We start from the raw sequence: 72,089 nt of genomic DNA on the forward strand, positions 1-72,089 counted from the left end.
AGAGACAGTAGATCTAGCTGGTATGTCATAATATAATAGAGACAGTAGTTCTTGCTGGTCTATCATAATACAATAGATACAGGAGATCTGGATGGTCTGTCATAATATAATAAAGACAGTAGATCTAGCTGGCCTGTCATAATATAATAGAGCCAGTAGATCTAGCTGGCCTGTCATAATACAATAGAGACAGTAGATCTAGCTGGTCTGTCATAATATAATAGAGACAGTAGATCTAGATCTAGCTGGTCTGTCATAATACAAAAGAGACAGTAGATCTAACTGGTCTAACATAATATAATAGAAACAGTAGATCTAGCTGGTCTGTCATAATATAATAGAGAGTGTAGATCTAGCTGGTCCTTCATAATATAAATGAGACACTAGATCTAGCTGGTCTGTCATAATATAATAGAGACAGTAGATCTAGCTGGTCTGTCATAATATAATAGAGACAGTAGATCTAGCTGGTCTGTCATAATATAATAAAAATAGTAGATCTAGCTGGTATGTCATAATATAATAGAGCCAGTAGATCTAGCTGGTCTGTCATAATACTATAGAGCCAGTAGATCTAGCTGGTCTGTCATAATATAATAGAGACAGCTGATCTAGCTGGTCTGTCATAATATAATAGAGACAGCAGATCTAGCTGGTCTGTCATAACATAATAGAGACAGTAGATGTAGCTGGTATGTCATAATATAATAGAGCCAGTAAATCTAGCTGGTCTGTCATAATATAATAGAGACAGTAGATCTAGCTGGTCTGTCATAATATAATAAAAATAGTAGATCTAGCTGGTATGTCATAATATAATAGAGACAGTAGATCTAGCTGGTCTGTCATAAAACAATAGAGACAATAGATCTAACTGGTCTGTCATAATATAATAGAGACAGTAGATCTAGCTGGTCTGTCATAATATAATAGAGACAGCAGATCTAGCTGGTCTGTCATAATATAATAGAGACAGTAGATCTAGCTGGTCTGTCATATTATAATAGAGACAGAAGATCTATCTGGTCTGTCATAATATAATAGAGACAATAGATCTATCTGGTCTGTCATTTTATAATAGAGACAGTAGATCTATTTGGTCTGTCATAATATAATAGAGATGGTAGATGTAGCTAGTCTGTCATTCTATAATAGAGACAGTAGATCTATCTGGTCTGTCATAATATAGAGACAGTAGATCTAGTTGGTCTATCATAATATAATAGAGACAGTAGATCTAGCTGTTTTGTCATAATATAAATGAGACAGTAGATCTAGCTGGTCTGTCATAATTTAATAAAGACAGTAGATCTAGCTGGTCTGTCATAATATAATAGAGACAGTAGATATATCTGGTCTGTCATAATATAATAGAGACAGTAGATCTAGCTGGTATGTCATAATATAATAGAGACAGTAGTTCTTGCTGGTCTATCATAATACAATAGATACAGGAGATCTGGATGGTCTGTCATAATATAATAAAGACAGTAGATCTAGCTGGCCTGTCATAATATAATAGAGCCAGTAGATCTAGCTGGCCTGTCATAATACAATAGAGACAGTAGATCTAGCTGGTCTGTCATAATATAATAGAGACAGTAGATCTAGATCTAGCTGGTCTGTCATAATACAAAAGAGACAGTAGATCTAACTGGTCTAACATAATATAATAGAAACAGTAGATCTAGCTGGTCTGTCATAATATAATAGAGAGTGTAGATCTAGCTGGTCCTTCATAATATAAATGAGACACTAGATCTAGCTGGTCTGTCATAATATAATAGAGACAGTAGATCTAGCTGGTCTGTCATAATATAATAGAGACAGTAGATCTAGCTGGTCTGTCATAATATAATAAAAATAGTAGATCTAGCTGGTATGTCATAATATAATAGAGCCAGTAGATCTAGCTGGTCTTTCATAATATAATAGAGACAGCAGATCTAGCTGGTCTGTCATATTATAATAGAGACAGTATATCTAGCTGGTATGTCATAATATAATAGAGAGTGTAGATCTAACTGGTCTGTCATAATATAAATGAGACAGTAACTCTATATGGTCTGTCATAATATAAATGAGACAGTAGATCTAGCTGGTCTGTCATAATATAATAGGGACATTCAATATAGCTGGTCTATCATAATATAAATGAGACAGTAGATCTAGCTGGTCTAACATAATATAATAGCAACAGTAGATCTAGCTGGTCTGTCACAATACAAAAGAGACAGTAGATCTAACTGGTCTAACATAATATAATAGAAACAGTAGATCTAGCTGGTCTGTCATAATATAATAGAGACATAGAGACAGTACATCTAGCTGGTCTGTCATAATATAATAGATACAGTAGATCTGGCTGCTCTGTCATAACATAATAGAGACAGAATTTCTATCTGGTCTGTCATAATATAATAGAGACGGTAGATCTAGCTTGTCTGTCATAATATAATAGAGACAGTATATCTAGCTGGTCTGTCATATTCTAATAGAGACAGCAGATCTAGCTGGTCTGTCATAATATAATAGAGACAGCAGATCTAGCTGGTCTGTCATAATATAATAGAGACAGTAGATCTAGCTGGTATGTCATAATATGATAGAGCCAGTAAATCTAGCTGGTCTGTCATAATATAATAGAGACATTAGATATAGCTGGTCTGTCATAATATAAATGAGACATTAGATCTAGCTGGTCTGTCATGATATAATAGAGACATTAGATATAGCTGGTCTGTCATAATATAATAAAGACAGTAGATCTAGCTGGTCTGTCATAGTATAATAGAGACAGCAGATCTAGCTGGTCTGTCATATTATAATAGAGACAGTATATCTAGCTGGCATGTCATAATATAAATGAGACAGTAACTCTATATGGTCTGTCATAATATAAATGAGACAGTAGATCTAGCTGGTCTGTCATAATATAATAGGGACATTCGACATAGCTGGTCTATCATAATATAAATGAGACAGTAGATCTAGCTGGTCTAACATAATATAATAGAAACAGTAGATCTAGCTGGTCTGTCACAAAACAAAAGAGACAGTAGATCTAACTGGTCTAACATAATATAATAGAAACAGTAGATCTAGCTGGTCTGTCATAATATAATAGAGACATAGAGACAGTACATCTAGCTGGTCTGTCATAATATAATAGAGACAGTAGATCTAGATGGTCTGTCATAATATAAATGAGACAGTATATATAGCTGGTCTGTCATAATATAATAAAGACAGTAGATCTAGCTGGTCTGTCATAATATAAATGAGACAGTAGATCTAGCTGGTCTGTCATAATATAATAGAGACAGCAGATCTGTCTGGTCTGTCATAATATAATAGAGACAGTAGATTGAGCTGGTCTATCATAATATAAATGAGACAGTAGATCTAGCTGGTCTGTCATAATATAATAAAGACAGTAGATCTAGCTGGTCTGTCATAATATAATAAAGACAGTAGATATAGCTGGTCTGTCATAATATAATAAAGACAGTAGATCTAGCTGGTCTGTCATAATTTAATAAAGACAGTAGATCTAGCTGTTCTGTCATAATACAATAGAGACAGTAGATCTAGCTGGTCTGTCATAATACAATAGAGACAGTAGATCTAGCTGGTCTGTCATAATATAATAGAGACAGTAGATCTAGCTGGTCTGTCATAATAGAATAGAGACATTAGATCTAACTGGTCTACCATAATATAATAGAGACAGTAGATCTAGCTGGTCTGTCATAATAGAATAGAGACATTAGATCTAACTGGTCTGTCATAATATAAATGAGACAGTAGATCTAGCTGGTCTGTCATAATTTAATAAAGACAGTATATCTAGCTGGTCTGTCATAATATAATAGAGACAGTAGATCTATCTGGTATGTCAAAATATAATAGAGGCAGTAGGTCTAGCTGATCTGTCATAATACAATAGAGACAGTAGATTGAGCTGGTCTGTCATAATATAAATGAGACAGTAGATCTAGCTGGTCTGTCATAATATAATAGAGACAGTAGATGTAGCTGGTCTGTCATGATATAATAAAGACAGTAGATCTAGCTGGTCTGTCTTAATATAAATGAGACAGTAGATTTATCTGGTCTGTCATAATGTAATAGAGACATTAGATATAGCTGGTCTGTCATAATATAATAAAGACAGTAGATCTAGCTGGTCTTTCATAATATAATAGAGACAGCAGATCTAGCTGGTCTGTCATATTATAATAGAGACAGTATATCTAGCTGGTATGTCATAATATAATAGAGAGTGTAGATCTAACTGGTCTGTCATAATATAAATGAGACAGTAACTCTATATGGTCTGTCATAATATAAATGAGACAGTAGATCTAGCTGGTCTGTCATAATATAATAGGGACATTCGATATAGCTGGTCTATCATAATATAAATGAGACAGTAGATCTAGCTGGTCTAACATAATATAATAGCAACAGTAGATCTAGCTGGTCTGTCACAATACAAAAGAGACAGTAGATCTAACTGGTCTAACATAATATAATAGAAACAGTAGATCTAGCTGGTCTGTCATAATATAATAGAGACATAGAGACAGTACATCTAGCTGGTCTGTCATAATATAATAGATACAGTAGATCTGGCTGCTCTGTCATAACATAATAGAGACAGAATATCTATCTGGTCTGTCATAATATAATAGAGACGGTAGATCTAGCTTGTCTGTCATAATATAATAGAGACAGTATATCTAGCTGGTCTGTCATATTCTAATAGAGACAGCAGATCTAGCTGGTCTGTCATAATATAATAGAGACAGCAGATCTAGCTGGTCTGTCATAATATAATAGAGACAGTAGATCTAGCTGGTATGTCATAATATGATAGAGCCAGTAAATCTAGCTGGTCTGTCATAATATAATAGAGACATTAGATATAGCTGGTCTGTCATAATATAAATGAGACAGTAGATCTAGCTGGTCTGTCATAATATAATAGAGACATTAGATATAGCTGGTCTGTCATAATATAATAAAGACAGTAGATCTAGCTGGTCTGTCATAGTATAATAGAGACAGCAGATCTAGCTGGTCTGTCATATTATAATAGAGACAGTATATCTAGCTGGCATGTCATAATATAAATGAGACAGTAACTCTATATGGTCTGTCATAATATAAATGAGACAGTAGATCTAGCTGGTCTGTCATAATATAATAGGGACATTCGACATAGCTGGTCTATCATAATATAAATGAGACAGTAGATCTAGCTGGTCTAACATAATATAATAGAAACAGTAGATCTAGCTGGTCTGTCACAATACAAAAGAGACAGTAGATCTAACTGGTCTAACATAATATAATAGAAACAGTAGATCTAGCTGGTCTGTCATAATATAATAGAGACAGTAGATCTAGATGGTCTGTCATAATATAAATGAGACAGTATATATAGCTGGTCTGTCATAATATAATAAAGACAGTAGATCTAGCTGGTCTGTCATAATATAAATGAGACAGTAGATCTAGCTGGTCTGTCATAATATAATAGAGACAGCAGATCTGTCTGGTCTGTCATAATATAATAGAGACAGTAGATTGAGCTGGTCTATCATAATATAAATGAGACAGTAGATCTAGCTGGTCTGTCATAATATAATAAAGACAGTAGATATAGCTGGTCTGTCATAATATAATAAAGACAGTAGATCTAGCTGGTCTGTCATAATTTAATAAAGACAGTAGATCTAGCTGTTCTGTCATAATACAATAGAGACAGTAGATCTAGCTGGTCTGTCATAATACAATAGAGACAGTAGATCTAGCTGGTCTGTCATAATATAATAGAGACAGTAGATCTAGCTGGTCTGTCATAATAGAATAGAGACATTAGATCTAACTGGTCTACCATAATATAATAGAGACAGTAGATCTAGCTGGTCTGTCATAATAGAATAGAGACATTAGATCTAACTGGTCTGTCATAATATAAATGAGACAGTAGATCTAGCTGGTCTGTCATAATTTAATAAAGACAGTATATCTAGCTGGTCTGTCATAATATAATAGAGACAGTAGATCTATCTGGTATGTCAAAATATAATAGAGGCAGTAGGTCTAGCTGATCTGTCATAATACAATAGAGACAGTAGATTGAGCTGGTCTGTCATAATATAAATGAGACAGTAGATCTAGCTGGTCTGTCATAATATAATAGAGACAGTAGATGTAGCTGGTCTGTCATGATATAATAAAGACAGTAGATCTAGCTGGTCTGTCTTAATATAAATGAGACAGTAGATTTATCTGGTCTGTCATAATGTAATAGAGACATTAGATATAGCTGGTCTGTCATAATATAATAAAGACAGTAGATCTAGCTGGTCTTTCATAATATAATAGAGACAGCAGATCTAGCTGGTCTGTCATATTATAATAGAGACAGTATATCTAGCTGGTATGTCATAATATAATAGAGAGTGTAGATCTAACTGGTCTGTCATAATATAAATGAGACAGTAACTCTATATGGTCTGTCATAATATAAATGAGACAGTAGATCTAGCTGGTCTGTCATAATATAATAGAGACAGTAGATGTAGCTGGTCTGTCATGATATAATAAAGACAGTAGATCTAGCTGGTCTGTCTTAATATAAATGAGACAGTAGATCTAGCTGGTCTGTCATAATATAATAGAGACAGCAGATCTGGCTGGTCTGTCATAATATAATAGAGACAGTAGATTGAGCTGGTCTATCATAATATAAATGAGACAGTAGATCTAGCTGGTCTGTCATAATATAATAGAGACAGTAGATATAGCTGGTCTGTCATAATATAATAAAGACAGTAGTTCTTGCTGGTCTATCATAATACAATAGATACAGGAGATCTGGATGGTCTGTCATAATATAATACAGACAGTAGATCTAGCTGGTCTGTCATAATATAATAGAGACAGTAGATCTAGATCTAGCTGGTCTGTCATAATACAAGAGACAGTAGATCTAACTGGTCTAACATAATATAATAGAAACAGTAGATCTAGCTGGTCTGTCATAAGATAATAGAGAGTGTAGATCTAGCTGGTCCTTCATAATATAAATTAGACACTAGATCTAGCTGGTCTGTCATAATATAATAGAGACAGTAGATCTAGCTGGTCTGTCATAATATAATAGAGACAGTAGATCTAGCTGGTCTGTCATAATATAATAGAGACAGTAGATCTGTCTGGTCTGTCATAATATAATAAAAACAGTAGATCTAGCTGGTATGTCATAATATAATAGAGCCTGTAGATCTAGCTGGTCTGTCATAATACTATAGAGACACTAGATCTAGCTGGTCTGTCATAATGTAATAGAGACAGTAGATCTAGATCTAGCTGGTCTGTCATAATACAAAAGAGACAGTAGATCTAACTGGTCTAACATAATATAATAGAAACAGTAGATCTAGCTGGTCTGTCATAATTCAATAGAGACAGTAGATGCGGATGCTCTGTCATAATATAATAGATACAGTAGATCTGGCTGGTCTGTCATAATATAATAGAGACATAGAGACAGTACATCTAGCTGGTCTGTCATAATATAATAGATACAGTAGATGTGGCTGCTCTATCATAATATAATAGATACAGTAGATCTGGCTGGTCTGTCATAATATAATAGAGACAGTAGATCTAGCTGGTCTGTCATAAAACAATAGAGACAATAGATCTAACTGGTCTGTCATAATATAATAGAGACAGTAGATCTAGCTGGTCTGTCATAATATAATAGAGACAGCAGATCTAGCTGGTCTGTCATAATATAATAGAGACAGTAGATCTAGCTGGTCTGTCATATTATAATAGAGACAGAAGATCTATCTGGTCTGTCATAATATAATAGAGACAATAGATCTATCTGGTCTGTCATTTTATAATAGAGACAGTAGATCTATTTGGTCTGTCATAATATAATAGAGACAGTAGATGTAGCTGGTCTGTCATTCTATAATAGAGACAGTAGATCTATCTGGTCTGTCATAATATAGAGACAGTAGATCTAGTTGGTCTATCATAATATAATAGAGACAGTAGATCTAGCTGTTTTGTCATAATATAAATGAGACAGTAGATCTAGCTGGTCTGTCATAATTTAATAAAGACAGTAGATCTAGCTGGTCTGTCATAATATAATAGAGACAGTAGATATATCTGGTCTGTCATAATATAATAGAGACAGTAGATCTAGCTGGTATGTCATAATATAATAGAGACAGTAGTTCTTGCTGGTCTATCATAATACAATAGATACAGGAGATCTGGATGGTCTGTCATAATATAATAAAGACAGTAGATCTAGCTGGCCTGTCATAATATAATAGAGCCAGTAGATCTAGCTGGCCTGTCATAATACAATAGAGACAGTAGATCTAGCTGGTCTGTCATAATATAATAGAGACAGTAGATCTAGATCTAGCTGGTCTGTCATAATACAAAAGAGACAGTAGATCTAACTGGTCTAACATAATATAATAGAAACAGTAGATCTAGCTGGTCTGTCATAATATAATAGAGAGTGTAGATCTAGCTGGTCCTTCATAATATAAATGAGACACTAGATCTAGCTGGTCTGTCATAATATAATAGAGACAGTAGATCTAGCTGGTCTGTCATAATATAATAGAGACAGTAGATCTAGCTGGTCTGTCATAATATAATAAAAATAGTAGATCTAGCTGGTATGTCATAATATAATAGAGCCAGTAGATCTAGCTGGTCTGTCATAATACTATAGAGCCAGTAGATCTAGCTGGTCTGTCATAATATAATAGAGACAGCTGATCTAGCTGGTCTGTCATAATATAATAGAGACAGCAGATCTAGCTGGTCTGTCATAATACTATAGAGACACTAGATCTAGCTGGTCTGTCATAATGTAATAGAGACAGTAGATCTAGATCTAGCTGGTCTGTCATAATACAAAAGAGACAGTAGATCTAACTGGTCTAACATAATATAATAGAAACAGTAGATCTAGCTGGTCTGTCATAATTCAATAGAGACAGTAGATGCGGATGCTCTGTCATAATATAATAGATACAGTAGATCTGGCTGGTCTGTCATAATATAATAGAGACATAGAGACAGTACATCTAGCTGGTCTGTCATAATATAATAGATACAGTAGATGTGGCTGCTCTATCATAATATAATAGATACAGTAGATCTGGCTGGTCTGTCATAATATAATAGAGACAGTAGATCTAGCTGGTCTGTCATAAAACAATAGAGACAATAGATCTAACTGGTCTGTCATAATATAATAGAGACAGTAGATCTAGCTGGTCTGTCATAATATAATAGAGACAGCAGATCTAGCTGGTCTGTCATAATATAATAGAGACAGTAGATCTAGCTGGTCTGTCATATTATAATAGAGACAGAAGATCTATCTGGTCTGTCATAATATAATAGAGACAATAGATCTATCTGGTCTGTCATTTTATAATAGAGACAGTAGATCTATTTGGTCTGTCATAATATAATAGAGACAGTAGATGTAGCTGGTCTGTCATTCTATAATAGAGACAGTAGATCTATCTGGTCTGTCATAATATAGAGACAGTAGATCTAGTTGGTCTATCATAATATAATAGAGACAGTAGATCTAGCTGTTTTGTCATAATATAAATGAGACAGTAGATCTAGCTGGTCTGTCATAATTTAATAAAGACAGTAGATCTAGCTGGTCTGTCATAATATAATAGAGACAGTAGATATATCTGGTCTGTCATAATATAATAGAGACAGTAGATCTAGCTGGTATGTCATAATATAATAGAGACAGTAGTTCTTGCTGGTCTATCATAATACAATAGATACAGGAGATCTGGATGGTCTGTCATAATATAATAAAGACAGTAGATCTAGCTGGCCTGTCATAATATAATAGAGCCAGTAGATCTAGCTGGCCTGTCATAATACAATAGAGACAGTAGATCTAGCTGGTCTGTCATAATATAATAGAGACAGTAGATCTAGATCTAGCTGGTCTGTCATAATACAAAAGAGACAGTAGATCTAACTGGTCTAACATAATATAATAGAAACAGTAGATCTAGCTGGTCTGTCATAATATAATAGAGAGTGTAGATCTAGCTGGTCCTTCATAATATAAATGAGACACTAGATCTAGCTGGTCTGTCATAATATAATAGAGACAGTAGATCTAGCTGGTCTGTCATAATATAATAGAGACAGTAGATCTAGCTGGTCTGTCATAATATAATAAAAATAGTAGATCTAGCTGGTATGTCATAATATAATAGAGCCAGTAGATCTAGCTGGTCTGTCATAATACTATAGAGCCAGTAGATCTAGCTGGTCTGTCATAATATAATAGAGACAGCTGATCTAGCTGGTCTGTCATAATATAATAGAGACAGCAGATCTAGCTGGTCTGTCATAACATAATAGAGACAGTAGATCTAGCTGGTATGTCATAATATAATAGAGCCAGTAAATCTAGCTGGTCTGTCATAATATAATAGAGACAGTAGATCTAGCTGGTCTGTCATAATATAATAAAAATAGTAGATCTAGCTGGTATGTCATAATATAATAGAGACAGTAGATCTAGCTGGTCTGTCATAAAACAATAGAGACAATAGATCTAACTGGTCTGTCATAATATAATAGAGACAGTAGATCTAGCTGGTCTGTCATAATATAATAGAGACAGCAGATCTAGCTGGTCTGTCATAATATAATAGAGACAGTAGATCTAGCTGGTCTGTCATATTATAATAGAGACAGAAGATCTATCTGGTCTGTCATAATATAATAGAGACAATAGATCTATCTGGTCTGTCATTTTATAATAGAGACAGTAGATCTATTTGGTCTGTCATAATATAATAGAGACAGTAGATGTAGCTGGTCTGTCATTCTATAATAGAGACAGTAGATCTATCTGGTCTGTCATAATATAGAGACAGTAGATCTAGTTGGTCTATCATAATATAATAGAGACAGTAGATCTAGCTGTTTTGTCATAATATAAATGAGACAGTAGATCTAGCTGGTCTGTCATAATTTAATAAAGACAGTAGATCTAGCTGGTCTGTCATAATATAATAGAGACAGTAGATATATCTGGTCTGTCATAATATAATAGAGACAGTAGATCTAGCTGGTATGTCATAATATAATAGAGACAGTAGTTCTTGCTGGTCTATCATAATACAATAGATACAGGAGATCTGGATGGTCTGTCATAATATAATAAAGACAGTAGATCTAGCTGGCCTGTCATAATATAATAGAGCCAGTAGATCTAGCTGGCCTGTCATAATACAATAGAGACAGTAGATCTAGCTGGTCTGTCATAATATAATAGAGACAGTAGATCTAGATCTAGCTGGTCTGTCATAATACAAAAGAGACAGTAGATCTAACTGGTCTAACATAATATAATAGAAACAGTAGATCTAGCTGGTCTGTCATAATATAATAGAGAGTGTAGATCTAGCTGGTCCTTCATAATATAAATGAGACACTAGATCTAGCTGGTCTGTCATAATATAATAGAGACAGTAGATCTAGCTGGTCTGTCATAATATAATAGAGACAGTAGATCTAGCTGGTCTGTCATAATATAATAAAAATAGTAGATCTAGCTGGTATGTCATAATATAATAGAGCCAGTAGATCTAGCTGGTCTGTCATAATACTATAGAGCCAGTAGATCTAGCTGGTCTGTCATAATATAATAGAGACAGCTGATCTAGCTGGTCTGTCATAATATAATAGAGACAGCAGATCTAGCTGGTCTGTCATAACATAATAGAGACAGTAGATCTAGCTGGTATGTCATAATATAATAGAGCCAGTAAATCTAGCTGGTCTGTCATAATATAATAGAGACAGTAGATCTAGCTGGTCTGTCATAAAACAATAGAGACAATAGATCTAACTAGTCTGTCATAATATAATAGAGACAGTAGATCTATCTGGTCTGTCATAATATAATAGAGACAGTAGATCTATCTGGTCTGTCATAATGTAATAGAGACACTAGATCTAGCTGTTCTGTCATTATAAAAATGAGACAGTAGATCTAGCTGGTCTGTCATAATTTAATAAATACAGTAGATCTAGCTGGTCTGTCATAATATAATAGAGACAGTAGTTCTATCTGATCTGTCATAATATAATAGAGACAGTAGATCTAGCTGGTATGTCATAATATTATAGAGACAGTAGGTCTAGCTGGTCTGTCATAATACAATATAGACAGTAGATCTAGCTGGTCTGTCATAATGTAATAGAGACATTAGATATAGCTGGTATGTCAAAATATAATAGAGGCAGTAGGTCTAGCTGATCTGTCATAATACAATAGAGACAGTAGATTGAGCTGGTCTGTCATAATATAAATGAGACAGTAGATCTAGCTGGTCTGTCATAATATAATAGAGACAGTAGATGTAGCTGGTCTGTCATGATATAATAAAGACAGTAGATCTGGCTGGTCTGTCATAATATAATAGAGACAGTAGATTGAGCTGGTCTGTCATAATATAATAGAGACAGCAGATCTGGCTGGTCTGTCATAATATAATAGAGACAGTAGATTGAGCTGGTCTATCATAATATAAATGAGACAGTAGATCTAGCTGGTCTGTCATAATATAATAGAGACAGTAGATATAGCTGGTCTGTCATAATATAATAAAGACAGTAGTTCTTGCTGGTCTATCATAATACAATAGATACAGGAGATCTGGATGGTCTGTCATAATATAATACAGACAGTAGATCTAGCTGGTCTGTCATAATATAATAGAGACAGTAGATCTAGATCTAGCTGGTCTGTCATAATACAAGAGACAGTAGATCTAACTGGTCTAACATAATATAATAGAAACAGTAGATCTAGCTGGTCTGTCATAATATAATAGAGAGTGTAGATCTAGCTGGTCCTTCATAATATAAATTAGACACTAGATCTAGCTGGTCTGTCATAATATAATAGAGACAGTAGATCTAGCTGGTCTGTCATAATATAATAGAGACAGTAGATCTAGCTGGTCTGTCATAATATAATAGAGACAGTAGATCTGTCTGGTCTGTCATGATATAATAAAAACAGTAGATCTAGCTGGTATGTCATAATATAATAGAACCTGTAGATCTAGCTGGTCTGTCATAATACTATAGAGACACTAGATCTAGCTGGTCTGTCATAATGTAATAGAGACAGTAGATCTAGATCTAGCTGGTCTGTCATAATACAAAAGAGACAGTAGATCTAACTGGTCTAACATAATATAATAGAAACAGTAGATCTAGCTGGTCTGTCATAATTCAATAGAGACAGTAGATGCGGATGCTCTGTCATAATATAATAGATACAGTAGATCTGGCTGGTCTGTCATAATATAATAGAGACATAGAGACAGTACATCTAGCTGGTCTGTCATAATATAATAGATACAGTAGATGTGGCTGCTCTATCATAATATAATAGATACAGTAGATCTGGCTGGTCTGTCATAATATAATAGAGACAGTAGATCTAGCTGGTCTGTCATAAAACAATAGAGACAATAGATCTAACTGGTCTGTCATAATATAATAGAGACAGTAGATCTAGCTGGTCTGTCATAATATAATAGAGACAGCAGATCTAGCTGGTCTGTCATAATATAATAGAGACAGTAGATCTAGCTGGTCTGTCATATTATAATAGAGACAGAAGATCTATCTGGTCTGTCATAATATAATAGAGACAATAGATCTATCTGGTCTGTCATTTTATAATAGAGACAGTAGATCTATTTGGTCTGTCATAATATAATAGAGACAGTAGATGTAGCTGGTCTGTCATTCTATAATAGAGACAGTAGATCTATCTGGTCTGTCATAATATAGAGACAGTAGATCTAGTTGGTCTATCATAATATAATAGAGACAGTAGATCTAGCTGTTTTGTCATAATATAAATGAGACAGTAGATCTAGCTGGTCTGTCATAATTTAATAAAGACAGTAGATCTAGCTGGTCTGTCATAATATAATAGAGACAGTAGATATATCTGGTCTGTCATAATATAATAGAGACAGTAGATCTAGCTGGTATGTCATAATATAATAGAGACAGTAGTTCTTGCTGGTCTATCATAATACAATAGATACAGGAGATCTGGATGGTCTGTCATAATATAATAAAGACAGTAGATCTAGCTGGCCTGTCATAATATAATAGAGCCAGTAGATCTAGCTGGCCTGTCATAATACAATAGAGACAGTAGATCTAGCTGGTCTGTCATAATATAATAGAGACAGTAGATCTAGATCTAGCTGGTCTGTCATAATACAAAAGAGACAGTAGATCTAACTGGTCTAACATAATATAATAGAAACAGTAGATCTAGCTGGTCTGTCATAATATAATAGAGAGTGTAGATCTAGCTGGTCCTTCATAATATAAATGAGACACTAGATCTAGCTGGTCTGTCATAATATAATAGAGACAGTAGATCTAGCTGGTCTGTCATAATATAATAAAAATAGTAGATCTAGCTGGTATGTCATAATATAATAGAGACAGTAGATCTAGCTGGTCTGTCATAAAACAATAGAGACAATAGATCTAACTGGTCTGTCATAATATAATAGAGACAGTAGATCTAGCTGGTCTGTCATAATATAATAGAGACAGCAGATCTAGCTGGTCTGTCATAATATAATAGAGACAGTAGATCTAGCTGGTCTGTCATATTATAATAGAGACAGAAGATCTATCTGGTCTGTCATAATATAATAGAGACAATAGATCTATCTGGTCTGTCATTTTATAATAGAGACAGTAGATCTATTTGGTCTGTCATAATATAATAGAGACAGTAGATGTAGCTGGTCTGTCATTCTATAATAGAGACAGTAGATCTATCTGGTCTGTCATAATATAGAGACAGTAGATCTAGTTGGTCTATCATAATATAATAGAGACAGTAGATCTAGCTGTTTTGTCATAATATAAATGAGACAGTAGATCTAGCTGGTCTGTCATAATTTAATAAAGACAGTAGATCTAGCTGGTCTGTCATAATATAATAGAGACAGTAGATATATCTGGTCTGTCATAATATAATAGAGACAGTAGATCTAGCTGGTATGTCATAATATAATAGAGACAGTAGTTCTTGCTGGTCTATCATAATACAATAGATACAGGAGATCTGGATGGTCTGTCATAATATAATAAAGACAGTAGATCTAGCTGGCCTGTCATAATATAATAGAGCCAGTAGATCTAGCTGGCCTGTCATAATACAATAGAGACAGTAGATCTAGCTGGTCTGTCATAATATAATAGAGACAGTAGATCTAGATCTAGCTGGTCTGTCATAATACAAAAGAGACAGTAGATCTAACTGGTCTAACATAATATAATAGAAACAGTAGATCTAGCTGGTCTGTCATAATATAATAGAGAGTGTAGATCTAGCTGGTCCTTCATAATATAAATGAGACACTAGATCTAGCTGGTCTGTCATAATATAATAGAGACAGTAGATCTAGCTGGTCTGTCATAATATAATAGAGACAGTAGATCTAGCTGGTCTGTCATAATATAATAAAAATAGTAGATCTAGCTGGTATGTCATAATATAATAGAGCCAGTAGATCTAGCTGGTCTGTCATAATACTATAGAGCCAGTAGATCTAGCTGGTCTGTCATAATATAATAGAGACAGCTGATCTAGCTGGTCTGTCATAATATAATAGAGACAGCAGATCTAGCTGGTCTGTCATAACATAATAGAGACAGTAGATCTAGCTGGTATGTCATAATATAATAGAGCCAGTAAATCTAGCTGGTCTGTCATAATATAATAGAGACAGTAGATCTAGCTGGTCTGTCATAAAACAATAGAGACAATAGATCTAACTAGTCTGTCATAATATAATAGAGACAGTAGATCTATCTGGTCTGTCATAATATAATAGAGACAGTAGATCTATCTGGTCTGTCATAATGTAATAGAGACACTAGATCTAGCTGTTCTGTCATTATAAAAATGAGACAGTAGATCTAGCTGGTCTGTCATAATTTAATAAATACAGTAGATCTAGCTGGTCTGTCATAATATAATAGAGACAGTAGTTCTATCTGATCTGTCATAATATAATAGAGACAGTAGATCTAGCTGGTATGTCATAATATTATAGAGACAGTAGGTCTAGCTGGTCTGTCATAATACAATATAGACAGTAGATCTAGCTGGTCTGTCATAATGTAATAGAGACATTAGATATAGCTGGTATGTCAAAATATAATAGAGGCAGTAGGTCTAGCTGATCTGTCATAATACAATAGAGACAGTAGATTGAGCTGGTCTGTCATAATATAAATGAGACAGTAGATCTAGCTGGTCTGTCATAATATAATAGAGACAGTAGATGTAGCTGGTCTGTCATGATATAATAAAGACAGTAGATCTGGCTGGTCTGTCATAATATAATAGAGACAGTAGATTGAGCTGGTCTGTCATAATATAATAGAGACAGCAGATCTGGCTGGTCTGTCATAATATAATAGAGACAGTAGATTGAGCTGGTCTATCATAATATAAATGAGACAGTAGATCTAGCTGGTCTGTCATAATATAATAGAGACAGTAGATATAGCTGGTCTGTCATAATATAATAAAGACAGTAGTTCTTGCTGGTCTATCATAATACAATAGATACAGGAGATCTGGATGGTCTGTCATAATATAATACAGACAGTAGATCTAGCTGGTCTGTCATAATATAATAGAGACAGTAGATCTAGATCTAGCTGGTCTGTCATAATACAAGAGACAGTAGATCTAACTGGTCTAACATAATATAATAGAAACAGTAGATCTAGCTGGTCTGTCATAATATAATAGAGAGTGTAGATCTAGCTGGTCCTTCATAATATAAATTAGACACTAGATCTAGCTGGTCTGTCATAATATAATAGAGACAGTAGATCTAGCTGGTCTGTCATAATATAATAGAGACAGTAGATCTAGCTGGTCTGTCATAATATAATAGAGACAGTAGATCTGTCTGGTCTGTCATGATATAATAAAAACAGTAGATCTAGCTGGTATGTCATAATATAATAGAACCTGTAGATCTAGCTGGTCTGTCATAATACTATAGAGACACTAGATCTAGCTGGTCTGTCATAATGTAATAGAGACAGTAGATCTAGATCTAGCTGGTCTGTCATAATACAAAAGAGACAGTAGATCTAACTGGTCTAACATAATATAATAGAAACAGTAGATCTAGCTGGTCTGTCATAATTCAATAGAGACAGTAGATGCGGATGCTCTGTCATAATATAATAGATACAGTAGATCTGGCTGGTCTGTCATAATATAATAGAGACATAGAGACAGTACATCTAGCTGGTCTGTCATAATATAATAGATACAGTAGATGTGGCTGCTCTATCATAATATAATAGATACAGTAGATCTGGCTGGTCTGTCATAATATAATAGAGACAGTAGATCTAGCTGGTCTGTCATAAAACAATAGAGACAATAGATCTAACTGGTCTGTCATAATATAATAGAGACAGTAGATCTAGCTGGTCTGTCATAATATAATAGAGACAGCAGATCTAGCTGGTCTGTCATAATATAATAGAGACAGTAGATCTAGCTGGTCTGTCATATTATAATAGAGACAGAAGATCTATCTGGTCTGTCATAATATAATAGAGACAATAGATCTATCTGGTCTGTCATTTTATAATAGAGACAGTAGATCTATTTGGTCTGTCATAATATAATAGAGACAGTAGATGTAGCTGGTCTGTCATTCTATAATAGAGACAGTAGATCTATCTGGTCTGTCATAATATAGAGACAGTAGATCTAGTTGGTCTATCATAATATAATAGAGACAGTAGATCTAGCTGTTTTGTCATAATATAAATGAGACAGTAGATCTAGCTGGTCTGTCATAATTTAATAAAGACAGTAGATCTAGCTGGTCTGTCATAATATAATAGAGACAGTAGATATATCTGGTCTGTCATAATATAATAGAGACAGTAGATCTAGCTGGTATGTCATAATATAATAGAGACAGTAGTTCTTGCTGGTCTATCATAATACAATAGATACAGGAGATCTGGATGGTCTGTCATAATATAATAAAGACAGTAGATCTAGCTGGCCTGTCATAATATAATAGAGCCAGTAGATCTAGCTGGCCTGTCATAATACAATAGAGACAGTAGATCTAGCTGGTCTGTCATAATATAATAGAGACAGTAGATCTAGATCTAGCTGGTCTGTCATAATACAAAAGAGACAGTAGATCTAACTGGTCTAACATAATATAATAGAAACAGTAGATCTAGCTGGTCTGTCATAATATAATAGAGAGTGTAGATCTAGCTGGTCCTTCATAATATAAATGAGACACTAGATCTAGCTGGTCTGTCATAATATAATAGAGACAGTAGATCTAGCTGGTCTGTCATAATATAATAGAGACAGTAGATCTAGCTGGTCTGTCATAATATAATAAAAATAGTAGATCTAGCTGGTATGTCATAATATAATAGAGCCAGTAGATCTAGCTGGTCTGTCATAATACTATAGAGCCAGTAGATCTAGCTGGTCTGTCATAATATAATAGAGACAGCTGATCTAGCTGGTCTGTCATAATATAATAGAGACAGCAGATCTAGCTGGTCTGTCATAACATAATAGAGACAGTAGATCTAGCTGGTATGTCATAATATAATAGAGCCAGTAAATCTAGCTGGTCTGTCATAATATAATAGAGACAGTAGATCTAGCTGGTCTGTCATAAAACAATAGAGACAATAGATCTAACTAGTCTGTCATAATATAATAGAGACAGTAGATCTATCTGGTCTGTCATAATATAATAGAGACAGTAGATCTATCTGGTCTGTCATAATGTAATAGAGACACTAGATCTAGCTGTTCTGTCATTATAAAAATGAGACAGTAGATCTAGCTGGTCTGTCATAATTTAATAAATACAGTAGATCTAGCTGGTCTGTCATAATATAATAGAGACAGTAGTTCTATCTGATCTGTCATAATATAATAGAGACAGTAGATCTAGCTGGTATGTCATAATATTATAGAGACAGTAGGTCTAGCTGGTCTGTCATAATACAATATAGACAGTAGATCTAGCTGGTCTGTCATAATGTAATAGAGACATTAGATATAGCTGGTATGTCAAAATATAATAGAGGCAGTAGGTCTAGCTGATCTGTCATAATACAATAGAGACAGTAGATTGAGCTGGTCTGTCATAATATAAATGAGACAGTAGATCTAGCTGGTCTGTCATAATATAATAGAGACAGTAGATGTAGCTGGTCTGTCATGATATAATAAAGACAGTAGATCTGGCTGGTCTGTCATAATATAATAGAGACAGTAGATTGAGCTGGTCTGTCATAATATAATAGAGACAGCAGATCTGGCTGGTCTGTCATAATATAATAGAGACAGTAGATTGAGCTGGTCTATCATAATATAAATGAGACAGTAGATCTAGCTGGTCTGTCATAATATAATAGAGACAGTAGATATAGCTGGTCTGTCATAATATAATAAAGACAGTAGTTCTTGCTGGTCTATCATAATACAATAGATACAGGAGATCTGGATGGTCTGTCATAATATAATACAGACAGTAGATCTAGCTGGTCTGTCATAATATAATAGAGACAGTAGATCTAGATCTAGCTGGTCTGTCATAATACAAGAGACAGTAGATCTAACTGGTCTAACATAATATAATAGAAACAGTAGATCTAGCTGGTCTGTCATAATATAATAGAGAGTGTAGATCTAGCTGGTCCTTCATAATATAAATTAGACACTAGATCTAGCTGGTCTGTCATAATATAATAGAGACAGTAGATCTAGCTGGTCTGTCATAATATAATAGAGACAGTAGATCTAGCTGGTCTGTCATAATATAATAGAGACAGTAGATCTGTCTGGTCTGTCATGATATAATAAAAACAGTAGATCTAGCTGGTATGTCATAATATAATAGAACCTGTAGATCTAGCTGGTCTGTCATAATACTATAGAGACACTAGATCTAGCTGGTCTGTCATAATGTAATAGAGACAGTAGATCTAGATCTAGCTGGTCTGTCATAATACAAAAGAGACAGTAGATCTAACTGGTCTAACATAATATAATAGAAACAGTAGATCTAGCTGGTCTGTCATAATTCAATAGAGACAGTAGATGCGGATGCTCTGTCATAATATAATAGATACAGTAGATCTGGCTGGTCTGTCATAATATAATAGAGACATAGAGACAGTACATCTAGCTGGTCTGTCATAATATAATAGATACAGTAGATGTGGCTGCTCTATCATAATATAATAGATACAGTAGATCTGGCTGGTCTGTCATAATATAATAGAGACAGTAGATCTAGCTGGTCTGTCATAAAACAATAGAGACAATAGATCTAACTGGTCTGTCATAATATAATAGAGACAGTAGATCTAGCTGGTCTGTCATAATATAATAGAGACAGCAGATCTAGCTGGTCTGTCATAATATAATAGAGACAGTAGATCTAGCTGGTCTGTCATATTATAATAGAGACAGAAGATCTATCTGGTCTGTCATAATATAATAGAGACAATAGATCTATCTGGTCTGTCATTTTATAATAGAGACAGTAGATCTATTTGGTCTGTCATAATATAATAGAGACAGTAGATGTAGCTGGTCTGTCATTCTATAATAGAGACAGTAGATCTATCTGGTCTGTCATAATATAGAGACAGTAGATCTAGTTGGTCTATCATAATATAATAGAGACAGTAGATCTAGCTGTTTTGTCATAATATAAATGAGACAGTAGATCTAGCTGGTCTGTCATAATTTAATAAAGACAGTAGATCTAGCTGGTCTGTCATAATATAATAGAGACAGTAGATATATCTGGTCTGTCATAATATAATAGAGACAGTAGATCTAGCTGGTATGTCATAATATAATAGAGACAGTAGTTCTTGCTGGTCTATCATAATACAATAGATACAGGAGATCTGGATGGTCTGTCATAATATAATAAAGACAGTAGATCTAGCTGGCCTGTCATAATATAATAGAGCCAGTAGATCTAGCTGGCCTGTCATAATACAATAGAGACAGTAGATCTAGCTGGTCTGTCATAATATAATAGAGACAGTAGATCTAGATCTAGCTGGTCTGTCATAATACAAAAGAGACAGTAGATCTAACTGGTCTAACATAATATAATAGAAACAGTAGATCTAGCTGGTCTGTCATAATATAATAGAGAGTGTAGATCTAGCTGGTCCTTCATAATATAAATGAGACACTAGATCTAGCTGGTCTGTCATAATATAATAGAGACAGTAGATCTAGCTGGTCTGTCATAATATAATAGAGACAGTAGATCTAGCTGGTCTGTCATAATATAATAAAAATAGTAGATCTAGCTGGTATGTCATAATATAATAGAGCCAGTAGATCTAGCTGGTCTGTCATAATACTATAGAGCCAGTAGATCTAGCTGGTCTGTCATAATATAATAGAGACAGTAGATCTAGATCTAGCTGGTCTGTCATAATACAAAAGAGACAGTAGACCTAACTGGTCTAACATAATATAATAGAAACAGTAGATCTAGCTGGTCTGTTATAATTCAATAGAGACAGTAGATGTGGATGCTCTGTCATAATATAATAGATACAGTAGATCTGGCTGGTCTGTCATAATATAATAGAGACAGAATATCTATCTGGTCTGTCATAATATAATAGAGACATAGAGACAGTACATCTAGCTGGTCTGTCATAATATAATAGATACAGTAGATGTGGCTGCTCTGTCATAATATAATAGATACAGTAGATCTGGCTGGTCTGTCATAATATAATAGAGACAGTAGATCTAGCTGGTCTGTCATAAAATAATAGAGACAATAGATCTAACTGGTCTATCATAATATAATAGAGACAGTAGATCTAGCTGGTCTGTCATAATATAACAGAGACAGCAGATCTAGCTGGTCTGTCATAATATAATAGAGACAGTAGATCTAGCTGGTCTGTCATATTATAATAGAGACAGAAGATCTATCTGGTCTGTCATAATATAATAGAGACAATAGATCTATCTGGTCTGTCATTTTATAATAGAGACAGTAGATCTATTTGGTCTGTCATAATATAATAGAGAAAGTAGATGTAGCTGGTCTGTCATTCTATAATAGAGACAGTAGTTCTATCTGGTCTGTCATAATATAGAGACAGTAGATCTAGTTGGTCTAAGATAATATAATTGAGACAGTAGATCTAGCTGGTTTGTCATAATATCAATGAGACAGTAGATCTAGCTGGTCTGTCATAATTTAATAAAGACAGTAGATCTAGCTGGTCTGTCATAATATAATAGAGACAGTAGATATATCTGGTCTGTCATAATATAATAGAGACAGTAGATCTAGCTGGTATGTCATAATATAATAGAGACAGTAGTTCTTGCTGGTCTATCATAATACAATAGATACAGGAGATCTGGATGGTCTGTCATAATATAATAAAGACACTAGATCTAGCTGGCCTGTCATAATATAATAGAGCCAGTATATCTAGCTGGCCTGTCATAATACAATAGAGACAGTAGATCTAGCTGGTCTGTCATAATATAATAGAGACAGTAGATCTAGATCTAGCTGGTCTGTCATAATATAATAGAGACAGTAGATCTAGCTGGTCTGTCATAATATAATAGAGACAGTAGATCTAGCTGGTCTGTCATAATATAATAGAGACAGTAGATCTGTCTGGTCTGTCATAATATAATAAAAACAGTAGATCTAGCTGGTATGTCATAATATAATAGAGCCAGTAGATCTAGCTGGTCTGTCATAATACTATAGAGACACTAGATCTAGCTGGTCTGTCATAATATAATAGAGACAGTAGATCTAGATCTAGCTGGTCTGCCATAATACAAAAGAGACAGTAGATCTAACTGGTCTAACATAATATAATAGAAACAGTAGATCTAGCTTGTCTGTCATATTTCAATAGAGACAGTAGATGTGGATGCTCTGTCATAATATAATAGATACAGTAGATCTGGCTGGTCTGTCATAATATAATAGAGACAGAATATCTATCTGGTCTGTCATAATATAATAGAGACATAGAGACAGTACATCTAGCTGGTCTGTCATAATATAATAGATACAGTAGATGTGGCTGCTCTGTCATAATATAATAGATACAGTAGATCTGTCTGGTCTGTCATAATATAATAAAAACAGTAGATCTAGCTGGTATGTAAATATATCACTAGCCACTTTAAACAATGCTACCTTATATAAATGTTACTTACCCTACATTATTCATCTCATATGCATACGTATATACTGTACTCTATATCATCGACGGTATCCTTATGTAATACATGTATCACTAGCCACTTTATACTATACTATGCCACTTTGTTTACATACTCATCTCATTTGTACATACTGTACCCGATACCATCTACTGTATCTTGCCTATGCTGCTCTGTACCATCACTCATTCATATATCCTTATGTACATATTCTTTATCCCCTTACACTGTGTACAAGACAGTAGTTTTGGAATTGTTAGTTAGATTACTTGTTATTACTGCATTGTCGGAACTAGAAGCACAAGCATTTCGCTACACTCGCATTAACATCTGCTAACCATGTGTATGTGACAAATAAAATTTGATTTGATTTGATTTGATTTGATTTGATTTGGTATGACATAATATAATAGAGCCAGTAGATCTAGCTGGTCTGTCATAATACTATAGAGACACTAGATCTAGCTGGTCTGTCATAATATAATAGAGACAGTAGATCTGTCTGGTCTGTCATAATATAATAAAAACAGTAGATCTAGCTGGTATGTCATAATATAATAGAGCCTGTAGATCTAGCTGGTCTGTCATAATACTATAGAGACACTAGATCTAGCTGGTCTGTCATAATATAATAGAGACAGTAGATCTAGATCTAGCTGGTCTGTCATAATACAAAAGAGACAGTAGATCTAACTGGTCTAACATAATATAATAGAAACAGTAGATCTAGCTGGTCTGTCATAATTCAATAGAGACAGTAGATGTGGATGCTCTGTCATAATATAATAGATACAGTAGATCTGGCTGGTCTGTCATAATATAATAGAGACATAGAGACAGTACATCTAGCTGGTCTGTCATAATATAATAGATACAGTAGATGTGGCTGCTCTATCATAATATAATAGATACAGTAGATCTGGCTGGTCTGTCATAATATAATAGAGACAGTAGATCTAGCTGGTCTGTCATAAAACAATAGAGACAATAGATCTAACTGGTCTGTCATAATATAATAGAGACAGTAGATCTAGCTGGTCTGTCATAATATAATAGAGACAGCAGATCTAGCTGGTCTGTCATAATATAATAGAGACAGTAGATCTAGCTGGTCTGTCATATTATAATAGAGACAGAAGATCTATCTGGTCTGTCATAATATAATAGAGACAATAGATCTATCTGGTCTGTCATTTTATAATAGAGACAGTAGATCTATTTGGTCTGTCATAATATAATAGAGACAGTAGATGTAGCTGGTCTGTCATTCTATAATAGAGACAGTAGATCTATCTGGTCTGTCATAATATAGAGACAGTAGATCTAGTTGGTCTATCATAATATAATAGAGACAGTAGATCTAGCTGTTTTGTCATAATATAAATGAGACAGTAGATCTAGCTGGTCTGTCATAATATAATAGAGACAGTAGATATAGCTGGTCTGTCATAATATAATAAAGACAGTAGTTCTTGCTGGTCTATCATAATACAATAGATACAGGAGATCTGGATGGTCTGTCATAATATAATACAGACAGTAGATCTAGCTGGCCTGTCATAATATATTAGAGCCAGTAGATCTAGCTGGCCTGTCATAATACAATAGAGACAGTAGATCTAGCTGGTCTGTCATAATATAATAGAGACAGTAGATCTAGATCTAGCTGGTCTGTCATAATACAAGAGACAGTAGATCTAACTGGTCTAACATAATATAATAGAAACAGTAGATCTAGCTGGTCTGTCATAATATAATAGAGAGTGTAGATCTAGCTGGTCCTTCATAATATAAATTAGACACTAGATCTAGCTGGTCTGTCATAATATAATAGAGACAGTAGATCTAGCTGGTCTGTCATAATATAATAGAGACAGTAGATCTAGCTGGTCTGTCATAATATAATAGAGACAGTAGATCTGTCTGGTCTGTCATAATATAATAAAAACAGTAGATCTAGCTGGTCTGTCATAATATAATAGAGCCTGTAGATCTAGCTGGTCTGTCATAATGTAATAGAGACAGTAGATCTAGATCTAGCTGGTCTGTCATAATACAAAAGAGACAGTAGATCTAACTGGTCTAACATAATATAATAGAAACAGTAGATCTAGCTGGTCTGTCATAATTCAATAGAGACAGTAGATGCGGATGCTCTGTCATAATATAATAGATACAGTAGATCTGGCTGGTCTGTCATAATATAATAGAGACATAGAGACAGTACATCTAGCTGGTCTGTCATAATATAATAGATACAGTAGATGTGGCTGCTCTATCATAATATAATAGATACAGTAGATCTGGCTGGTCTGTCATAATATAATAGAGACAGTAGATCTAGCTGGTCTGTCATAAAACAATAGAGACAATAGATCTAACTGGTCTGTCATAATATAATAGAGACAGTAGATCTAGCTGGTCTGTCATAATATAATACAGACAGCAGATCTAGCTGGTCTGTCATAATATAATAGAGACAGTAGATCTAGCTGGTCTGTCATATTATAATAGAGACAGAAGATCTATCTGGTCTGTCATAATATAATAGAGACAATAGATCTAACTGGTCTATCATAATATAATAGAGACAGTAGATGTAGCTGGTCTGTCATTCTATAATAGAGACAGTAGATCTATCTGGTCTGTCATAATATAGAGACAGTAGATCTAGTTGGTCTATCATAATATAATAGAGACAGTAGATCTAGCTGTTTTGTCATAATATAAATGAGACAGTAGATCTAGCTGGTCTGTCATAATTTAATAAAGACAGTAGATCTAGCTGGTCTGTCATAATATAATAGAGACAGTAGATATATCTGGTCTGTCATAATATAATAGAGACAGTAGATCTAGCTGGTATGTCATAATATAATAGAGACAGTAGTTCTTGCTGGTCTATCATAATACAATAGATACAGGAGATCTGGATGGTCTGTCATAATATAATAAAGACAGTAGATCTAGCTGGCCTGTCATAATATAATAGAGCCAGTAGATCTAGCTGGCCTGTCATAATACAATAGAGACAGTAGATCTAGCTGGTCTGTCATAATATAATAGAGACAGTAGATCTAGATCTAGCTGGTCTGTCATAATACAAAAGAGACAGTAGATCTAACTGGTCTAACATAATATAATAGAAACAGTAGATCTAGCTGGTCTGTCATAATATAATAGAGAGTGTAGATCTAGCTGGTCCTTCATAATATAAATGAGACACTAGATCTAGCTGGTCTGTCATAATATAATAGAGACAGTAGATCTAGCTGGTCTGTCATAATATAATAGAGACAGTAGATCTAGCTGGTCTGTCATAATATAATAAAAATAGTAGATCTAGCTGGTATGTCATAATATAATAGAGCCAGTAGATCTAGCTGGTCTGTCATAATACTATAGAGCCAGTAGATCTAGCTGGTCTGTCATAATATAATAGAGACAGTAGATCTAGATCTAGCTGGTCTGTCATAATACAAAAGAGACAGTAGACCTAACTGGTCTAACATAATATAATAGAAACAGTAGATCTAGCTGGTCTGTTATAATTCAATAGAGACAGTAGATGTGGATGCTCTGTCATAATATAATAGATACAGTAGATCTGGCTGGTCTGTCATAATATAATAGAGACAGAATATCTATCTGGTCTGTCATAATATAATAGAGACATAGAGACAGTACATCTAGCTGGTCTGTCATAATATAATAGATACAGTAGATGTGGCTGCTCTGTCATAATATAATAGATACAGTAGATCTGGCTGGTCTGTCATAATATAATAGAGACAGTAGATCTAGCTGGTCTGTCATAAAATAATAGAGACAATAGATCTAACTGGTCTATCATAATATAATAGAGACAGTAGATCTAGCTGGTCTGTCATAATATAACAGAGACAGCAGATCTAGCTGGTCTGTCATAATATAATAGAGACAGTAGATCTAGCTGGTCTGTCATATTATAATAGAGACAGAAGATCTATCTGGTCTGTCATAATATAATAGAGACAATAGATCTATCTGGTCTGTCATTTTATAATAGAGACAGTAGATCTATTTGGTCTGTCATAATATAATAGAGAAAGTAGATGTAGCTGGTCTGTCATTCTATAATAGAGACAGTAGATCTATCTGGTCTGTCATAATATAGAGACAGTAGATCTAGTTGGTCTAAGATAATATAATAGAGACAGTAGATCTAGCTGGTTTGTCATAATATAAATGAGACAGTAGATCTAGCTGGTCTGTCATAATTTAATAAAGACAGTAGATCTAGCTGGTCTGTCATAATATAATAGAGACAGTAGATATATCTGGTCTGTCATAATATAATAGAGACAGTAGATCTAGCTGGTATGTCATAATATAATAGAGACAGTAGTTCTTGCTGGTCTATCATAATACAATAGATACAGGAGATCTGGATGGTCTGTCATAATATAATAAAGACAGTAGATCTAGCTGGCCTGTCATAATATAATAGAGCCAGTATATCTAGCTGGCCTGTCATAATACAATAGAGACAGTAGATCTAGCTGGTCTGTCATAATATAATAGAGACAGTAGATCTAGATCTAGCTGGTCTGTCATAATATAATAGAGACAGTAGATCTAGCTGGTCTGTCATAATATAATAGAGACAGTAGATCTAGCTGGTCTGTCATAATATAATAGAGACAGTAGATCTAGCTGGTCTGTCATAATATAATAGAGACAGTAGATCTGTCTGGTCTGTCATAATATAATAAAAACAGTAGATCTAGCTGGTATGTCATAATATAATAGAGCCAGTAGATCTAGCTGGTCTGTCATAATACTATAGAGACACTAGATCTAGCTGGTCTGTCATAATATAATAGAGACAGTAGATCTAGATCTAGCTGGTCTGCCATAATACAAAAGAGACAGTAGATCTAACTGGTCTAACATAATATAATAGAAACAGTAGATCTAGCTTGTCTGTCATATTTCAATAGAGACAGTAGATGTGGATGCTCTGTCATAATATAATAGATACAGTAGATCTGGCTGGTCTGTCATAATATAATAGAGACAGAATATCTATCTGGTCTGTCATAATATAAGAGAGACATAGAGACAGTACATCTAGCTGGTCTGTCATAATATAATAGATACAGTAGATGTGGCTGCTCTGTCATAATATAATAGATACAGTAGATCTGTCTGGTCTGTCATAATATAATAAAAACAGTAGATCTAGCTGGTATGTCATAATATAATAGAGCCAGTAGATCTAGCTGGTCTGTCATAATACTATAGAGACACTAGATCTAGCTGGTCTGTCATAATATAATAGAGACAGTAGATCTAGAACTAGCTGGTCTGTCATAATACAAAAGAGACAGTAGATCTAACTGGTCTGTCATAATATAATAGAGAGAGTAGATCTAGCTGGTCTGTCATAATATAATAGAGAGTGTAGATCTAGCTGGTCCTTCATAATATAAATGAGACACTAGATCTAGCTGGTCTGTCATAATATAATAGAGACAGTAGATCTAGCTGGTCTGTCATAATATAATAGAGACAGTAGATCTAACTGGTCTAACATAATATAATGGAAACAGTAGATTTAGCTGGTCTGTCATAATATAATACAGAGTGTAGATGTAGCTGGTCCTTCATAATATAAATGAGACACTAGATCTAGCTGGTCTGTCATAATATAATAGAGCCAGTAGATCTAGCTGGTCTGTCATAATATAATAGAGACAGTAGATCTAGCTGGTCTGTCATAATATAATAGAGACAGTAGATCTGTCCTGTCTGTCATAATATAATAAAAACAGTAGATCTAGCTGGTCTGTCATAATACAATAGAGACACTAGATCTAGCTGGTCTGTCATAATATAATAGAGACAGTAGATCTAGATCTAGCTGGTCTGCCATAATACAAAAGAGACAGTAGATCTAACTGGTCTAACATAATATAATAGAAACAGTAGATCTAGCTGGTCTGTCATATTTCAATAGAGACAGTAGATGTGGATGCTCTGTCATAATATAATAGATACAGTAGATCTGGCTGGTCTGTCATAATATAATAGAGACAGAACATCTATCTGGTCTGTCATAATATAATAGAGACATAGAGACAGTACATCTAGCTGGTCTGTCATAATATTATAGATACAGTAGATGTGGCTGCTCTGTCATAATATAATAGATACAGTAGATCTGTCTGGTCTGTCATAATATAATAAAAACAGTAGATCTAGCTGGTATGTCATAATATAATAGAGCCAGTAGATCTAGCTGGTCTGTCATAATACTATAGAGACACTAGATCTAGCTGGTCTGTCAGAATATAATAGAAACAGTAGATCTAGATCTAGCTGGTCTGTCATAATACAAAAGAGACAGTAGATCTAACTGGTCTGTCATATTATAATAGAGACAGTAGATCTAGCTGGTCTGTCATAATATAATAGAGAGTGTAGATCTAGCTGGTCCTTCATAATATAAATGAGACACTAGATCTAGCTGGTCTGTCATAATATAATAGAGACAGTAGATCTAGCTTGTCTGTCATAATATAATAGAGACAGTAGATCTAGCTGGTCTGTCATAAAATAATAGAGACAGTAGATCTGTCTGGTCTGTCATAATATAATAAAAACAGCAGATCTAGCTGGTATGTCATAATATAATAGAGCCAGTAGATCTAGCTGGTCTGTCATAATACTATAGAGACATTAGATCTAGCTGGTCTGTTATAATATAATAGAGACAGTAGATCTAGATCTAGCTGGTCTGTCATAATACAAAAGAGACAGTAGATCTAACTGGTCTAACATAATATAATAGAAACAGTAGATCTAGCTTGTCTGTTATAATTCAATAGAGACAGTAGATGTGGATGCTCTGTCATAATATAATAGATACAGTAGATCTGGCTGGTCTGTCATAATATTCTGTCTCTATTATATCTATCTGGTCTGTCATAATATAATAGAGACATAGAGACAGTACATCTAGCTGGTCTGTCATAATATAATAGATACAGTAGATGTGGCTGCTCTGTCATAATATAATAGATACAGTAGATCTGGCTGGTCTGTCATAATATAATAGAGACAGTAGATCTAGCTGGTCTGTCATAATATAATAGAGACAGTAGATCTAGCTGGTCTGTCATAAAACAATAGAGACAATAGATCTAACTGGTCTGTCATAATATAATAGAGACAGTAGATCTAGCTGGTCTGTCATAATATAATAGAGACAGCAGATCTAGCTGGTCTGTCATAATATAATAGAGACAGTAGATCTAGCTGGTCTGTCATATTATAATAGAGACAGAAGATCTATCTGGTCGGTCATAATATAATAGAGACAATAGATCTATCTGGTCTGTCATTTTATAATAGAGACAGTAGATCTATTTGGTCTGTCATAATATAATAGAGAAAGTAGATGTAGCTGGTCTGTCATTCTATAATAGAGACAGTAGATCTATCTGGTCTGTCATAATATAGAGACAGTAGATCTAGTTGGTCTAAGATAATATAATAGAGACAGTAGATCTAGCTGGTTTTTCATAATATAAATGAGACAGTAGATCTAGCTGGTCTGTCATAATTTAATAAAGACAGTAGATCTAGCTGGTCTGTCATAATATAATAGAGACAGTAGATATATCTGGTCTGTCATAATATAATAGAGACAGTAGATCTAGCTGGTATGTCATAATATAATAGAGACAGTAGTTCTTGCTGGTCTATCATAATACAATAGATACAGGAGATCTGGATGGTCTGTCATAATATAATAAAGACAGTAGATCTAGCTGGCCTGTCATAATATAATAGAGCCAGTAGATCTAGCTGGCCTGTCATAATATAAATGAGACAGTAGATCTAGCTGGTCTGTCATAATATAATAGAGACAGTAGATCTGTCTGGTCTGTCATAATATAATAAAAACAGTAGATCTAGCTGGTATGTCATAATATAATAGAGCCAGTAGATCTAGCTGGTCTGTCATAATACTATAGAGACACTAGATCTAGCTGGTCTGTCATAATATAATAGAGACAGTAGATCTAGATCTAGCTGGTCTGCCATAATACAAAAGAGACAGTAGATCTAACTGGTCTAACATAATATAATAGAAACAGTAGATCTAGCTGGTCTGTCATATTTCAATAGAGACAGTAGATGTGGATGCTCTGTCATAATATAATAGAGGCAGTAGATCTGGCTGGTCTGTCATGATATAATAGAGACAGAATATCTATCTGGTCTGTCATAATATAATAGAGACATAGAGACAGTACATCTAGCTGGTCTGTCATAATATAATAGAGACAGTAGATCTAGCTGGTATGTCATAATATAATAGAGCCAGTAGATCTAGCTGGTCTGTCATAATACTATAGAGACACTAGATCTAGCTGGTCTGTCATAATATAATAGAGACAGTAGATCTAGATCTAGCTGGTCTGCCATAATACAAAAGAGACAGTAGATCTAACTGGTCTAACATAATATAATAGAAACAGTAGATCTAGCTGGTCTGTCATATTTCAATAGAGACAGTAGATGTGGATGCTCTGTCATAATATAATAGAGGCAGTAGATCTGGCTGGTCTGTCATGATATAATAGAGACAGAATATCTATCTGGTCTGTCATAATATAATAGAGACATAGAGACAGTACATCTAGCTGGTCTGTCATAATATAATAGATACAGTAGATGTGGCTGCTCTGTCATAATATAATAGATACAGTAGATCTGGCTGGTCTGTCATAATATAATAGAGACAGTAGATCTAGCTGGTCTGTCATAAAACAATAGAGACAATAGATCTAACTGGTCTGTCATAATATAATAGAGACAGTAGATCTAGCTGGTCTGTCATAATATAATAGAGACAGCAGATCTAGCTGGTCTGTCATAATATAATAGAGACAGTAGATCTAGCTGGTCTGTCATATTATAATAGAGACAGAAGATCTATCTGGTCTGTCATAATATAATAGAGACAATAGATCTATCTGGTCTGTCATTTTATAATAGAGACAGTAGATCTATTTGGTCTGTCATAATATAATAGAGACAGTAGATGTAGCTGGTCTGTCATTCTATAATAGAGACAGTAGATCTATCTGGTCTGTCATAATATAGAGACAGTAGATCTAGTTGGTCTATCATAATATAATAGAGACAGTAGATCTAGCTGTTTTGTCATAATATAAATGAGACAGTAGATCTAGCTGGTCTGTCATAATTTAATAAAGACAGTAGATCTAGCTGGTCTGTCATAATATAATAGAGACAGTAGATATATCTGGTCTGTCATAATATAATAGAGACAGTAGATCTAGCTGGTATGTCATAATATAATAGAGACAGTAGTTCTTGCTGGTCTATCATAATACAATAGATACAGGAGATCTGGATGGTCTGTCATAATATAATAAAGACAGTAGATCTAGCTGGCCTGTCATAATATAATAGAGCCAGTAGATCTAGCTGGCCTGTCATAATACAATAGAGACAGTAGATCTAGCTGGTCTGTCATAATATAATAGAGACAGTAGATCTAGATCTAGCTGGTCTGTCATAATACAAAAGAGACAGTAGATCTAACTGGTCTAACATAATATAATAGAAACAGTAGATCTAGCTGGTCTGTCATAATATAATAGAGAGTGTAGATCTAGCTGGTCCTTCATAATATAAATGAGACACTAGATCTAGCTGGTCTGTCATAATATAATAGAGACAGTAGATCTAGCTGGTCTGTCATAATATAATAGAGACAGTAGATCTAGCTGGTCTGTCATAATATAATAAAAATAGTAGATCTAGCTGGTATGTCATAATATAATAGAGCCAGTAGATCTAGCTGGTCTGTCATAATACTATAGAGCCAGTAGATCTAGCTGGTCTGTCATAATATAATAGAGACAGTAGATCTAGATCTAGCTGGTCTGTCATAATACAAAAGAGACAGTAGACCTAACTGGTCTAACATAATATAATAGAAACAGTAGATCTAGCTGGTCTGTTATAATTCAATAGAGACAGTAGATGTGGATGCTCTGTCATAATATAATAGATACAGTAGATCTGGCTGGTCTGTCATAATATAATAGAGACAGAATATCTATCTGGTCTGTCATAATATAATAGAGACATAGAGACAGTACATCTAGCTGGTCTGTCATAATATAATAGATACAGTAGATGTGGCTGCTCTGTCATAATATAATAGATACAGTAGATCTGGCTGGTCTGTCATAATATAATAGAGACAGTAGATCTAGCTGGTCTGTCATAAAATAATAGAGACAATAGATCTAACTGGTCTATCATAATATAATAGAGACAGTAGATCTAGCTGGTCTGTCATAATATAACAGAGACAGCAGATCTAGCTGGTCTGTCATAATATAATAGAGACAGTAGATCTAGCTGGTCTGTCATATTATAATAGAGACAGAAGATCTATCTGGTCTGTCATAATATAATAGAGACAATAGATCTATCTGGTCTGTCATTTTATAATAGAGACAGTAGATCTATTTGGTCTGTCATAATATAATAGAGAAAGTAGATGTAGCTGGTCTGTCATTCTATAATAGAGACAGTAGATCTATCTGGTCTGTCATAATATAGAGACAGTAGATCTAGTTGGTCTAAGATAATATAATAGAGACAGTAGATCTAGCTGGTTTGTCATAATATAAATGAGACAGTAGATCTAGCTGGTCTGTCATAATTTAATAAAGACAGTAGATCTAGCTGGTCTGTCATAATATAATAGAGACAGTAGATATATCTGGTCTGTCATAATATAATAGAGACAGTAGATCTAGCTGGTATGTCATAATATAATAGAGACAGTAGTTCTTGCTGGTCTATCATAATACAATAGATACAGGAGATCTGGATGGTCTGTCATAATATAATAAAGACAGTAGATCTAGCTGGCCTGTCATAATATAATAGAGCCAGTATATCTAGCTGGCCTGTCATAATACAATAGAGACAGTAGATCTAGCTGGTCTGTCATAATATAATAGAGACAGTAGATCTAGATCTAGCTGGTCTGTCATAATATAATAGAGACAGTAGATCTAGCTGGTCTGTCATAATATAATAGAGACAGTAGATCTAGCTGGTCTGTCATAATATAATAGAGACAGTAGATCTAGCTGGTCTGTCATAATATAATAGAGACAGTAGATCTGTCTGGTCTGTCATAATATAATAAAAACAGTAGATCTAGCTGGTATGTCATAATATAATAGAGCCAGTAGATCTAGCTGGTCTGTCATAATACTATAGAGACACTAGATCTAGCTGGTCTGTCATAATATAATAGAGACAGTAGATCTAGATCTAGCTGGTCTGCCATAATACAAAAGAGACAGTAGATCTAACTGGTCTAACATAATATAATAGAAACAGTAGATCTAGCTTGTCTGTCATATTTCAATAGAGACAGTAGATGTGGATGCTCTGTCATAATATAATAGATACAGTAGATCTGGCTGGTCTGTCATAATATAATAGAGACAGAATATCTATCTGGTCTGTCATAATATAAGAGAGACATAGAGACAGTACATCTAGCTGGTCTGTCATAATATAATAGATACAGTAGATGTGGCTGCTCTGTCATAATATAATAGATACAGTAGATCTGTCTGGTCTGTCATAATATAATAAAAACAGTAGATCTAGCTGGTATGTCATAATATAATAGAGCCAGTAGATCTAGCTGGTCTGTCATAATACTATAGAGACACTAGATCTAGCTGGTCTGTCATAATATAATAGAGACAGTAGATCTAGAACTAGCTGGTCTGTCATAATACAAAAGAGACAGTAGATCTAACTGGTATGTCATAATATAATAGAGAGAGTAGATCTAGCTGGTCTGTCATAATATAATAGAGAGTGTAGATCTAGCTGGTCCTTCATAATATAAATGAGACACTAGATCTAGCTGGTCTGTCATAATATAATAGAGACAGTAGATCTAGCTGGTCTGTCATAATATAATAGAGACAGTAGATCTAACTGGTCTAACATAATATAATGGAAACAGTAGATTTAGCTGGTCTGTCATAATATAATACAGAGTGTAGATGTAGCTGGTCCTTCATAATATAAATGAGACACTAGATCTAGCTGGTCTGTCATAATATAATAGAGCCAGTAGATCTAGCTGGTCTGTCATAATATAATAGAGACAGTAGATCTAGCTGGTCTGTCATAATATAATAGAGACAGTAGATCTGTCCTGTCTGTCATAATATAATAAAAACAGTAGATCTAGCTGGTCTGTCATAATACAATAGAGACACTAGATCTAGCTGGTCTGTCATAATATAATAGAGACAGTAGATCTAGATCTAGCTGGTCTGCCATAATACAAAAGAGACAGTAGATCTAACTGGTCTAACATAATATAATAGAAACAGTAGATCTAGCTGGTCTGTCATATTTCAATAGAGACAGTAGATGTGGATGCTCTGTCATAATATAATAGATACAGTAGATCTGGCTGGTCTGTCATAATATAATAGAGACAGAACATCTATCTGGTCTGTCATAATATAATAGAGACATAGAGACAGTACATCTAGCTGGTCTGTCATAATATTATAGATACAGTAGATGTGGCTGCTCTGTCATAATATAATAGATACAGTAGATCTGTCTGGTCTGTCATAATATAATAAAAACAGTAGATCTAGCTGGTATGTCATAATATAATAGAGCCAGTAGATCTAGCTGGTCTGTCATAATACTATAGAGACACTAGATCTAGCTGGTCTGTCAGAATATAATAGAGACAGTAGATCTAGATCTAGCTGGTCTGTCATAATACAAAAGAGACAGTAGATCTAACTGGTCTGTCATATTATAATAGAGACAGTAGATCTAGCTGGTCTGTCATAATATAATAGAGAGTGTAGATCTAGCTGGTCCTTCATAATATAAATGAGACACTAGATCTAGCTGGTCTGTCATAATATAATAGAGACAGTAGATCTAGCTTGTCTGTCATAATATAATAGAGACAGTAGATCTAGCTGGTCTGTCATAAAATAATAGAGACAGTAGATCTGTCTGGTCTGTCATAATATAATAAAAACAGTAGATCTAGCTGGTATGTCATAATATAATAGAGCCAGTAGATCTAGCTGGTCTGTCATAATACTATAGAGACATTAGATCTAGCTGGTCTGTTATAATATAATAGAGACAGTAGATCTAGATCTAGCTGGTCTGTCATAATACAAAAGAGACAGTAGATCTAACTGGTCTAACATAATATAATAGAAACAGTAGATCTAGCTTGTCTGTTATAATTCAATAGAGACAGTAGATGTGGATGCTCTGTCATAATATAATAGATACAGTAGATCTGGCTGGTCTGTCATAATATTCTGTCTCTATTATATCTATCTGGTCTGTCATAATATAATAGAGACATAGAGACAGTACATCTAGCTGGTCTGTCATAATATAATAGATACAGTAGATGTGGCTGCTCTGTCATAATATAATAGATACAGTAGATCTGGCTGGTCTGTCATAATATAATAGAGACAGTAGATCTAGCTGGTCTGTCATAATATAATAGAGACAGTAGATCTAGCTGGTCTGTCATAAAACAATAGAGACAATAGATCTAACTGGTCTGTCATAATATAATAGAGACAGTAGATCTAGCTGGTCTGTCATAATATAATAGAGACAGCAGATCTAGCTGGTCTGTCATAATATAATAGAGACAGTAGATCTAGCTGGTCTGTCATATTATAATAGAGACAGAAGATCTATCTGGTCGGTCATAATATAATAGAGACAATAGATCTATCTGGTCTGTCATTTTATAATAGAGACAGTAGATCTATTTGGTCTGTCATAATATAATAGAGAAAGTAGATGTAGCTGGTCTGTCATTCTATAATAGAGACAGTAGATCTATCTGGTCTGTCATAATATAGAGACAGTAGATCTAGTTGGTCTAAGATAATATAATAGAGACAGTAGATCTAGCTGGTTTTTCATAATATAAATGAGACAGTAGATCTAGCTGGTCTGTCATAATTTAATAAAGACAGTAGATCTAGCTGGTCTGTCATAATATAATAGAGACAGTAGATATATCTGGTCTGTCATAATATAATAGAGACAGTAGATCTAGCTGGTATGTCATAATATAATAGAGACAGTAGTTCTTGCTGGTCTATCATAATACAATAGATACAGGAGATCTGGATGGTCTGTCATAATATAATAAAGACAGTAGATCTAGCTGGCCTGTCATAATATAATAGAGCCAGTAGATCTAGCTGGCCTGTCATAATATAAATGAGACACTAGATCTAGCTGGTCTGTCATAATATAATAGAGACAGTAGATCTAGCTGGTCTGTCATAATATAATAGAGACAGTAGATCTAGCTGGTCTGTCATAATATAATAGAGACAGTAGATCTGTCTGGTCTGTCATAATATAATAAAAACAGTAGATCTAGCTGGTATGTCATAATATAATAGAGCCAGTAGATCTAGCTGGTCTGTCATAATACTATAGAGACACTAGATCTAGCTGGTCTGTCATAATATAATAGAGACAGTAGATCTAGATCTAGCTGGTCTGCCATAATACAAAAGAGACAGTAGATCTAACTGGTCTAACATAATATAATAGAAACAGTAGATCTAGCTGGTCTGTCATATTTCAATAGAGACAGTAGATCTAACTGGTCTGTCATATTATAATAGAGACAGTAGATCTAGCTGGTCTGTCATGATATAATAGAGAGTGTAGATCTAGCTGGTCCTTCATAATATAAATGAGACACTAGATCTAGCTGGTCTGTCATAATATAATAGAGACAGTAGATCTAGCTTGTCTGTCATAATATAATAGAGACAGTAGATCTAGCTGGTCTGTCATAAAATAATAGAGACAGTAGATCTGTCTGGTCTGTCATAATATAATAAAAACAGTAGATCTAGCTGGTATGTCATAATATAATAGAGCCAGTAGATCTAGCTGGTCTGTCATAATACTATAGAGACATTAGATCTAGCTGGTCTGTTATAATATAATAGAGACAGTAGATCTAGATCTAGCTGGTCTGTCATAATACAAAAGAGACAGTAGATCTAACTGGTCTAACATAATATAATAGAAAGAGTAGATCTAGCTTGTCTGTTATAATTCAATAGAGACAGTAGATGTGGATGCTCTGTCATAATATAATAGATACAGTAGATCTGGCTGGTCTGTCATAATATTCTGTCTCTATTATATCTATCTGGTCTGTCATAATATAATAGAGACATAGAGACAGTACATCTAGCTGGTCTGTCATAATATAATAGATACAGTAGATGTGGCTGCTCTGTCATAATATAATAGATACAGTAGATCTGGCTGGTCTGTCATAATATAATAGAGACAGTAGATCTAGCTGGTCTGTCATAATATAATAGAGACAGTAGATCTAGCTGGTCTGTCATAAAACAATAGAGACAATAGATCTAACTGGTCTGTCATAATATAATAGAGACAGTAGATCTAGCTGGTCTGTCATAATATAATAGAGACAGCAGATCTAGCTGGTCTGTCATAATATAATAGAGACAGTAGATCTAGCTGGTCTGTCATATTATAATAGAGACAGAAGATCTATCTGGTCGGTCATAATATAATAGAGACAATAGATCTATCTGGTCTGTCATTTTATAATAGAGACAGTAGATCTATTTGGTCTGTCATAATATAATAGAGAAAGTAGATGTAGCTGGTCTGTCATTCTATAATAGAGACAGTAGATCTATCTGGTCTGTCATAATATAGAGACAGTAGATCTAGTTGGTCTAAGATAATATAATAGAGACAGTAGATCTAGCTGGTTTTTCATAATATAAATGAGACAGTAGATCTAGCTGGTCTGTCATAATTTAATAAAGACAGTAGATCTAGCTGGTCTGTCATAATATAATAGAGACACTAGATATATCTGGTCTGTCATAATATAATAGAGACAGTAGATCTAGCTGGTATGTCATAATATAATAGAGACAGTAGTTCTTGCTGGTCTATCATAATACAATAGATACAGGAGATCTGGATGGTCTGTCATAATATAATAAAGACAGTAGATCTAGCTGGCCTGTCATAATATAATAGAGCCAGTAGATCTAGCTGGCCTGTCATAATATAAATGAGACACTAGATCTAGCTGGTCTGTCATAATATAATAGAGACAGTAGATCTAGCTGGTCTGTCATAATATAATAGAGACAGTAGATCTAGCTGGTCTGTCATAATATAATAGAGACAGTAGATCTGTCTGGTCTGTCATAATATAATAAAAACAGTAGATCTAGCTGGTATGTCATAATATAATAGAGCCAGTAGATCTAGCTGGTCTGTCATAATACTATAGAGACACTAGATCTAGCTGGTCTGTCATAATATAATAGAGACAGTAGATCTAGATCTAGCTGGTCTGCCATAATACAAAAGAGACAGTAGATCTAACTGGTCTAACATAATATAATAGAAACAGTAGATCTAGCTGGTCTGTCATATTTCAATAGAGACAGTAGATGTGGATGCTCTGTCATAATATAATAGAGGCAGTAGATCTGGCTGGTCTGTCATGATATAATAGAGACAGAATATCTATCTGGTCTGTCATAATATAATAGAGACATAGAGACAGTACATCTAGCTGGTCTGTCATAATATAATAGATACAGTAGATGTGGCTGCTCTGTCATAATATAATAGATACAGTAGATCTGGCTGGTCTGTCATAATATAATAGAGACAGTAGATCTAGCTGGTCTGTCATAAAACAATAGAGACAATAGATCTAACTGGTCTGTCATAATATAATAGAGACAGTAGATCTAGCTGGTCTGTCATAATATAATAGAGACAGCAGATCTAGCTGGTCTGTCATAATATAATAGAGACAGTAGATCTAGCTGGTCTGTCATATTATAATAGAGACAGAAGATCTATCTGGTCTGTCATAATATAATAGAGACAATAGATCTATCTGGTCTGTCATTTTATAATAGAGACAGTAGATCTATTTGGTCTGTCATAATATAATAGAGACAGTAGATGTAGCTGGTCTGTCATTCTATAATAGAGACAGTAGATCTATCTGGTCTGTCATAATATAGAGACAGTAGATCTAGTTGGTCTATCATAATATAATAGAGACAGTAGATCTAGCTGGTTTGTCATAATATAAATGAGACAGTAGATCTAGCTGGTCTGTCATAATATAATACAGAGTGTAGATCTAGCTGGTCCTTCATAATATAAATGAGACACTAGATCTAGCTGGTCTGTCATAATATAATAGAGACAGTAGATCTAGCTGGTCTGTCATAATATAATAGAGACAGTAGATCTAGCTGGTCTGTCATAATATAATAGAGACAGTAGATCTGTCTGGTCTGTCATAATATAATAAAAACAGTAGATCTAGCTGGTATGTCATAATATAATAGAGCCAGTAGATCTAGCTGGTCTGTCATAATACTATAGAGACACTAGATCTAGCTGGTCTGTCATAATATAATAGAGACAGTAGATCTAGATCTAGCTGGTCTGCCATAATACAAAAGAGACAGTAGATCTAACTGGTCTAACATAATATAATAGAAACAGTAGATCTAGCTGGTCTGTCATATTTCAATAGAGACAGTAGATGTGGATGCTCTGTCATAATATAATAGATACAGTAGATCTGGCTGGTCTGTCATAATATAATAGAGACAGAATATCTATCTGGTCTGTCATAATATAATAGAGACATAGAGACAGTACATCTAGCTGGTCTGTCATAATATAATAGATACAGTAGATGTGGCTGCTCTGTCATAATATAATAGATACAGTAGATCTGGCTGGTCTGTCATAATATAATAGAGACAGTAGATCTAGCTGGTCTGTCATAAAACAATAGAGACAATAGATCTAACTGGTCTGTCATAATATAATAGAGACAGTAGATCTAGCTGGTCTGTCATAATATAATAGAGACAGCAGATCTAGCTGGTCTGTCATAATATAATAGAGACAGTAGATCTAGCTGGTCTGTCATATTATAATAGAGACAGAAGATCTATCTGGTCTGTCATAATATAATAGAGACAATAGATCTATCTGGTCTGTCATTTTATAATAGAGACAGTAGATCTATTTGGTCTGTCATAATATAATAGAGACAGTAGATGTAGCTGGTCTGTCATTCTATAATAGAGACAGTAGATCTATCTGGTCTGTCATAATATAGAGACAGTAGATCTAGTTGGTCTATCATAATATAATAGAGACAGTAGATCTAGCTGGTTTGTCATAATATAAATGAGACAGTAGATCTAGCTGGTCTGTCATAATTTAATAAAGACAGTAGATCTAGCTGGTCTGTCATAATATAATAGAGACAGTAGATATATCTGGTCTGTCATAATATAATAGAGACAGTAGATCTAGCTGGTATGTCATAATATAATAGAGACAGTAGGTCTAGCTGGTCTGTCATAATACAATAGAGAGAGTAGATCTAGCTGGTCTGTCATAATATAATAGAAACAGTAGATCTAGCTGGTCTGTCATAATTCAATAGAGACAGTAGATGTGGATGCTCTGTCATAATATAATAGATACAGTAGATCTGGCTGGTCTGTCATAATATAATAGAGACAGAATATCTATCTGGTCTGTCATAATATAATAGAGACATAGAGACAGTACATCTAGCTGGTCTGTCATAATATAATAGATACAGTAGATGTGGCTGCTCTATCATAATATAATAGATACAGTAGATCTGGCTGGTCTGTCATAATATAATAGAGACAGTAGATCTAGCTGGTCTGTCATAAAACAATAGAGACAATAGATCTAACTGGTCTGTCATAATATAATAGAGACAGTAGATCTAGCTGGTCTGTCATAATATAATAGAGACAGCAGATCTAGCTGGTCTGTCATATTATAATAGAGACAGAAGATCTATCTGGTCTGTCATAATATAATAGAGACAATAGATCTATATGGTCTGTCATTTTATAATAGAGACAGTAGATCTATTTGGTCTGTCATAATATAATAGAGACAGTAGATGTAGCTGGTCTGTCATTCTATAATAGAGACAGTAGATCTATCTGGTCTGTCATAATATAGAGACAGTAGATCTAGTTGGTCTATCATAATATAATAGAGACAGTAGATCTAGCTGGTTTGTCATAATATAATAGAAACAGTAGATCTAGCTGGTCTGTCATAATATAATACAGAGTGTAGATCTAGCTGGTCCTTCATAATATAAATGAGACACTAGATCTAGCTGGTCTGTCATAATATAATAGAGACAGTAGATCTAGCTGGTCTGTCATAATATAATAGAGACAGTAGATCTAGCTGGTCTGTCATAATATAATAGAGACAGTAGATCTGTCTGGTCTGTCATAATATAATAAAAACAGTAGATCCAGCTGGTATGTCATAATATAATAGAGACAGTAGATCTAGATCTAGCTGGTCTGCCATAATACAAAAGAGACAGTAGATCGAACTGGTCTAACATAATATAATAGAAACAGTAGATCTAGCTGGTCTGTCATATTTCAATAGAGACAGTAGATGTGGATGCTCTGTCATAATATAATAGATACAGTAGATCTGGCTGGTCTGTCATAATATAATAGAGACAGTAGATCTATCTGGTCTGTCATAATATAGAGACAGTAGATCTAGTTGGTCTATCATAATATAATAGAGACAGTAGATCTAGCTGGTTTGTCATAATATAAATGAGACAGTAGATCTAGCTGGTCTGTCATAATTTAATAAAGACAGAAGATCTAGCTGGTCTGTCATAATATAATAGAGACAGTAGATATATCTGGTCTGTCATAATATAATAGAGACAGTAGATCTAGCTGGTATGTCATAATATAATAGAGACAGTAGTTCTTAATATAATACAGAGAGTAGATCTAGCTGGTCCTTCATAATATAATAGATACAGTAGATCTGGCTGGTCTGTCATAATATAATAGAGACATAGAGACAGTACATCTAGCTGGTCTGTCATAATATAATAGATACAGTAGATATGGCTGCTCTGTCATAACATAATAGAGACAGAATATCTATCTGGTCTGTCATAATATAATAGAGACAGTAGATCTAGTTGGAATGTCAAAATATAATAGAGGCAGTAGGTCTAGCTGATCTGTCATAATACAATAGAGACAGTAGATATAGCTGGTCTGTCATAATATAATAAAGACAGTAGATCTAGCTGGTCTGTCATAATATAATAGAGACAGTAGATCTAGTTGGAATGTCAAAATATAATAGAGGCAGTAGGTCTAGCTGATCTGTCATAATACAATAGAGACAGTAGATATAGCTGATCTGTCATAATACAATAGAGACAGTAGATATAGCTGGTCTGTCATAATATAATAAAGACAGTAGATCTAACTGGTCTGTCATAATATAAATGAGACAGTAACTCTATATGGTCTGTCATAATATAAATGAGACAGTAGATCTAGCTGGTCAGTCATAATATAATAGGGACATTCAATATAGCTGGTCTATCATAATATAAATGAGACAGTAGATCTAGCTGGTCTAAAATAATATAATAGAAACAGTAGATCTAGCTGGTCTGTCATAATATAATAGAGACATAGAGACAGTACATCTAGCTGGTCTGTCATAATATAATAGATACAGTAGATCTAGCTGGTCTGTCATAATATAATAAAGACAGTAGATCTAGCTGGTCTGTCATAATATAATAGAGACAGCAGATCTAGCTGGTCTGTCATAATATAATAGATACAGTACATCTGGCTGGTCTGTCATATTATAATAGAGACAGTATATCTAGCTGGTATGTCATAATATAATAGAGAGTGTAGATCTAACTGGTCTGTCATAATATAAATGAGACAGTAACTCTATATGGTCTGTCATAATATAAATGAGACAGTAGATCTAGCTGGTCAGTCATAATATAATAGGGACATTCAATATAGCTGGTCTATCATAATATAAATGAGACAGTAGATCTAGCTGGTCTGTCATAATATAATAGATACAGTAGATCTAGCTGGTCTGTCATAATATAATTGAGACAGAATATCTATCTGGTTTGTCATAATATAATAGAGACAGAATATCTATCTGGTCTGTCATAATATAATAGAGACAGTAGATCTAGCTGGTCTGTCATAATTTAATAAAGACAGTAGATCTAGCTGGTCTGTCATAATATAATAGAGACAGTAGATCTATCTGGTCTGTCATAATATAATAGAGATAGTAGGTCTAGCTGGTCTGTCATAATGCAATAGAGACAGTAGATCTAGCTGGTCTGTCACAATATAAATGAGACATTCGATCTAGCTGGTCTGTCATAATATAAATGAGACAGTACATCTGGCTGGTCTGTCATATTATAATAGAGGCAGTATATCTAGCTGGTATGTCATAATATAATAGAGAGTGTAGATCTAACTGGTCTGTCATAATATAAATGAGACAGTAGATCTAGCTGGTCTGTCATAATATAATAGGGACATTCGATCTAGCTGGTCTGTCATAATATAAATGAGACAGTAGATCTAGCTGGTCTGTCATAATTTAATAAAGACAGTAGATCTAGCTGGTCTGTCATAATATAATAGAGACAGTAGATCTATCCGATCTGTCATAATATAATAGAGACAGTAGATCTAGCTGGTATGTCAAAATATAATAGAGGCAGTAGGTCTAGCTGATCTGTCACAATACAATAGAGACAGTAGATTGAGCTGGTCTGTCATAATATAAATGAGACAGTAGATCTAGCTGGTCTGTCATGATATAATAAAGATAGTAGATGTAGCTGGTCTGTCTTAATATAAATGAGACAGTAGATCTAGCTGGTCTGTCATAATGTAATAGAGACATTAGATATAGCTGGTATGTCATAATATAATAAAGACAGTAGATCTAGCTGGTCTGTCATGATATAATAGAGACAGCAGATCTAGCTGGTCTGTCATAATATAATAGATACAGTACATCTGGCTGGTCTGTCATATTATAATAGAGGCAGTATATCTAGCTGGTATTTCATAATATAATAGAGAGTGTAGATCTAACTGGTCTGTCATAATATAAATGAGACAGTAACTCTATATGGTCTGTCATAATATAAACGAGACAGTAGATCTAGCTGGTCTGTCATAATATAATAGGGACAGAATATCTATCTGGTCTGTCATAATATAATAGAGACATAATATCTATCTGGTCTGTCATAATATAATAGAGACAGTAGATCTAGCTGGTCTGTCATAATATAATAGAGACATAATATCTATCTGGTCTGTCATAATATAATAGAGACAGAATATCTATCTGGTCTGTCATAATATAATAGAGACAGTAGATCTAGCTTTTCTGTCATAATACAATAGAGACAGTAGATCTAGCTGGTCTGTCATAATATAATAGAGACAGTAGATCTATCTGGTCTGTCATAATATAACATAGACAGTAGATTTATCTGGTCTGTCATATTATAATAGAGACAGTATATCTAGCTGGTATGTCATAATATAATAGAGACAGTAGATCTAGCTGGTATGTCATAGTATAATAGAGACAGTAGATCGAGCTGGTCTGTCATAATATAAATTAGACAGTAGATCTAGCTGGTCTGTCATAATATAATAGAGACAGTAGATCTAGATGGTCTGTCATAATATAATAGAGACAGTAGATCTAGCTGGTCTGTCATAATGTAATAGAGACAGTAGATCTATCTGGTCTGTCATATTATAATAGAGACAGTATATCTAGCTGGTCTGTCATAATATAATAGAGACATTCGATATAGCTGGTCTGTCATAATATAATAAAGACAGTAGATCTAGCTGGTCTGTCATAATATAATAGAGACAGTACATCTAGCTGGTCTGTCATAATATAATAGAGACATTCGATATAGCTGGTCTGTCATAATATAATAGAGACAGAATATCTATCTGGTCTGTCATAATATAATAGAGACAGAATATATATCTGGTCTGTCATAATATAATAGAGACATTAGATCTAGCTGGTCTGTCATAATATAAATGAGACAGTAGATCTAGCTGGTCTGTCATAATGTAATAAAGACAGTAGATCTAGCTGGTCTGTCATAATATAATAGAGACAGTAGATCTATCTGGTCTGTCATAATATAATAGAGACAGTAGATCTAGCTGGTATGTCATAATATAATAGAGACAGTAGATCTATCTGGTCTGTCATAATATAATAGAGACAGTAGGTCTAGCTGGTCTGTCATAATGCAATAGAGACAGTAGATCTAGCTGGTCTGTCACAATATAAATGAGACATTCGATCTAGCTGGTCTGTCATAATATAAATGAGACAGTACATCTGGCTGGTCTGTCATATTATAATAGAGGCAGTATATCTAGCTGGTATGTCATAATATAATAGAGAGTGTAGATCTAACTGGTCTGTCATAATATAAATGAGACAGTAGATCTAGCTGGTCTGTCATAATATAATAGGGACATTCGATCTAGCTGGTCTGTCATAATATAAATGAGACAGTAGATCTAGCTGGTCTGTCATAATTTAATAAAGACAGTAGATCTAGCTGGTCTGTCATAATATAATAGAGACAGTAGATCTATCCGATCTGTCATAATATAATAGAGACAGTAGATCTAGCTGGTATGTCAAAATATAATAGAGGCAGTAGGTCTAGCTGATCTGTCACAATACAATAGAGACAGTAGATTGAGCTGGTCTGTCATAATATAAATGAGACAGTAGATCTAGCTGGTCTGTCATGATATAATAAAGATAGTAGATGTAGCTGGTCTGTCTTAATATAAATGAGACAGTAGATCTAGCTGGTCTGTCATAATGTAATAGAGACATTAGATATAGCTGGTATGTCATAATATAATAAAGACAGTAGATCTAGCTGGTCTGTCATAATATAATAGAGACAGCAGATCTAGCTGGTCTGTCATAATATAATAGATACAGTACATCTGGCTGGTCTGTCATATTATAATAGAGGCAGTATATCTAGCTGGTATTTCATAATATAATAGAGAGTGTAGATCTAGCTGGTCTGTCATAATATAATAGAGACAGTAGATCTAGCTGGTCTGTCATAATGTAATAGAGACAGTAGATCTATCTGGTCTGTCATATTATAATAGAGACAGTATATCTAGCTGGTCTGTCATAATATAATAGAGACATTCGATATAGCTGGTCTGTCATAATATAATAAAGACAGTAGATCTAGCTGGTCTGTCATAATATAATAGAGACAGTACATTTAGCTGGTCTGTCATAATATAATAGAGACATTCGATATAGCTGGTCTGTCATAATATAATAGAGACAGAATATCTATCTGGTCTGTCATAATATAATAGAGACAGAATATATATCTGGTCTGTCATAATATAATAGAGACATTAGATCTAGCTGGTCTGTCATAATATAAATGAGACAGTAGATCTAGCTGGTCTGTCATAATGTAATAAAGACAGTAGATCTAGCTGGTCTGTCATAATATAATAGAGACAGTAGATCTATCTGGTCTGTCATAATATAATAGAGACAGTAGATCTAGCTGGTATGTCATAATATAATAGAGACAGTAGATCTATCTGGTCTGTCATAATATAATAGAGACAGTAGGTCTAGCTGGTCTGTCATAATGCAATAGAGACAGTAGATCTAGCTGGTCTGTCACAATATAAATGAGACATTCGATCTAGCTGGTCTGTCATAATATAAATGAGACAGTACATCTGGCTGGTCTGTCATATTATAATAGAGGCAGTATATCTAGCTGGTATGTCATAATATAATAGAGAGTGTAGATCTAACTGGTCTGTCATGATATAAATGAGACAGTAGATCTAGCTGGTCTGTCATAATATAATAGGGACATTCGATCTAGCTGGTCTGTCATAATATAAATGAGACAGTAGATCTAGCTGGTCTGTCATAATTTAATAAAGACAGTAGATCTAGCTGGTCTGTCATAATATAATAGAGACAGTAGATCTATCCGATCTGTCATAATATAATAGAGACAGTAGATCTAGCTGGTATGTCAAAATATAATAGAGGCAGTAGGTCTAGCTGATCTGTCACAATACAATAGAGACAGTAGATTGAGCTGGTCTGTCATAATATAAATGAGACAGTAGATCTAGCTGGTCTGTCATGATATAATAAAGATAGTAGATGTAGCTGGTCTGTCTTAATATAAATGAGACAGTAGATCTAGCTGGTCTGTCATAATGTAATAGAGACATTAGATATAGCTGGTATGTCATAATATAATAAAGACAGTAGATCTAGCTGGTCTGTCATAATATAATAGAGACAGCAGATCTAGCTGGTCTGTCATAATATAATAGATACAGTACATCTGGCTGGTCTGTCATATTATAATAGAGGCAGTATATATAGCTGGTATTTCATAATATAATAGAGAGTGTAGATCTAACTGGTCTGTCATAATATAAATGAGACAGTAACTCTATATGGTCTGTCATAATATAAACGAGACAGTAGATCTAGCTGGTCTGTCATAATATAATAGGGACAGAATATCTATCTGGTCTGTCATAATATAATAGAGACATAATATCTATCTGGTCTGTCATAATATAATAGAGACAGTAGATCTAGCTGGTCTGTCATAATATAATAGAGACAGAATATCTATCTGGTCTGTCATAATATAATAGAGACAGAATATCTATCTGGTCTGTCATAATATAATAGAGACAGTAGATCTAGCTGGTCTGTCATAATACAATAGAGACAGTAGATCTAGCTGGTCTGTCATAATATAACATAGACAGTAGATTTATCTGGTCTGTCATATTATAATAGAGACAGTATATCTAGCTGGTATGTCATAATATAATAGAGACAGTAGATCTAGCTGGTATGTCATAGTATAATAGAGACAGTAGATCGAGCTGGTCTCTCATAATATAAATTAGACAGTAGATCTAGCTGGTCTGTCATAATATAATAGAGACAATAGATCTAGCTGGTCTGTCATAATATAATAGAGACAGTAGATCTAGCTGGTCTGTCATAATGTAATAGAGACAGTAGATCTATCTGGTCTGTCATATTATAATAGAGACAGTATATCTAGCTGGTCTGTCATAATATAATAGAGACATTCGATATAGCTGGTCTGTCATAATATAATAAAGACAGTAGATCTAGCTGGTCTGTCATAATATAATAGAGACAGTACATCTAGCTGGTCTGTCATAATATAATAGAGACATTCGATATAGCTGGTCTGTCATAATATAATAGAGACAGAATATCTATCTGGTCTGTCATAATATAATAGAGACAGAATATATATCTGGTCTGTCATAATATAATAGAGACATTAGATCTAGCTGGTCTGTCATAATGTAATAAAGACAGTAGATCTAGCTGGTCTGTCATAATATAATAGAGACAGTAGATCTATCTGGTCTGTCATAATATAATAGAGACAGTAGATCTAGCTGGTATGTCATAATATAATAGAGACAGTAGGTCTAGCTGGTCTTTCATAATACAATAGAGACAGTAGATCTAGCTGGTATGTCATAATGTAATAGAGACAGTAGATCTATCTGGTCTGTCATATTATAATAGAGACAGTATATCTAGCTGGTCTGTCATAATATAATAGAGACATTCGATATAGCTGGTCTGTCATAATATAATAAAGACAGTAGATCTAGCTGGTCTGTCATAATATAATAGAGACAGTACATCTAGCTGGTCTGTCATAATATAATAGAGACATTCGATATAGCTGGTCTGTCATAATATAATAGAGACAGAATATCTATCTGGTCTGTCATAATATAATAGAGACAGAATATATATCTGGTCTGTCATAATATAATAGAGACATTAGATCTAGCTGGTCTGTCATAATGTAATAAAGACAGTAGATCTAGCTGGTCTGTCATAATATAATAGAGACAGTAGATCTATCTGGTCTGTCATAATATAATAGAGACAGTAGATCTAGCTGGTATGTCATAATATAATAGAGACAGTAGGTCTAGCTGGTCTTTCATAATACAATAGAGACAGTAGATCTAGCTGGTATGTCATAATATAATAGAGACAGTAGATCTAGCTGGTCTGTCATAATAGAATAGAGACATTAGATCTAACTGGTCTACCATAACATAATAGAGACAGTAGATCTAGCTGGTCTGTCATAATATAAATGAGACACTAGATCTAGCTGGTCTGTCATAATATAAATGAGACAGTAGATCTAGCTGGTCTGTCATAATATAAATGAGACAGTAGATCTAGCTGGTCTGTCATAATATAATAGAGACAGTAGATCTAGTTGGTATGTCAAAATATAATAGAGGCAGTAGGTCTAGCTGATCTGTCATAATACAATAGAGACAGTAGATCGAGCTCGTCTGTCATAATGTAATAGAGACATTAGATATAGCTGGTCTGTCATAATATAATAAAGACAGTAGATCTAGCTGGTCTGTCATAATATAATAGAGACAGCAGATCTAGCTGGTCTGTCATAATATAATAGATACAGTACATCTGGCTGGTCTGTCATATTATAATAGAGACAGTATATCTAGCTGGTATGTCATAATATAATAGAGACAGGAGATCTAGCTGGTCTGTCATAATATAATAGAGACAGTAGATCTATCTGGTCTGTCATAATATAACATAGACAGTAGATTTATCTGGTCTGTCATATTATAATAGAGACAGTATATCTAACTGGTATGTCATAATATAATAGAGCCAGTAGATCTAGCTGGTATGTCATAATATAATAGAGACAGTAGATCGAGCTGGTCTGTCATAATATAAATGAGACAGTAAATCTAGCTGGTCTGTCATAATATAATAGAGACAGTAGATCTAGCTGGTCTGTCATAATATAATAGAGACAGTAGATCTAGCTGGTCTGTCATAATATAACATAGACAGTAGATTTATCTGGTCTGTCATATTATAATAGAGACAGTATATCTAGCTGGTATGTCATAATATAATAGAGCCAGTAGATCTAGCTGGTATGTCATAATATAATAGAGACAGTAGATCGAGCTGGTCTGTCATAATATAAATGAGACAGTAGATCTAGCTGGTCTGTCATAATATAATAGAGACAATAGATCTAGCTGGTCTGTCATAATATAATAGAGACAGTAGATCTAGCTGGTCTGTCATAATGTAATAGAGACAGTAGATCTATCTGGTCTGTCATATTATAATAGAGACAGTATATCTAGCTGGTCTGTCATAATATAATAAAGACAGTAGGTCTAGCTGGTCTGGCAAAATATAATAAAGACAGTAGATCTAGCTGGTCTGTCATCATATAATAGAGACAGTAGATCTAGCTGGTCTGTCATAATATAAATGAGACAGTAAATCTAGCTAGTCTGTCATAATATAAATGAGACACTAGATGTAGCTGGTCTGTCATAATATAAATGAGACAGTAGATCTATCTGGTCTGTCATATTATAATAGAGACAGTATATCTAGCTGGTCTGTCATAATATAATATAGACATTCGATATAGCTGGTCTGTCATAATATAATAAAGACAGTAGATCTAGCTGGTCTGTCATAATATAATAGAGACAGTAGATCTTGCTGGTCTGTCATAATATAATAGATACATTAGATATATCCCGTCTGTCATAGTATAATAGAGACATTAGATCTAGCTGGTCTGTCATAATATAATCGAGACAGTACATATATCTGGTCTGTCATAATATAATAGATACATTAGATATATCCCGTCTGTCATAGTATAATAGAGACAGTAGATCTAACTGGTCTGTCAAAATATAATAGAGACAGTAGATCTAGCTGGTCTGTCATAATATAATAGATACAGTAGATCTGGCTGGTATGTCATAATATAATAGAGACATAGAGACAGTACATCTGGCTGGTCTGTCATAATATAATAGATACAGTAGATCTGGCTGCTCTGTCATAACATAATAGAGACAGAATATCTATCTGGTCTGTCATAATATAATAGAGACAGAATATCTATCTAGTCTGTCATAATATAATAGAGACAGTAGATCTAGCTGGTCTGTCATAATACAATAGAGACAGTAGATCTAGCTGGTCTGTCATAATATAATAGATACAGTAGATATGGCTGCTTTGTCATAACATAATAGAGACAGAATATCTATCTGGTCTGTCATAATATAATAGAGACAGAATATCTATCTGGTCTGTCATAATATAATAGAGACAGTAGATCTAGCTGGTCTGTCATAATATAATTGAGACAGAATATCTATCTGATCTGTCATAATATAATAGAGACAGAATATCTATCTGGTCTGTCATAATATAATAGAGACATTAGATCTAGCTGGTCTGTCATAATATAAATGAGACAGTAGATCTAGCTAGTCTGTCATAATATAAATGAGACACTAGATCTATCTGGTCTGTCATAATATAAATGAGACAGTAGATCTAGCTGGTCTGTCATAATTTAATAAAGACAGTAGATCTAGCTGGTCTGTCATAATATAATAGAGACAGTAGATCTAGTTGGAATGTCAAAATATAATAGAGGCAGTAGGTCTAGCTGATCTGTCATAATACAATAGAGACAGTAGATATAGCTGGTCTGTCATAGTATAATAAAGACAGTAGATCTAGCTGGTCTGTCATAATATAATAGAGACAGCAGATCTAGCTGGTCTGTCATAATATAATAGATACAGTACATCTGGCTGGTCTGTCATAATATAAATGAGACAGTAACTCTATATGGTCTGTCATAATATAAATGAGACAGTAGATCTAGCTGGTCAGTCATAATATAATAGGGGACATTCAATATAGCTGGTCTATCATAATATAAATGAGACAGTAGATCTAGCTGGTCTAAAATAATATAATAGAAACAGTAGATCTAGCTGGTCTGTCATAATATAATAGAGACATAGAGACAGTACATCTAGCTGGTCTGTCATAATATAATAGATACAGTAGATCTAGCTGGTCTGTCATAATATAACAAAGACAGTAGATCTAGCTGGTCTGTCATAATATAATAGAGACAGCAGATCTAGCTGGTCTGTCATAATATAATAGATACAGTACATCTGGCTGGTCTGTCATATTATAATAGAGACAGTATATCTAGCTGGTATGTCATAATATAATAGAGAGTGTAGATCTAACTGGTCTGTCATAATATAAATGAGACAGTAACTCTATATGGTCTGGCATAATATAAACGAGACAGTAGATCTAGCTGGTCTGTCATAATATAATAGGGACATTCGATATAGCTGGTCTATCATAATATAAATGAGACAGTAGATCTAGCTGGTCTAACATAATATAATAGAAACAGTAGATGTAGCTCGTCTGTCACAATACAAAAGAGACAGTAGATCTAACTGGTCTAACATAATATAATAGAAACAGTAGATCTAGCTGGTCTGTCATAATATAATAGGGACATTCGATATAGCTGGTCTATCATAATATAAATGAGACAGTAGATCTAACTGGTCTAACATAATATAATAGAAACAGTAGATCTAGCTGGTCTGTCATAATATAATAGAGACATAGAGACAGTACATCTAGCTGGTCTGTCATAATAAAATAGATACAGTAGATCTGGCTACTCTGTCATAACATCATAGAGACAGAATATCTATCTGGTCTGTCATAATATAATAGAGACATAATATCTATCTGGTCTGTCATAATATAATAGAGACAGTAGATCTAGCTGGTCTGTCATAATATAATAGAGACAGAATATCTATCTGGTCTGTCATAATATAATAGAGACAGAATATCTATCTGGTCTGTCATAATATAATAGAGACAGTAGATCTAGCTGGTCTGTCATAATACAATAGAGACAGTAGATCTAGCTGGTCTGTCATAATATAATAGAGACAGTAGATCTATCTGGTCTGTCATAATATAACATAGACAGTAGATTTATCTGGTCTGTCATATTATAATAGAGACAGTATATCTAGCTGGTATGTCATAATATAATAGAGACAGTAGATCTAGCTGGTATGTCATAATATAATAGAGACAGTAGATCGAGCTGGTCTGTCATAATATAAATTAGACAGTAGATCTAGCTGGTCTGTCATAATATAATAGAGACAGTAGATCTAGCTGGTCTGTCATAATATAATAGAGACATTCGATATAGCTGGTCTGTCATAATATAATAGAGACAGAATATCTATCTGGTCTGTCATAATATAATAGAGACAGAACATATATCTGGTCTGTCATAATATAATAGAGACATTAGATCTAGCTGGTCTGTCATAATATAAATGAGACAGTAGATCTAGCTGGTCTGTCATAATGTAATAAAGACAGTAGATCTAGCTGGTCTGTCATAATATAATAGAGACAGTAGATCTATCTGGTCTGTCATAATATAACAGAGACAGTAGATCTAGCTGGTATGTCATAATATAATAGAGACAGTAGGTCTAGCTGGTCTTTCATAATACAATAGAGACAGTAGATCTAGCTGGTATGTCATAATATAATAGAGACAGTAGATCTAGCTGGTCTGTCATAATAGAATAGAGACATTAGATCTAACTGGTCTACCATAACATAATAGAGACAGTAGATCTAGCTGGTCTGTCATAATATAAATGAGACACTAGATCTAGCTGGTCTGTCAAAATATAAATGAGACAGTAGATCTAGCTGGTCTGTCATAATATAAATGAGACAGTAGATCTAGCTGGTCTGTCATAATATAATAGAGACAGTAGATCTAGTTGGTATGTCAAAATATAATAGAGGCAGTAGGTCTAGCTGATCTGTCATAATACAATAGAGACAGTAGATCGAGCTCGTCTGTCATAATGTAATAGAGACATTAGATATAGCTGGTCTGTCATAATATAATAAAGACAGTAGATCTAGCTGGTCTGTCATAATATAATAGAGACAGCAGATCTAGCTGGTATGTCGTAATATAATAGATACAGTACATCTGGCTGGTCTGTCATATTATAATAGAGACAGTATATCTAGCTGATATGTCATAATATAATAGAGAGTGAAGATCTAACTGGTCTGTCATAATATAAATGAGACAGTAACTCTATCTGGTCTGTCATAATATAAATGAGACAGTAGATCTAGCTGGTCAGTCATAATATAATAGGGACATTCGATATAGCTGGTCTATCATAATATAAATGAGACAGTAGATCTAGCTGGTCTAACATAATATAATAGAAACAGTAGATCTAGCTGGTCTGTCATTATATAAGAGAGACATAGAGACAGTACATCTAGCTGGTCTGTCATAATATAATAGATACAGTAGATCTGGCTGCTCTGTCATAACATAATAGAGACAGAATATCTATCTGGTCTGTCATAATATAATAGAGACAGAATATCTATCTGGTCTGTCATAATATAATAGAGACAGTAGATCTAGCTGGTCTGTCATAATATAATTGAGACAGAATATCTATCTGTTCTGTCATAATATAATAGAGACAGAATATCTATCTGGTCTGTCATAATATAATAGAGACAGTAGATCTAGCTGGTCTGTCATAATACAATAGAGACAGTAGATCTAGCTGGTCTGTCATAATATAATAGAGACAGTAGATCTGTCTGGTCTGTCATAATATAACATAGACAGTAGATTTATCTGGTCTGTCATATTATAATAGAGACAGTATATCTAGCTGGTATGTCATAATATAATAGAGCCAGTAGATCTAGCTGGTATGTCATAATATAATAGAGACAGTAGATCGAGCTGGTCTGTCATAATATAAATGAGACAGTAACTCTATATGGTCTGGCATAATATAAACGAGACAGTAGATCTAGCTGGTCTGTCATAATATAATAGGGACATTCGATATAGCTGGTCTATCATAATATAAATGAGACAGTAGATCTAGCTGGTCTAACATAATATAATAGAAACAGTAGATGTAGCTGGTCTGTCACAATACAAAAGAGACAGTAGATCTAACTGGTCTAACATAATATAATAGAAACAGTAGATCTAGCTGGTCTGTCATAATATAATAGGGACATTCGATATAGCTGGTCTATCATAATATAAATGAGACAGTAGATCTAACTGGTCTAACATAATATAATAGAAACAGTAGATCTAGCTGGTCTGTCATAATATAATAGAGACATAGAGACAGTAGATCTAGCTGGTCTGTCATAATACAATAGAGACAGTAGATCTAGCTGGTCTGTCATAATATAATAGAGACAGTAGATCTATCTGGTCTGTCATAATATAACATAGACAGTAGATTTATCTGGTCTGTCATATTATAATAGAGACAGTATATCTAGTTGGTATGTCATAATATAATAGAGACAGTAGATCTAGCTGGTATGTCATAATATAATAGAGACAGTAGATCGAGCTGGTCTGTCATAATATAAATTAGACAGTAGATCTAGCTGGTCTGTCATAATATAATAGATACAGTAGATCTAGCTGGTCTGTCATAATATAATAGAGACAGTAGATCTAGCTGGTCTGTCATAATGTAATAGAGACAGTAGATCTATCTGGTCTGTCATATTATAATAGAGACAGTATATCTAGCTGGTCTGTCGTAATATAATAGAGACATTCGATATAGCTGGTCTGTCATAATATAATAAAGACAGTAGATCTAGCTGGTCTGTCATAATATAATAGAGACAGTACATCTAGCTGGTCTGTCATAATATAATAGAGACATTCGATATAGCTGGTCTGTCATAATATAATAGAGACAGAATATCTATCTGGTCTGTCATAATATAATAGAGACAGAATATATATCTGGTCTGTCATAATATAATAGAGACATTAGATCTAGCTGGTCTGTCATAATATAAATGAGACAGTAGATCTAGCTGGTCTGTCATAATGTAATAAAGACAGTAGATCTAGCTGGTCTGTCATAATATAATAGAGACAGTAGATCTATCTGGTCTGTCATAATATAATAGAGACAGTAGATCTAGCTGGTATGTCATAATATAATAGAGACAGTAGGTCTAGCTGGTCTTTCATAATACAATAGAGACAGTAGATCTAGCTGGTATGTCATAATATAATAGAGACAGTAGATCTAGCTGGTCTGTCATAATAGAATAGAGACATTAGATCTAACTGGTCTACCATAACATAATAGAGACAGTAGATCTAGCTGGTCTGTCATAATATAAATGAGAAACTAGATCTAGCTGGTCTGTCATAATATAAATGAGACAGTAGATCTAGCTGGTCTGTCATAATATAAATGAGACAGTAGATCTAGCTGGTCTGTCATAATATAATAGAGACAGTAGATCTAGTTGGTATGTCAAAATATAATAGAGGCAGTAGGTCTAGCTGATCTGTCATAATACAATAGAGACAGTAGATCGAGCTCGTCTGTCATAATGTAATAGAGACATTAGATATAGCTGGTCTGTCATAATATAATAAAGACAGTAGATCTAGCTGGTCTGTCATAATATAATAGAGACAGCAGATCTAGCTGGTATGTCGTAATATAATAGATACAGTACATCTGGCTGGTCTGTCATATTATAATAGAGACAGTATATCTAGCTGATATGTCATAATATAATAGAGAGTGTAGATCTAACTGGTCTGTCATAATATAAATGAGACAGTAACTCTATCTGGTCTGTCATAATATAAATGAGACAGTAGATCTAGCTGGTCAGTCATAATATTATAGGGACATTCGATATAGCTGGTCTATCATAATATAAATGAGACAGTAGATCTAGCTGGTCTAACATAATATAATAGAAACAGTAGATCTAGCTGGTCTGTCATTATATAAGAGAGACATAGAGACAGTACATCTAGCTGGTCTGTCATAATATAATAGATACAGTAGATCTGGCTTCTCTGTCATAACATAATAGAGACAGAATATCTATCTGGTCTGTCATAATATAATAGAGACAGAATATCTATCTGGTCTGTCATAATATAATAGAGACAGTAGATCTAGCTGGTCTGTCATAATATAATTGAGACAGAATATCTATCTGTTCTGTCATAATATAATAGAGACAGAATATCTATCTGGTCTGTCATAATATAATAGAGACAGTAGATCTAGCTGGTCTGTCATAATACAATAGAGACAGTAGATCTAGCTGGTCTGTCATAATATAATAGAGACAGTAGATCTGTCTGGTCTGTCATAATATAACATAGACAGTAGATTTATCTGGTCTGTCATATTATGATAGAGACAGTATATCTAGCTGGTATGTCATAATATAATAGAGCCAGTAGATCTAGCTGGTATGTCATAATATAATAGAGACAGTAGATCTAGTTGGTATGTCAAAATATAATAGAGGCAGTAGGTCTAGCTGATCTGTCATAATACAATAGAGACAGTAGATCGAGCTCGTCTGTCATAATATAATAGAGACAGTAGATCTAGCTGGTATGTCATAATATAACAGAGACAGTAGATCTAGCTGGTCTGTCATAATGTAATAGAGACAGTAGATCTATCTGGTCTGTCATATTATAATAGAGACAGTATATCTAGCTGGTCTGTCATAATATAATAAAGACAGTAGGTCTAGCTGGTCTGTCAAAATATAATAAAGACAGTAGATCTATCTGGTCTGTCATAATATAATAGAGACAGTAGATCTAGCTGGTCTGTCATAATATAAATGAGACATTAAATCTAGCTAGTCTGTCATAATATAAATGAGACACTAGATGTAGCTGGTCTGTCATAATATAAATGAGACAGTAGATCTAGCTGGTCTGTCATAATTTAATAAAGACAGTAGATCTAGCTGGTCTGTCATAATATAATAGAGACAGTAGATCTAGTTGGTATGTCAAAATATAATAAAGACAGTAGATCTAGCTGGTCTGTCATATTATAATAGAGACAGTATATCTAGCTGGTATGTCATAATATAATAGAGAGTGTAGATCTAACTGGTCTGTCATAATATAAATGAGACAGTAACTCTATATGGTCTGTCATAATATAAATGAGACAGTAGATCTAGCTGGTCAGTCATAATATAATAGGGACATTCGATATAGCTGGTCTATCATAATATAAATGAGACAGTAGATCTAGCTGGTCTAACATAATATAATAGAAACAGTAGATCTAGCTAGTCTGTCACAATACAAAAGAGACAGTAGATCTAACTGGTCTAACATAATATAATAGAAACAGTAGATCTAGCTGGTCTGTCATAATATAATAGAGACATAGAGACAGTACATCTAGCTGGTCTGTCATAATATAATAGATACAGTAGATCTGGCTGCTCTGTCATAACATAATAGAGACAGAATATCTATCTGGTCTGTCATAATATAATAGAGACAGAATATCTATCTGGTCTGTCATAATATAATAGAGACAGTAGATCTAGCTGGTCTGTCATAATTTAATAAAGACAGTAGATCTAGCTGGTCTGTCATAATATAATAGAGACAGTAGATCTATCTGGTCTGTCATAATTTAATAAAGACAGTAGATCTAGCTGGTCTGTCATAATATAATAGAGACAGTAGATCTATCTGGTCTGTCATAATATAATAGAGACAGTAGGTCTAGCTGGTCTGTTATAATACAATAGAGACAGTAGATCTAGCTGGTCTGTCATAATATAAATGAGACATTCGATCTAGCTGGTCTGTCATAATATAAATGAGACAGTAGATCTATCTGATCTGTCATAATATAATAGAGGCAGTAGATCTAGCTGGTATGTCAAAATATAATAGAGGCGGTAGGTCTAGCTAATCTGTCATAATACAATAGAGACAGAATATCTATCTGGTCTGTCATAATATAATAGAGACAGTAGATCTAGCTGGTCTGTCATAATTTAATAAAGACAGTAGATCTAGCTGGTCTGTCATAATATAATAGAGACAGTAGATCTATCTGGTCTGTCATAATTTAATAAAGACAGTAGATCTAGCTGGTCTGTCATAATATAATAGAGACAGTAGATCTATCTGGTCTGTCATAATATAATAGAGACAGTAGGTCTACCTGGTCTGTCATAATACAATAGAGACAGTAGATCTAGCTGGTCTGTCATAATATAAATGAGACATTCGATCTAGCTGGTCTGTCATAATATAAATGAGACAGTAGATCTATCTGATCTGTCATAATATAATAGAGACAGTAGATCTAGCTGGTATGTCAAAATATAATAGAGGCGGTAGGTCTAGCTGATCTGTCATAATACAATAGAGACAGTAGATTGAGCTGGTCTGTCATAATATAAATGAGACAGTAGATCTAGCTGGTCTGTCATAATATAATAGATACATTAGATATATCCCGTCTGTCATAGTATAACAGAGACAGTAGATCTAGCTGGTATGTCATAATATAATAGAGACAGTAGATCTAGCTGGTCTGTGATAATACAATAGAGACAGTATATCTAGCTGGTATGTCATAATATAATAGAGACAGTAGATCTAGCTGGTGTGTCATAATATAATAGAGACTGTAGATCGAGCTGGTCTGTCATAATATAAATGATATAGTAGATCTAGCTGGTCTGTCATAATATAATAGATACAGTAGATCTGGCTGGTCTGTCATAATATAATAGAGACATAGAGACAGTACATCTAGCTGGTCTGTCATAATATAATAGATACAGTAGATCTAGCTGGTCTGTCATAATATAATAGAGACAGTAGATCTAGCTGGTCTGTCATCATTTAATAAAGACAGTAGATCTAGCTGGTCTGTCATAATATAATAGAGACAGTAGATCTATCTGGTCTGTCATAATTTAATAAAGACAGTAGATCTAGCTGGTCTGTCATAATATAATAGAGACAGTAGATCTATCTGGTCTGTCATAATATAATAGAGACAGTAGGTCTACCTGGTCTGTCATAATACAATAGAGACAGTAGATCTAGCTGGTCTGTCATAATATAAATGAGACATTCGATCTAGCTGGTCTGTCATAATATAAATGAGACAGTAGATCTATCTGATCTGTCATAATATAATAGAGACAGTAGATCTAGCTGGTATGTCAAAATATAATAGAGGCGGTAGGTCTAGCTGATCTGTCATAATACAATAGAGACAGTAGATTGAGCTGTTCTGTCATAATATAAATGAGACAGTAGATCTAGCTGGTCTGTCATAATATAATAGATACATTAGATATATCCCGTCTGTCATAGTATAACAGAGACAGTAGATCTAGCTGGTATGTCATAATATAATAGAGACAGTAGATCTAGCTGGTCTGTGATAATACAATAGAGACAGTATATCTAGCTGGTATGTCATAATATAATAGAGACAGTAGATCTAGCTGGTGTGTCATAATATAATAGAGACAGTAGATCGAGCTGGTCTGTCATAATATAAATGAGACATTCGATCTAGCTGGTCTGTCATAATATAAATGAGACAGTAGATCTATCTGATCTGTCATAATATAATAGAGGCAGTAGATCTAGCTGGTATGTCAAAATATAATAGAGGCGGTAGGTCTAGCTAATCTGTCATAATACAATAGAGACAGAATATCTATCTGGTCTGTCATAATATAATAGAGACAGTAGATCTAGCTGGTCTGTCATAATTTAATAAAGACAGTAGATCTAGCTGGTCTGTCATAATATAATAGAGACAGTAGATCTATCTGGTCTGTCATAATTTAATAAAGACAGTAGATCTAGCTGGTCTGTCATAATATAATAGAGACAGTAGATCTATCTGGTCTGTCATAATATAATAGAGACAGTAGGTCTACCTGGTCTGTCATAATACAATAGAGACAGTAGATCTAGCTGGTCTGTCATAATATAAATGAGACATTCGATCTAGCTGGTCTGTCATAATATAAATGAGACAGTAGATCTATCTGATCTGTCATAATATAATAGAGACAGTAGATCTAGCTGGTATGTCAAAATATAATAGAGGCGGTAGGTCTAGCTAATCTGTCATAATACAATAGAGACAGTAGATTGAGCTGGTCTGTCATAATATAAATGAGACAGTAGATCTAGCTGGTCTGTCATAATATAATAGATACATTAGATATATCCCGTCTGTCATAGTATAACAGAGACAGTAGATCTAGCTGGTATGTCATAATATAATAGAGACAGTAGATCTAGCTGGTCTGTGATAATACAATAGAGACAGTATATCTAGCTGGTATGTCATAATATAATAGAGACAGTAGATCTAGCTGGTGTGTCATAATATAATAGAGACAGTAGATCGAGCTGGTCTGTCATAATATAAATGATATAGTAGATCTAGCTGGTCTGTCATAATATAATAGATACAGTAGATCTGGCTGGTCTGTCATAATATAATAGAGACATAGAGACAGTACATCTAGCTGGTCTGTCATAATATAATAGATACAGTAGATCTAGCTGGTCTGTCATAATATAATAGAGACAGTAGATCTAGCTGGTCTGTCATAATTTAATAAAGACAGTAGATCTAGCTGGTCTGTCATAATATAATAGAGACAGTAGATCTATCTGGTCTGTCATAATTTAATAAAGACAGTAGATCTAGCTGGTCTGTCATAATATAATAGAGACAGTAGATCTATCTGGTCTGTCATAATATAATAGATACAGTAGATCTAGCTGGTCTGTCATAATATAATAGAGACAGTAGATCTAGCTGGTCTGTCATAATTTAATAAAGACAGTAGATCTAGCTGGTCTGTCATAATATAATAGAGACAGTAGGTCTACCTGGTCTGTCATAATACAATAGAGACAGTAGATCTAGCTGGTCTGTCATAATATAAATGAGACATTCGATCTAGCTGGTCTGTCATAATATAAATGAGACAGTAGATCTATCTGATCTGTCATAATATAATAGAGACAGTAGATCTAGCTGGTATGTCAAAATATAATAGAGGCGGTAGGTCTAGCTGATCTGTCATAATACAATAGAGACAGTAGATTGAGCTGTTCTGTCATAATATAAATGAGACAGTAGATCTAGCTGGTCTGTCATAATATAATAGATACATTAGATATATCCCGTCTGTCATAGTATAACAGAGACAGTAGATCTAGCTGGTATGTCATAATATAATAGAGACAGTAGATCTAGCTGGTCTGTGATAATACAATAGAGACAGTATATCTAGCTGGTATGTCATAATATAATAGAGACAGTAGATCTAGCTGGTGTGTCATAATATAATAGAGACAGTAGATCGAGCTGGTCTGTCATAATATAAATGATATAGTAGATCTAGCTGGTCTGTCATAATATAATAGATACAGTAGATCTGGCTGGTCTGTCATAATATAATAGAGACATAGAGACAGTACATCTAGCTGGTCTGTCATAATATAATAGATACAGTAGATCTAGCTGGTCTGTCATAATATAATAGAGACAGTAGATCTAGCTGGTCTGTCATAATATAATAGAGACAGTAGATCTAGCTGGTCTGTCATAATGTAATAGAGACAGTAGATCTATCTGGTCTGTCATATTATAATAGAGACAGTATATCTAGCTGGTCTGTCATAATATAAATGAGACAGTAGATCTATCTGATCTGTCATAATATAATAGAGGCAGTAGATCTAGCTGGTCTGTCATAATATAATAGAGACAGTACATCTAGCTGGTCTGTCATAATATAATAGATACAGTAGATCTGGCTGCTCTGTCATAACATAATAGAGACAGAATATCTATCTGGTCTGTCATAATATAATAGAGACAGAATATCTATCTGGTCTGTCATAATATAATAGAGACAGTAGATCTAGCTGGTCTGTCATAATTTAATAAAGACAGTAGATCTAGCTGGTCTGTCATAATATAATAGAGACAGTAGATCTATCTGGTCTGTCATAATTTAATTAAGACAGTAGATCTAGCTGGTCTGTCATAATATAATAGAGACAGTAGATCTATCTGGTCTGTCATAATATAATAGAGACAGTAGGTCTAGCTGGTCTGTTATAATACAATAGAGACAGTAGATCTAGCTGGTCTGTCATAATATAAATGAGACATTCGATCTAGCTGGTCTGTCATAATATAAATGAGACAGTAGATCTATCTGATCTGTCATAATATAATAGAGACAGTAGATCTAGCTGGTATGTCAAAATATAATAGAGGCGGTAGGTCTAGCTGATCTGTCATAATACAATAGAGACAGAATATCTATCTGGTCTGTCATAATATAATAGAGACAGTAGATCTAGCTGGTCTGTCATAATTTAATAAAGACAGTAGATCTAGCTGGTCTGTCATAATATAATAGAGACAGTAGATCTATCTGGTCTGTCATAATTTAATAAAGACAGTAGATCTATCTGGTCTGTCATAATATAAATGAGACAGTAGATCTATCTGATCTGTCATAATATAATAGAGACAGTAGATCTAGCTGGTATGTCAAAATATAATAGAGGCGGTAGGTCTAGCTGATCTGTCATAATACAATAGAGACAGTAGATTGAGCTGGTCTGTCATAATATAAATGAGACAGTAGATCTAGCTGGTCTGTCATAATATAATAGATACATTAGATATATCCCGTCTGTCATAGTATAACAGAGACAGTAGATCTAGCTGGTCTGTCATAATATAATAGAGACAGTAGATCTAGCTGGTCTGTCATAATATAATAGATACAGTAGATCTAGCTGGTCTGTCATAATATAATAGAGACAGTAGATCTAGCTGGTCTGTCATAATATAATAGAGACAGTAGATCTAGCTGGTCTGTCATAATGTAATAGTGACAGTAGATCTATCTGGTCTGTCATATTATAATAGAGACAGTATATCTAGCTGGTCTGTCATAATATAATAGAGACATTCAATATAGCTGGTCTGTCATAATATAATAAAGACAGTAGATCTAGCTGGTCTGTCATAATATAATAGAGACAGTACATCTAGCTGGTCTGTCATAATATAATAGATACAGTAGATCTGGATGCTCTGTCATAACATAATAGAGACAGAATATCTATCTGGTCTGTCATAATATAATAGAGACAGAATATCTATCTGGTATGTCATAATATAATAGAGACAGTAGATCTAGCTGGTCTGTCATAATATAATTGAGACAGAATATCTATCTGGTCTGTCATAATATAATAGAGACAGAATATATATCTGGTCTGTCATAATATAATAGAGACATTAGATCTAGCTGGTCTGTCATAATATAAATGAGACAGTAAATCTAGCTAGTCTGTCATAATATAAATGAGACACTAGATCTAGCTGGTCTGTCATAATATAAAAGAGACAGTAGATCTAGCTGGTCTGTCATAATTTAATAAAGACAGTAGATCTAGCTGGTCTGTCATAATGTAATAGAGACATTAGATATAGCTGGTCTGTCATAATATAATAAAGACAGAAGATCTAGCTGGTCTGTCATAATATAATAGAGACAGCAGATCTAGCTGGTCTGTCATAATATAATAGATACAGTACATCTGGCTGGTCTGTCATATTATAATAGAGACAGTATATCTAGCTGGTATGTCATAATATAATAGAGAGTGTAGATCTAACTGGTCTGTCATAATATAAATGAGACAATAACTCTATATGGTCTGTCATAATATAAATGAGACAGTAGATCTAGCTGGTCAGTCATAATATAATAGGGACATTCGATATAGCTGGTCTATCATAATATAAATTAGATAGTAGATCTAGCTAGTCTGTCACAATACAAAAGAGACAGTAGATCTAACTGGTCTAACATAATATAATAGAAACAGTAGATCTAGCTGGTCTGTCATAATATAATAGAGACATAGAGACAGTACATCTAGCTGGTCTGTCATAATATAATAGATACAGTAGATCTGGCTGCTCTGTCATAACATAATAGAGACAGAATATCTATCTGGTCTGTCATAATATAATAGAGACAGAATATCTATCTGGTCTGTCATAATATAATAGAGACAGAATATCTATCTGGTCTGTCATAATATAATAGAGACAGTAGATCTAGCTGGTCTGTCATAATTTAATAAAGACAGTAGATCTAGCTGGTCTGTCATAATATAATAGATACAGTAGATCTGGCTGCTCTGTCATAACATAATAGAGACAGAATATCTATCTGTTCTGTCATAATATAATAGAGACAGAATATCTATCTGGTCTGTCATAATATAATAGAGACAGTAGATCTAGCTGGTCTGTCATAATACAATAGAGACAGTAGATCTAGCTGGTCTGTCATAATATAATAGAGACAGTAGATCTGTCTGGTCTGTCATAATATAACATAGACAGTAGATTTATCTGGTCTGTCATATTATGATAGAGACAGTATATCTAGCTGGTATGTCATAATATAATAGAGCCAGTAGATCTAGCTGGTATGTCATAATATAATAGAGACAGTAGATCTAGTTGGTATGTCAAAATATAATAGAGGCAGTAGGTCTAGCTGATCTGTCATAATACAATAGAGACAGTAGATCGAGCTCGTCTGTCATAATATAATAGAGACAGTAGATCTAGCTGGTATGTCATAATATAATAGAGACAGTAGATCTATCTGGTCTGTCATATTATAATAGAGACAGTATATCTAGCTGGTCTGTCATAATATAATAAAGACAGTAGGTCTAGCTGGTCTGTCAAAATATAATAAAGACAGTAGATCTATCTGGTCTGTCATAATATAATAGAGACAGTAGATCTAGCTGGTCTGTCATAATATAAATGAGACAGTAAATCTAGCTAGTCTGTCATAATATAAATGAGACACTAGATGTAGCTGGTCTGTCATAATATAAATGAGACAGTAGATCTAGCTGGTCTGTCATAATTTAATAAAGACAGTAGATCTAGCTGGTCTGTCATAATATAATAGAGACAGTAGATCTAGTTGGTATGTCAAAATATAATAAAGACAGTAGATCTAGCTGGTCTGTCATATTATAATAGAGACAGTTTATCTAGCTGGTATGTCATAATATAATAGAGAGTGTAGATCTAACTGGTCTGTCATAATATAAATGAGACAGTAACTCTATATGGTCTGTCATAATATAAATGAGACAGTAGATCTAGCTGGTCAGTCATAATATAATAGGGACATTCGATATAGCTGGTCTATCATAATATAAATGAGACAGTAGATCTAGCTGGTCTAACATAATATAATAGAAACAGTAGATCTAGCTAGTCTGTCACAATACAAAAGAGACAGTAGATCTAACTGGTCTAACATAATATAATAGAAACAGTAGATCTAGCTGGTCTGTCATAATATAATAGAGACATAGAGACAGTACATCTAGCTGGTCTGTCATAATATAATAGATACAGTAGATCTGGCTGCTCTGTCATAACATAATAGAGACAGAATATCTATCTGGTCTGTCATAATATAATAGAGACAGTAGATCTAGCTGGTCTGTCATAATTTAATAAAGACAGTAGATCTAGCTGGTCTGTCATAATATAATAGAGACAGTAGATCTATCTGGTCTGTCATAATATAATAGAGACAGTAGATCTAGCTGGTCTGTCATAATATAAATGAGACAGTAAATCTAGCTAGTCTGTCATAATATAAATGAGACACTAGATGTAGCTGGTCTGTCATAATATAAATGAGACAGTAGATCTAGCTGGTCTGTCATAATTTAATAAAGACAGTAGATCTAGCTGGTCTGTCATAATATAATAGAGACAGTAGATCTAGTTGGTATGTCAAAATATAATAAAGACAGTAGATCTAGCTGGTCTGTCATATTATAATAGAGACAGTATATCTAGCTGGTATGTCATAATATAATAGAGAGTGTAGATCTAACTGGTCTGTCATAATATAAATGAGACAGTAACTCTATATGGTCTGTCATAATATAAATGAGACAGTAGATCTAGCTGGTCAGTCATAATATAATAGGGACATTCAATATAGCTGGTCTATCATAATATAAATGAGACAGTAGATCTAGCTGGTCTAACATAATATAATAGAAACAGTAGATCTAGCTAGTCTGTCACAATACAAAAGAGACAGTAGATCTAACTGGTCTAACATAATATAATAGAAACAGTAGATCTAGCTGGTCTGTCATAATATAATAGAGACATAGAGACAGTACATCTAGCTGGTCTGTCATAATATAATAGATACAGTAGATCTGGCTGCTCTGTCATAACATAATAGAGACAGAATATCTATCTGGTCTGTCATAATATAATAGAGACAGTAGATCTAGCTGGTCTGTCATAATTTAATAAAGACAGTAGATCTAGCTGGTCTGTCATAATATAATAGAGACAGTAGATCTATCTGGTCTGTCATAATTTAATAAAGACAGTAGATCTAGCTGGTCTGTCATAATATAATAGAGACAGTAGATCTATCTGGTCTGTCATAATATAATAGAGACAGTAGGTCTACCTGGTCTGTCATAATACAATAGAGACAGTAGATCTAGCTGGTCTGTCATAATATAAATGAGACATTCGATCTAGCTGGTCTGTCATAATATAAATGAGACAGTAGATCTATCTGATCTGTCATAATATAATAGAGACAGTAGATCTAGCTGGTATGTCAAAATATAATAGAGGCGGTAGGTCTAGCTGATCTGTCATAATACAATAGAGACAGTAGATTGAGCTGGTCTGTCATAATATAAATGAGACAGTAGATCTAGCTGGTCTGTCATAATATAATAGATACATTAGATATATCCCGTCTGTCATAGTATAACAGAGACAGTAGATCTAGCTGGTATGTCATAATATAATAGAGACAGTAGATCTAGCTGGTCTGTGATAATACAATAGAGACAGTATATCTAGCTGGTATGTCATAATATAATAGAGACAGTAGATCTAGCTGGTGTGTCATAATATAATAGAGACAGTAGATCGAGCTGGTCTGTCATAATATAAATGATATAGTAGATCTAGCTGGTCTGTCATAATATAATAGATACAGTAGATCTGGCTGGTCTGTCATAATATAATAGAGACAGTACATCTAGCTGGTCTGTCATAATATAATAGATACAGTAGATCTAGCTGGTCTGTCATAATATAATAGAGACAGTAGATCTAGCTGGTCTGTCATAATATAATAGAGACAGTAGATCTAGCTGGTCTGTCATAATGTAATAAAGACAGTAGATCTAGCTGGTCTGTCATAATATAATAGAGACAGTAGATCTAGTTGGTATGTCAAAATATAATAAAGACAGTAGATCTAGCTGGTCTGTCATATTATAATAGAGACAGTATATCTAGCTGGTATGTCATAATATAATAGAGAGTGTAGATCTAACTGGTCTGTCATAATATAAATGAGACAGTAGATTGAGCTGGTCTGTCATAATATAAATGAGACAGTAGATCTAGCTGGTCTGTCATAATATAATAGATACATTAGATATATCCCGTCTGTCATAGTATAACAGAGACAGTAGATCTAGCTGGTATGTCATAATATAATAGAGACAGTAGATCTAGCTGGTCTGTGATAATACAATAGAGACAGTATATCTAGCTGGTATGTCATAATATAATAGAGACAGTAGATCTAGCTGGTGTGTCATAATATAATAGAGACAGTAGATCGAGCTGGTCTGTCATAATATAAATGATATAGTAGATCTAGCTGGTCTGTCATAATATAATAGATACAGTAGATCTGGCTGGTCTGTCATAATATAATAGAGACAGTACATCTAGCTGGTCTGTCATAATATAATAGATACAGTAGATCTAGCTGGTCTGTCATAATATAATAGAGACAGTAGATCTAGCTGGTCTGTCATAATATAATAGAGACAGTAGATCTAGCTGGTCTGTCATAATGTAATAGAGACAGTAGATCTATCTGGTCTGTCATATTATAATAGAGACAGTATATCTAGCTGGTCTGTCATAATATAAATGAGACAGTAGATCTATCTGATCTGTCATAATATAATAGAGGCAGTAGATCTAGCTGGTCTGTCATAATATAATAGAGACAGTACATCTAGCTGGTCTGTCATAATATAATAGATACAGTAGATCTGGCTGCTCTGTCATAACATAATAGAGACAGAATATCTATCTGGTCTGTCATAATATAATAGAGACAGAATATCTATCTGGTCTGTCATAATATAATAGAGACAGTAGATCTAGCTGGTCTGTCATAATTTAATAAAGACAGTAGATCTAGCTGGTCTGTCATAATATAATAGAGACAGTAGATCTATCTGGTCTGTCATAATTTAATTAAGACAGTAGATCTAGCTGGTCTGTCATAATATAATAGAGACAGTAGATCTATCTGGTCTGTCATAATATAATAGAGACAGTAGGTCTAGCTGGTCTGTTATAATACAATAGAGACAGTAGATCTAGCTGGTCTGTCATAATATAAATGAGACAGTAGATCTATCTGATCTGTCATAATATAATAGAGACAGTAGATCTAGCTGGTATGTCAAAATATAATAGAGGCGGTAGGTCTAGCTGATCTGTCATAATACAATAGAGACAGAATATCTATCTGGTCTGTCATAATATAATAGAGACAGTAGATCTAGCTGGTCTGTCATAATTTAATAAAGACAGTAGATCTAGCTGGTCTGTCATAATATAATAGAGACAGTAGATCTATCTGGTCTGTCATAATTTAATAAAGACAGTAGATCTATCTGGTCTGTCATAATATAAATGAGACAGTAGATCTATCTGATCTGTCATAATACAATAGAGACAGTAGATTGAGCTGGTCTGTCATAATATAAATGAGACAGTAGATCTAGCTGGTCTGTCATAATATAATAGATACACTAGATATATCCCGTCTGTCATAGTATAACAGAGACAGTAGATCTAGCTGGTATGTCATAATATAATAGAGACAGTAGATCTAGCTGGTCTGTGATAATACAATAGAGACAGTAGATCTAGCTGGTCTGTCATAATATAATAGAGACAGTAGATCTATCTGGTCTGTCATAATATAACATAGACAGTAGATTTATCTGGTCTGTCATATGATAATAGAGACAGTATATCTAGCTGGTATGTCATAATATAATAGAGACAGTAGATCTAGCTGGTGTGTCATAATATAATAGAGACAGTAGATCGAGCTGGTCTGTCATAATATAAATGATATAGTAGATCTAGCTGGTCTGTCATAATATAATAGATACAGTAGATCTGGCTGGTCTGTCATAATATAATAGAGACAGAGACAGTACATCTAGCTGGTCTGTCATAATATAATTGATACAGTAGATCTAGCTGGTCTGTCATAATATAATAGAGACAGTAGATCTAGCTGGTCTGTCATAATATAATAGAGACAGTAGATCTAGCTGGTCTGTCATAATGTAATAGTGACAGTAGATCTATCTGGT

The sequence above is a fragment of the Oncorhynchus mykiss genome, chromosome 18, assembly GCF_057628025.1.
Source record: "Oncorhynchus mykiss isolate SJ-2025 chromosome 18, ASM5762802v1, whole genome shotgun sequence".
NCBI classification, from domain to species: Eukaryota; Metazoa; Chordata; class Actinopteri; order Salmoniformes; family Salmonidae; genus Oncorhynchus; species Oncorhynchus mykiss.